At 48.5% G+C, this 71,399-nt stretch overlaps 1 protein-coding gene across 1 annotated transcript; it reads left to right on the top strand.

Annotated features, from left to right (window-relative positions):
- Positions 1 to 30,751: 30,751 nt before the first annotated feature.
- On the top strand, positions 30,752 to 70,890 carry TSPAN2 (tetraspanin 2). The gene is made up of 8 exons (XM_028502775.2): positions 30,752 to 30,925; positions 46,851 to 46,953; positions 57,462 to 57,559; positions 58,835 to 58,909; positions 60,183 to 60,281; positions 61,991 to 62,062; positions 65,833 to 65,916; positions 68,428 to 70,890. Exons 1-8 carry the CDS (start codon positions 30,857 to 30,859, stop codon positions 68,491 to 68,493), a joined length of 666 nt encoding a protein of 221 aa, XP_028358576.1. The 5' UTR covers positions 30,752 to 30,856; the 3' UTR covers positions 68,494 to 70,890.
- The last annotated feature ends 509 nt before the right edge of the window (positions 70,891 to 71,399 follow it).

Here is a 71,399-nt window from a genome sequence, read left to right as displayed (position 1 = left end):
ACACCCATTATGGGACTGTGATAAGGATTCAAGATAATCAGTTATGCAGAGCGCTTAGAAAATTGCCCTCCACACTGTAGGCACTCAAAGCTGACTCCTCCCCCTGTGATACATAATTAGGAAAGTATAGCAAAGAGGATACAGACTCACATAAATCAGCTGGCGTGTAGGCTGACCAAGTCATGGCTCCCTCACTGAGCTAAGTGACCAAGAGTGGGCTCAGGTCATGTGGACAGAAGCTCCACCAAGTGGACATTGCAGTCAGGTGGCTCATGGGTTCAGCTAGGGGTCAGACATTGGATCCTGAGATTTAGGTCCATCACTCACCTCAGTGGCCCATCAAAACAGTGGTGTGAGGTAGGTATTACTATTATTCCCTATATACAGATGAGGACGCTGGACCTACAAAGATTATGTAATTCTCCTGATGCCACACATTCTTTTTCAGGAAACACAGTGTGCTTTTAAAAACTGTGTCATCTCCAATGTCCCTTTTGAAGATTTAGGAGGACCAGACAGGAGCATGCACACACACATTAACTGTACTAGACAGCAGCCACTCTGAGTCAAAGCCCAATTTGTTCTTAGCTCTGCCACTAGATCATTATCTTGTCCTTAAAACACTGCCCAGGACCTCAGTTTTTCCACCTGGAAATGAGATGAAATAGTCCTGTGCCTCCCACCGCCTCTAGGGAGTAGCCCCGAGGAGACCCGGATTAACCAGAGCTGCCTGGATTGTCTGTGTGGACAGAGCGAAGGCCTGGTCCTCTTCCTCCTTCAAGGGTGTGCACATTCCAAAGCTCAAACCAACATGGCCTCTCCCTGATCATATTACTCACTTCTGAGGCCTAGAACAATGGGAACGTGGGGTTTCAATGATGTTCTCCACAATGAACAGCAAGTAAAATTAAAGCTCAATTTCAATGAAAAACTTTCAAAGGGAAAGGTAGTAGGCCAATTGGCCAAGTTTCTATTAAATTCAATGAGGTCTGTAAATTCCATATGGCTATTGGGACCTGGGTTCTTTACTCTGCCTTTATCCCTAACATTCTAATTTTAATTTATCCCCAAGTCCAAGTGTCTGAATCCAAACAAAGATGCTAGAGAACATCCTTTATTGGATACAGTGTAAGAAATCTCTCGACGGGGGGGTCCTCTGAAACATCTCATACCCCAAAGTGTATTAATCTCATATTTTCTTCATCTCACCCACCAGGTTCTCCTTTCCTGTCTCCCACCTGAAACTGTCTGCCCTTGCCCCTTCCGCTACAATACCGTCTAACACACATGTACGCACACCCCTCTAGTTCCTCCCAAGCTGTCTGAAGGAGTGACTCTCCCTAAAGTTACTTCTACCATGTCAGCCTGCAGGAGCAAATCATGTGCCTGGAATTGTTTTCTGACCACCTCTTCTGCCAAGCCCATCCCTCCTCAGTCTACCTGCCTCCTGAAAATCCACTTCTCTGGAAGGTCTTCTTAAGATTAATAATCATAGAAGCCAATTTCCTCGTCTCACCCCGCCTCAATCTGTATCTTCATGCTGTTCCCATAAGCTATTCTCTTAACTCAATTATTCACTCATCACTTTTTCTAACCTCCAAAATGCACCTAACCTTTGTGGATATCTGATGTCTAGTTTCTACTGGCAAGTTACGTAATGTTCTGATGCCTTCCCGGGTTGTATGTCCAAGCTTATCTCTCTGCATTGCAAGGAGAGTAAGTTCTCTGTGCACCACCTGATAGGCATTAAGAAGGATTTTGCAGAGATGAAAACAACAATGATCACATTCAACAATTATTTAGTGAGCTCCTCCTATTGCTCATCATTGTGTTGACCTGATTGGGGTTGGGATTCTGAGAGAGCCATTAAAACCTACAAAGCATAGTCCTGACAAGAATATAATACCAATTCCTCATTTAGTTCCTAAGTCAGAGTTTAGAAAGTCTTGTTCAAAATTGGCATTTTGTTCCTCTCCCTTTAAGATAGGAAGGTCAGATGTCATTATTCCCACTGGACAAATGAAGAAATAGAAGTTCAGAGATGTCGATGGCTTGCCAAAGATCACACAGGACCAAATGCCACAGCAGGGACTCCTGACCCCAGATTTAGGTTTCAGGGAGGCAAAGGAAGAAATACACCCCAACATAAACACACACCTCTCAGGGCAATTATCAAAATTGTAGGTGATAAGTGCCAGAAAGATACGTACAGACAACGCGTGTTAAAGGTATTCAAAGAACTACTATGAAGTAGAATCTGCCACCATGATGGGTCTTGGGGCAGACAGAAATGGCCATCTCAGGTGAGGCCGGGCTCCTTTCACTTCCCACCTGGGACTCTGGAGTCACCTCTCCGCTGAATCCCTGCATCAGAATTTAAACCCTGGTTTTGTCACACTGTATGTGTTTCTTCCTCTCAACCTGTAGAGTATTCTCCGGTGCTGCCATTTGCCTATTTCCACTATCTTGTTGCCTCATCAACCAGACTACAAAATCCTCCAGATCAGGGAGGACCTCACCTTCCCCGTGCAGGTATGACAAAGCACTGAGTATAATACACCATGAACACACAATTAATTTCAGGAAGAAAAAAGACTGACCAGCTGACCACTACCGTCTGAAGCCAAGTAGTCTGAGGGCCCCTGGGCAAATGGCCGTGTCCCTGCTCTGGCCCCAGGGCTCCCTGCACTGGTTCCCCGGGGACCTCAGGCTGCAGGTGACTGAGCCCTCAGCCACCCCAGGTCTGGAGCATCTGAGGAAAGGGTTGCCTTGTCCTTCAGATTATGCCCCTTAGAAGCCAAGTGAAAAATCAAGCCAAGTTAGGAAGAAAAGGGGCTCAGGAGTACATTAAGAAAGGAATATCTGGGGAGGGAAGGGGGGAGGCAAAGAGGGGGTCATCCTGGGAAGCCTTGAGCTCAGTTCACAAGCGGGGCCTGTGTGCTGGACCTGGTCCCATTGCTCCCCCAGCTGTGTGCCCTCGGGAGTCTCAGCGGTAGCTAGTCACTCATCAGCCCTTCCTCCCTCTCAGCGTAGCTGAGGCAGTCAAATGTAATCATACATCTAGGATGGGTGTCCTCAGCACCCTCATCATCACTGCAAGGCAGACCATTGTGCCTGGTGTGGCTCGGCACCCCCTGGGGCTCTGCCACCCAAGACAGACACACTCATCCAGACAAGCTTGTTAGAAACACAGACAGTGGGGAGAAATCAAAACAAGATACAAACACTCATGTGTGTATATATCATGTATCAAATGCAGCTAAGTGGTTGTTTATTTTAAAATGCAGGGCTGTTTACAGAGTGGAGCCCATACCCTAAGCACACAACTGACTTGAAATGCAGAGAAAGGAATAATAGTAAAGAGCCATCTGAATTCCAGGTGCTGTATATGCATTGCTTCATTTATTTCTTAGAGCAGCCTCAATATTATTATGTTGGTGGCAGAGAAGAAAACCAAGCGTGTGAGAGAACTGGGACTTGAACCCAAGTCCACTGTACTCAAATGCTGATATGTGTCCACTCCAACAAGTTTCCCCAGCACCTCAGGTCAGAAAGCCTCATGGTTATCCAGGCCAGCCACCCTGCAGAGTGGTCCATGAAAGCACAGCTGGCTTCTCTGGTGACGGGCAGCACAGACCAAGCTTGGACACCTGGGGCCATTAGAAAGGGGGCTGGCCACCAGCATTGTGGAGGGACCACATCTGCTCCTAGGAAGTAACACTGGGGCAGTCTTCCTCGACACTCTCATAGAAAGGAACACACATTGGTGCCCAGAGAAACCCTTACAATCCAACTGACTGTCACAATCTTCATTCAAATACTGAGTGTGTTCTGATTTATGAATGTCCCTGCATTCTAAGGAACAAAAACACCAGTGACACAAATGCTCAAACAAAAGGCACATGGGATGCACGTGACCCGGCATGACAGGACCGACAGTCCTCATGAGCAGCCAATGGAAGGTTGGTGCATTTGGGGCTCAGTCTCCATTCAGGGCCTCAGTTGGACAGAGCCACCCTATTCATAAACTGGGCTTCGGGCCTTTTCAAGTCCCCCAGAGGCCCAAGCCCTGCTTCCTGCCCACGGAAGCAGGTGTCCTGAGGTCGGAGCGTGTGAGCCTGGTGGAGAGGAAGCTCGCGAAGGGGGACTCTGAGAGGATGCTGATAATCAGAGGAGCTTCTGAGGGGCAGCTGGTGGCACGTCATGCCAGGGGAAAGGCTCCTGAGCAGATGCGGCTGCGTGTTTGTGTGCCCCTGCTGTTTATCATCAGCAAGTCCATTTTTGTGGAGTCGGTTTGTTTTGGCTCAGTAGGCTGACACCCTCATACTTCCCAAATATGTGGAAAATAATGAAAATGGCTTGAATAACCAGGGTAACTACTTACCACAGCTTCCCTCTGAGAAGATGTTTGAACTGACAGGGGATGGACAGATAGGCAAATAGTGAGGGTCCATTTGGGACCCAAGCCGCAGGAAAACCTGTCCCCTCCAAGAACCTGGCAGGCCCACTGGGCCCCAAGCCTGCTCCCCTGAGTGACCCAGGCAGAGGAAATTTCCATCAAGGACAGGGCCTGACTCACCTCTCCCAAGCAAACCAGACACCAAGCCACCAAACTGCCAGCACAAGAGTTTCCATCATGAGAAGCTTCCAGGAAAGCCCCATAAAACCATTTACTGTAAACTATCAATAACACTGAACTTTCAAAACATGGTGGCTGGGCTGGGGAAGCCTAGCAAAACACACCACCACCCCAACCCTCTCCGCCCTCCTTGCACACCCAGAGGTGGGCCATTCCCTTAGAAAACACAGCCCACCTGATCACAGTGCCCAGTCCTCCCTTTCGAAGTCAGCTCTACACGCACGCTTTCCCCATGCAGAGCAGCCATGTCGACACAACTCCAGAAGATGCTCAGGCCCTCACAGGATATGAAAAAAAGCCCTCCCGACCCCCTCAAGCACACCCAAGTGCTTCAGGGACCAGCTCCTTGACACTCCTGTCAGAGCCCCCCTCCTCTGCCCCTTTTATGCCCCCACCACTAGTCCAGTCAAGGGACACCCCCCATCTAAGACTATCAAAAGTTAGTATACCACCACACCCTTCCCCCAAACATTCAGTCTATATCCGAAGACAGCTGGCTCCAGGGTTGGCAGAGTCACAGCATTTCCTTGTCCTGGTCAGAAACCTCACCCTGACCCTTAGAAAAAGTCCGCACATCCCCACCCCAGCTCTGAGACCATGGTTCTCCTACCGGGTGACTCTCACCCAAACACCTCTCACCCCTCACCCAAACCCGGCCTACTATGCCATCCCAGGGCTGGGCCCTGCAGGGGGCAAAGAGGCTGCCAAGTGCCTGATGGGGGGCTACCAGCCTGGGCTCTGTGCAGAGATGAGAGGCAGACGCAGGCCCGTCGCCTTCCAGACCCTGTGCTCAGCTCCTGTCACCAGGGCAAAGGTTGGGTCCGAAAGGTCATGGCAAATAGCCCTGTGCAGGAAAACATGGCCAAATGGAAGAGCAGGTGATGGCCTCATTGACAGGGGAAGGAGGTTCGGGTTTGATCCAAAAGTCTAGCCCCTCAAGACTCTGGAATGGGGAAGGATTTAGACTTCAGACGTCATCCCAGTTCCATACCTGCATTGTGCGGATGGGAAAACTGAGGCACAGAGGAGGGGCAGTGACTTTTCCAAGGTCATGCATTCATTCTTTTACACAATCTGGAAGCCAGCTATGGCCCAGGCACAGTGCCATGGAAAGCCAGGCTCCTGACTCCAGAGCACTCACTCCCCAGCACTTCCTGCTTCTAAGGTAACCACAGCAGTGACTCACAGAGCCTCAGGTTGTGGGGCAGGCTGTGCGGACCCTGGAGTCACAGACGGACTGAGGTCTGTGTGGCCCTAGGCACAACATTGGGTCAGGGTTCTCTCCCTGAACCCAAGTCTCCTCTTTTGTACAGTAAGCCCAGCAGTATCTCATTTGCTGCTAGCATCAAATGAGAGGCTATGTAGAGCTGTGCACAAGGACAAGGGCAGGAAGTGAGGGACAGATAACAGAGTAGATTAGCACTGGGAGGCTCAGACAACCCAGCATCCACAAGGCACTATAGATGCATTCGTGGTCCAGACGGAGGACCATGCACGTGCCCATGTGCTGAATGAACCCCGCCTGTCAGGAAGCTGAGACTCCCCGGCACCAGTCAGGTTCCTGGCCCCTGACAAGAGCGGGCAGAAAGTGAAAGGCACACATGCATCTTTTCCTCCTGGGCTGATAGGGTTTCACATTACCTTCCCTGACCTCTCACAAGCGGAATCTTCCGATGCAAGCCCCATCTAGAAGACTGTCCCGCCCCCACTCTGTGCAGGACACTTGAGTTGTGGATATTTTCCACATTTTTTAAAATGCTTTTTTGGGAAACTATTTCCCTCATCCCTGGACCAAGGACAAACGAGTCAGCGCTTGCCATTGTGAGTCCACAGAGCAGCCAGGCATTTGCCTGAAGGCTTTCAGGCACCAGCGCTGCCCTGTACTTTTCCATGAATGGAAGGGAGGGGCAGCAGCTGGTGGCCTGCAGCCTGGGGATTTCCCAGTGGCTTCGGGAAAGTCACTCCAACCTGATCCAGCTGTGGCAGGGTCCCCCAGCGAATGTGAGGATTCAGGCATTCAGACCTGATCTTAAAGCAGGTAGCCCCTGCTTCATGCCAAACCAGCTTTCTCTCACCTGATCGATCTGCCCCGCCAAGCACTTACCCCTTATTTATATATCTTAATACCCACAGCTGTAGGACTGGTTGGCCTCACCACTGACCACACTCATATGCAGCCCAGCCCAACAAACCCAGAACAACAGCGGAGGACGGGTTTTGAGGAGACACAAGTTGTATGAAGAAGTGGACTAAACACATGGAATTCCAGGCCTGACAATGAGTTCACCTGGCTCTGCACACTTTCTAGCTGTTTTTTGTCTCTGAGTTTCAAGTGTCTCCGCCAGTAAAAAGGGTAGGTAATGTGTTCCTCAGAGGAAACTATAGAAGGATGAATTCAATGACACATATAAAAAGCACTCACTGCATCCTGGTGTGCTGGCCACTATAAACAGGTGAGGTCGGCTGAGGCAGACGGCTTACCCATCCTCTCATGCCAGGATGACAGCAGTGGGGAGAAGAGGAAGATGAGAGGCCCACGGAGCAGCACAGGACAATCTCTCCCCTTTGTGGGCTGCACGGGAGGGCTGGGTTTTGTGGCTAGGGCCTACAGGGAAAGAAGAGGTGCCGGTTCCTTGAAGAGCTCAGAGAAAGTGGAATCTTCAGCAAACCCACATGTGGCTCAAACGTAGCTTTCCTGAGTGACAGCCTGAAGCCATGCCCCAGACACAGCCCATTCAGCGGGCTGACTCCCCTGGGACTCCACGGGCTTCTCTCCACCCCCAACCCCATGCCTCTGGTTCTTTTCTCCACACCAATGTCCGTTTTGTCCCACAAAAGCTTGGCACAAAACTATCATGTAACACTATATTTTTCTTAGGTACTGGTGGACAAAATAATGAGTCCAGTGTGGTCATTTTGGTTATGCTATAAGACAAATATTCGTCAATGACTGAAAACTACATGTTGAGGTTACTATATTCCAAGGTTAACAGTGGTTATCTATTGTCTACAGCGGGGTGAGATTAGAGGTAATTTTCATTTTCTACTTCTGTGTTCTCCAAATGAACAATACGTAGGTTTTAGAAAATGAAAGCTAATTACAAATAAAGCAAAACCTAATCATAAAAGATAGTTTTTTATAAAATCAAAGTTCATCACTGTTTAGTTGTATCATGCACTCTCCTGCTGAAATACTTTCAGCAGCTTCTCATAGCACACAAAATGACACTCAAACAAACTCCTCTTCTGTGGCCTACAAGGTGGGACATGACCCAGGCCCTCCACGCGGCTCCAGCCCCGTCCCCTGACATTCCTGTCCTTACCCACAGCTTCAGCCTCAATAGCCTCCTCCTGAGTAAGAACTGCAGCCCTGTGATAACAGTACCCACTTCACAGAACTGTGGTGAAAGTTACTTTTAAGAATACCTGGCATATAATGTATTTCCATTATTATCATTTTCTGCATCATAGCTTTGCACATGCTGTTCCCTCCACCCCAAATGCATCTCACTCCATGCTTTGCTTGGCTTCCTTCTCCCCCATTGTGGTCTTGGTTTACGTGTCCCTCCTCAGAGATGCCTTGCTGGTCACCTACTCTCAACTCTGCCCATCCTGCTATTCTCTCAGACTCACAGCATCCTACCCTTTTCCTCCAGAAGGTAAAACCAAAATTCCAAGAGCCCAGAGGGGAGAATGCAGAGGCACATCAAACAATGCCAAGGGAGCAGAACTGAGATGCAATTATGGAACAGACTTCCAACATGAGTCCAGATAGATTTCAGAATTCCTGGAGACCAGTGACCACTATATGCCACTTTCTCCCTCTGTGTGAACCCACTATTGTGTGTAGGCTATGTGGGAAGCATGAAACTTATCCCTTTAGTTCACAGTTCTTTGGATCGAGAGGAATATATTCAAGTTGGTCCTTGAGGACCACACCTGCATAGCCTCATTCATTTGAACTTGATTTAAACTAAGAGATCAGGAACCTTAAGCCGATGCCATAATGAAATAAGTCTTGGAAGTCTGGGAGAAGGAGTGAGTGTAGTTGGCAAATAAGAGGTATGTAAATTAGTATGGCCAAAGGGTGGACTGTAGCAGATGGTGTTTTTCAAAGACAGTCGCAACAGTATCTCACATCCCATATGCTCTTCTTACCATGTTATCTCGATATTCTTCCCATTGAGAAGTAGCATCTTTGTCCCTTCCCCTTGGAACCTTTGTGTCTGCTTCCACCAATATGGTAAGACAGAAGTGACACTGTAATTTTGAAGGTTAAATCGTAAAAAGCCCATGTACTGTTGCCTTGCTCTTCAAGGACACATGCTCAAACTCAGCCACCATGCTGTAAGAAAGTCCAAACTATCCCACATGGAGAGGCCACAGGGAGAGGTGATAGGTAGGTTTTCTGGACAACAGCTCAGTTGACGTGCTAGCCGACAGCCAGCATCAACCACAAACCATGTGACTTCTGACATCTCCAGATAATTCTAGACCCCAGCTGTTGAGTCCCCTCCCACTCTTCAGGTCTTCCCAGCTGAGTCCCCAGATGTTGCAGAGGAGAGACAAGCCATCCCTTCTATGATTTATCAAATTTCTGACCCACAGAAACCATGAAAGATAATGAAATGATTCTTACTGTTTTAAGCCACTAAGTTTGGGGGTGGTTTGTTATACTGCAATAGATAACCGGGACATATGTCTAGACAGCATGGTTTAGAGCCCTATACCTGGACGTTTGAGTTATTTAATTTGTTTGCTCTTGTGGTCATTGTTGCTATGAACATTCTTATACGTTTCTACTAGTACAATCTAAGAGTGTCTTTTGGGTATATACTTAGGAGTAGAATTGCTGTGGAAATCTACAAGACAATGCCAAAGTGGCTTTCAAAGAAGTTGTACTAGGTTACATTCTATCAACAAGGAGTAAGAAATCCCCTTGACCTCCGGGCTCTTACACGAGCTCTGCCCCCAGGTCTGGAATGCTCTCCCTCCAGGCAGCCGCACAATTCTGTCCTTCACATCTTTCTCAAATGTCACTTTCTCAGTGAGGTGTACCCTGACCTGCTCCCCTTAAACTGAAAATTACCACACTGTCCCTATCATGCTCAATTGTCCTTGCCCTCCTCCATACTTCCCTTTCCCGCGTACTATGTAACTAGTTACCCTTGTCCATCTCCTCCCAGAAGAGTACAAACCACAGGACCTGGCATTTTTTTCTTTTTATTCTCTGCTATAGCCTGAGCACCTAAAAGAGTGCCTACTGCAATGTAGGGCTGGATGAATTCTTATTAAATAAATGAATGAATGGCTATATCTTTTCCAGTTCCTTATATTGACAGACTTTGTAATATTTACCAATTAAACAGATAAATGCTAACTTGTCTGAATTTGTTTCCTTGATAATGGAAGAGGTTCAACACCTCTGCATGTGTTCATTAGCTACAATGTTTCCTTTCCTGTAAAACACCTGCTTGTGTCATTTATCATATTTCTGTTGAGCTGCCATCTCTTTATTGAATTATAGAAGTCCTGTCTGTATAATCTTGAGATGGACCCTTTGCAAGTTATATGCAAATATCTTCTCCCAGCATGAGTCCTGTCTTTAAGATGTCTAATAAATAGAAATTCTTTATTTTAATATAATCGCTGTTATGGCAAATTCTTTTTATGCCTTGTTTAAGATTAAACTATTCTCACACCAGGACATCAATTCTGGGAGCCAGTTCTTTCTAAAACATTCTTTTTAACTAAAAACTTACTTTACTGACCACACAGAGACCTGTGCATGAAATCAAGATATTTCTTGAATAAGAAAGGACTCCAGCCCCTGCAGAGAGATAAGCCCACCCACCCCGGCCCAGGCCCTTCCTCTTGCATTCGCCTCTACACCTATCTCCCTCCAGCGATGTAATGAGAGATGCCATCAATCACCCCCTAAGAGCTGCCAGGTGGGCAAGAGGTGGGGGAGAGTGGGAAAGAGCCTGAGGGAAGGGTAGAAATACCAACCAGCAGCAGTAAGCCCTCCCCCTGCCAGAAGAACTGGGCAAGTCACGACGGAAGATTCTGAGGGGCACTTAGGATTTGAAATGAAGCAAAAGGATAATATTGGGGGTGGAGGTAATGTATTGGGTTGGCCAAAAAGTTTGTTTGTTTTTTTTCTGTATGATTGCTCTAGTAGCATTTAGTTGCATTTAACGTCATTCAAAACGATTTTGTTAGATTATATTGTGACAGCTGTCATATTAGCGTGCAGTTTTAAAAAACATCAAAATTGGTGAATTTTTGTGCAGCCACTTTAATATTGAAGATGGAAGAAAATATGCAACATTTTTGGCATAGGATGCTTTATTCTTTTAAGAAAGGTAAAAACACAACTGAAATCCATAAAAAAGATTTGTGCAGTGTATGGAGAAGGTGCTGTGACTTATCAAATGTGTCAAAAGTGGTTTGTGGAGTTTCTTGGCACTGTTGACATTTTGGCCAAATAATTCCTTGCTGTGGGGCTGTCTTATGTGTTGGAAGATGTTTAGCAGCACCCCTGGCCTCCACCCACTAGAAGCCAATAGCAAGAGATAACCGACATACTCAAATTATCTAAATCAGTAAAGTTATTCATGAAAATGAAAAATGCGTCTTTATTTGTGGAAAAAAACTAAATGGACTTTTCAGCCAACCCAATACTAAGAACTCGAGCTAAAGCAGAAGGAGCTACTCTTTTAAAGAAAGAAGCCCCTTTCAGACGGGCTCCATGGAGGCAGGGGACAGTTGGGGTACCCTCTGTATCTCTAAGGGAACCACGTTGGCGTGATGTGCAAGGTGACATGGGTTCCTGGAAATGAGTGGACAGCAAAGGGTAGGGGACAGAGAAGGTAATGGGGTTGTTTGGGCCCAGGGTTCCATCACTAGTGTTCAGACCTTGAAGTTGTCAGTCACTGGTCACAGGCTTCCAGAGACCTCCTTGGCTTCACAGCCCAAGGAAAAAGCTTACTTTTCTTCCTACAAGGAGGAGAAAAGGGGAAACTTTAAAACATGAACACGAGAAGATGTCCCTGTCTGCCTCCCTAGGATTAACCAGGCTGTCGGTGTATAACCTCCAGGGATTCTCAGGTCCCGAGTTCCCCTGCACCGGATGAGTCACTAAATCTTATTTGAAGTGTTCAGACTTTGCCTCCAGCAAATATTTGGCTTTGACACTTTCTGTCATCTCTTCTAAGAAGAGAAGCAATAAGCAGAACTGCTGTCAGAGCTCGGGGCGTGGGAAAACCTCCTGCCTCCGGTCATCCTCCTCTGCACCGCCCTCCCCAACACCCCAGAGAAACAGCCTCATGCTGAGCACTAGCCTGAGAGCACGAGAGTGGATTCTGGTCAAATTATTTCACCTCATGTACATGACAAAGTAGTTGGCCCCCTTGTTCTGAGATGGAACATAGGCCAGGACATAGAAAGGCCACCAGGCAGAGACCATGACCCTGGACTGCCCTTTATCCTATATCACATGCTGAAGAAAAGTATTAAACAAACTACCATGCCCTACAAGATGGCATGAGACACCAGAGGAAGCCCACTCAGCTCCAGGCAAACCCCCAACCGGCAGGCATCCAGGCCCCTGTTCGTGGGAACTTCCTCTCAAGGTTTCCCTGCCACTCACCAGCCTGTCATCATCTCAGGAAACATGGTCCCCGAGCAGGCAGACAGTCCTACTGGGTAACTCTCCAGGAAAGCGGGCCCACCCCCAAATGGTTCACAATGTGCTGAGCCCTGGGCCCTTGCAGGGCTTACCCAGAGCATCTGAAGTAGGAGGAGGGGGGCACAATCCTGCCTTCAAGTCCAGTCTAAAAAAGAAGTCATGGGTGACAACTCTCTTAATGTAAAGCATGGTGCTGTCCCTGTTGTCAGGTCTGAAGCCTCCCCCAGAAAGTTTGTGAGATCAGGGGGTCCCTGACAGGCAGACCAGCCAGCATAAGGTTACTGGATTTAAGGTTACTGGATTTAGCAAATGAAAACATAGGACATCCAGGTAAACATCAATTTCAGATAGGCAAGGAAGCTTTTTTTTTAATCCCATGTAATATTTGGGGCATACTTAAACTATAAAAATGATTCCTTGTCTATCTGAAATTTAAATTTAACTGAACATCTTGCATTTTATCTGGCAACCCGAGAACAGAACAAAATCACAAGGCCCAAACCTAAGTCCACGAACATGGCAACATGCAAACAGGTAGAAATTTCAAAGCCAAGAGTCAAACTGCCGAGGGGACAGAAAATAACAGGTGGCTCAAAGTGAGCAAGACCCTGCTGGGTCTGTGGCTGCCCGGGAATGCCCAGGTCATCTGGAATGCCTCCAGCTCTGACCCATCACGTAGGCTGCTCCCCCATGCCTCCCTGCGTGGGGCAGTTTGGGACACAGAGAAAGAAGTCCAGGGGCTTTGCAGCCAGCTGTGTCCACTCAAGCCAGAGCTAAAGCAAAGCACACTGGGCTAGAGGACCATGGGCAGGCTCACAGCAGTGCCAAGATCTGGGGGAATGCAGATGGGTGCCCAAGGGACAGTATGTGCTTTCAACGTGAAGACTGATGGGACAGTTTCTCTGTTGCCAGGAAAGAAACCTCTGAGACTGCTGCTGCTAGGGGCACTGCTAAGACCGGAACCTGAGAGCTGGAGAAACTGAAAAACAGGAAACGGGCGCAATCCAGGACTGCAGCTGCAGACGCTGAAGGTCTGAGCTCCTGCAAAATTGGGCAACTGAGGCCCAGAGCGAGGCTGCCCCTCCCTTAGAGGCTGACACCAGGAAGCTCCCAGGCAGGCTCCCACCCCCTCATACCCTGGACTCCCCAACACCCACCACACCAGGCCCACATAGTGAGACAAGAAAGCAGTTCACCACGTCAGGAACTATTTTGAAATGTCTAATCACTGTCCTCCATTCGACCTGCAGATCAGCTAACTCAGAGCTCCCCCATCTTAGGGAGACAGTGGTTTCATCTTCTAAGAGGGGACCAAGGTGCAATCTGCAGAAAGGCAGTTTTTCAGAGACAGCTTGAGCAACCTTGGCTTCCACGGGCCTGAGGCTTGAGAATTGCCAACACTAACCAGTTCACTTCCTGGCACTTGCCTTGCCCAGCCCAGGCCTTCCTCTTCCTCCTGTCTTACTCAGTTTTAGACACCAGGCTCCTGGCCCCAGGAGTCCTACTGTGCGGAGGGTTGAGAATTTCTGAGTGTCCCAGAACATCTGGAGTCAGAGCAGCTGTGACCACTGCTGAGAAAGCTGCCTGCTCTGAGGAGCTCTGAAGAGGACTTTAACAACCATTCCTACTACTATTACAACTGTTTACCAAGCACGAACTATAGAGCAGGCCATATTTAGAACTTTATGCACTGCCTCGCTTCATGCACAAACACTACCCTTGACCCTATTTCACAGATGAGGACCTCGCAGCCCCAGGCATCTGCCCATCTAGGCGGTTAACACTCAGGGGCAGAGGAGACCAGGGAGACAAAATCTTAGCCATTGGAACTGACCTCCAGGTTAAAGCCCTGATTCTTTGGAGAGCAGTGTCAGGACAGAGGAATCTAAAGGCAGGTTCCAGTGCTTGCAAAGTTTAGCTCTTTGGCAGCAGGGGGCGCCAATGTCTGCAAAAAGCTACTTGGCGGGAGAAAACCTAGACACCATTCCTGTCGAGTACAGATGCCAAAGGGAAGAAGGGGAAATGATCCTCTTGGGCCCCACAGGTACCAGAAAAGAAACTCAAAACAAAACTGGCCTGTGATGCAAGCAGCATAGGCCCAGATTCAGTGAGTGTTAGATCCCAGGTGAGCCTTCTTATCAGCTTCCCCAGAGCTAGGCAAATGTCCCTGGGGAAAACCAACCTAGCCTTTAGGTCTCTTCTGGTTTCTCATGTGTCCTGCCAGCCCGGTCTAGTAGCCACAACCCCCATGGTTCCTATTTCCCTAGGTCAAGTCCACATCCATGCTCAGAAAAGTCAAATAGCACCAGGGAAAAAAAAATGAACAGGGACAGATTGGCCTAGAAAAGGATCTTCCTTCTCTACTTTAGTTCCCCTCCTACCGTTTCCACTGCTCTCCATTGTCTTTCAAGGTGTAATTTTTTACACTGTATCCAGTTTTCTTCAGGTGTTGTGGTATTACAATAGTAAGTGTCCTGTTGCAACTTTCTATAGGCTACCCAGTTTCCCTCACTAAGCTTCTGCTTATTTGTGAAATGCTGCCGACATGGTAAACAGTAAGTGAAAGGGAGGGAGGGAGTCCATCAGCCAACAGGGTGCCCAGAACATGGCAGGCTCTTAGCACAGTATGACCTTTGGTCGGCCACCCAGGGAGTCTGAGTTGGGGCCCCATGGGTCTAGTGAAAAGCACTGGCCTTGGTGTGGGTGGGCTCAGATTTTTGTAAATTGTGTGACCTTGAATAAGTTGTTCAAACTCTGCTGGCCCGTTTTCAGTCCAATGAGGAAAATTAATGCCTGTTTCACAGGTAGTAAATGAAAAACTACACACGAAGCTCTTAGCTCTGTGCCTGTGCCTGGCTTGTGGTAGGTACTCAGTGGTGACTAGTAGTACATCTTATTTCATTTACTAGATGAAATAAAAGCAAGTAGATGAAGGCATTACAGTAGTTGGAGAATGCCTATAAAAGGCCAAATATTATAATGGGTATCAGAAAGGTAGAAGGTAATGATAAATATTTCTTGCACTTTAAATCCATTTAGCAATTTTCCCAAGTGCTCAGACATTCATTATCTCTTCGCATTTTCACCTCCACCAGGTATTATACAGTGGAATAGATATTATCCCTATTTTAAAGATGAGGAAACTAAAATTTAACGAGATTAAATGAATTCACTAACATCCACCCAGCTGCACAGAACCAGAATAAGAATTCATCTTCACACACCCTGTTCCTGCCTTCAATGCTGATAGTCCTACGTGAAATGGGCGTCCATAGGAGAACATAATCAGTGGTATAAGGTGGACATTTGGCGGGGAAAGCAGGGCAGGGGGAAGGAGTATTGGCAAAGACAATGTTTACGTGTTTGATGAAGCCTCCCTAGTCAGTGTTGCCCAGAATAGACCTGAGCCCAAAGAGAAAAGGAGAAACTCAGACATCCTGAGGAGAAGACGACTGGGAACACAGTTCATATCTCAGGTGGTCTGACGAGGTCAGGTTGCATTTTTTTTTTTAAGTTTTCATTCCACAAAAATGTTTTGGAGTCTTATGACATAGCGAATGCTATGTTAGATACTGGAATACAGACAGGGACAAAAATAAAGTTCTTATCCTTGCAGACTTATCAGCTAGTGAAGGAGACAAACAATGATCAAATAAGCCATGCATGGATATGTCATTACAGACTGAGGTAAGTGTTAGGATGGGAAAGAGCCAGATGTGTCAAGAGAGCCCCTGAGGGTTAGAATTCAGAAGGTCATGGGAGGCCAACGCCGAGGGCCTGGCAGGCAGAGGCAGCATGTGTGTGCACTCCCCACATGACAGCATGAGGAACACTCCAGAAAGGAAGAGAGGCCAGTGAGGTGGAAGGAAGAAGGTGGGGTGGAGAGAACACCAAGGGCCAGACCAATGGAGCCTGCCGGCTGTGGTTGGAGCCTGGGTCTTATTCTCATGGAAGTGTGCAGCCACTAGATCTTTAAACACGAGAGCAGCAAGGAGAGCACTGAGAAGAGCAAGCAGAGGGCGGCCCTTGCAGGGGCTTTGATCACAAACAGTGATGTGGTCTGGCTTACTTCAGAAAAAACTAAGTTATTGGAAACAGATGTTGTAGCATCGGAAGAAAGGTTGAACAACTGGGCTTTGAGAAGGGCAGGAACAAAGGAAGTGCCACAGATCCAGGGAGTGGGCATGAAGGGACAGTCACCGCTGTCAGAACGAATGTGCCCCAGCCACCTCCCAGTTCTTGTGTTACTCCTCTCAGAACCCCATTACCCAGACATAGACTCACAGGCTCAGCCTGGGTCACGTGCTCACTTCTTGACCTGAAGACAACACACCTAGACCGAGAGTCTCTCAACAAGACAGCTCCCAAGGGGTAGGGGTGTTCTGAAAAGGAAAATCACAAAGAAACTGGGGTGACATCCCCAAAGAAGTGGGGAAGGATTCTGGACCAAAAGAACAGAATCAGACATCTGCTGCAGATTCTGAAAGAAAGGCTGGAGGATGATAAGGACAAACAGGGTGCCTCACGACAAGGGGGTGGGCCACACAGGAGGTGTAGGAGATGGGAAGTAGAGATAAGAGCTGCCAGGTGGCACTCATATCAGGTCCCACATCACATGACCCTCCTTCGGGCCTCATTCTCTGACTGACTGTAGCATTCCGAGAGATAAGGTAACCACTAAATAAATAAGCCACCAAGCACAGTGAAAGGTGACGTAGGAAAGTGAGAAGGAATTTGTTCATTCCACCAATAATTAATTATGTATAAACACTCATCCAAGGATGAAGACTGACTCTGAAGTGGTCCCCTGGTTTGGGAGGATGAAGGAACGGGGAAGGGTTACCTACAGATGAGCTTTGGGATATGCAGAACAAAAAGCCAGGGAAATAAGCCATGGACCTGCTGACAGACCTGTAGGCAGGAAGTACCTGAGATGGGTCAGGGCCACCTCTGCTCCTAAAGATCTATCTGTTGAAATAATCTCATGGTTTCCCCACCTGGACAAGCAAACTTAGCTCAAAATATGCGAAATCAATGCATAATTTCTCACATGAAGAACATTTCAAATGTGGGTTGCCGTACCCTAGGAAACCCATAATGCTTCAAAGTAAGCAGGTATTGCAAAAGCACTAAAGATAACAAGTGCACAAGAGCTGGACACCCCGCATGAGACGGCAAGCCCCTGCTTCCCCCAGGGCTATTTTGTTTCGCTGGAAGGGAGCTCCAGGCTCCTTGTGCCTTTTCAAGGCACTGGGGCTAATGGTTCAAAAGTCTTATTTTCCCTCCCTTTTCATGGAAGTCTCTTTCCACTGCATTTAGATGAAAATTTGGGGTACAAAAGAGTGGCACTGAGTCTGAGGAAAGGAGCTGAGAGATGAAACTTCTGTGTAATGTGTCAAATCTTCAAAACACTGCAGCAGGTGTCTGCTTTTCAAACCAAGAGATGTCTGCTTTTGCAGAAAGGCTGTGGGAGAGATTGTGGCCATTTCCAATAGCACTTACCACTTCAATGTGAAGCAAGCTGACAAATTTACAATAAGAGCTGAGACAGGACAGTCAGAAGCTAGGAAAACTCCCTGACAAGTGGAACAGGGAAACTGAGACAGGCAGCTGAACACCGTGGCCGAGCAATTTACAGCCAGGTGCAGATTGCCACCAGGGCAAAGGCCTCAAGGGCCTGGCAGGGGGCAAAACTGGGATCACAAGAACCTCACCCCCAGGGTAACCTCCCCTCCCTGGCCTTTCCTCCCTGGAGACATCTAGGCCTCAGCTGTATTTTGGGTCGAGGACCAGAAAAGTAGCAAAACCAGGTGGGCTAGGCCAGCACTAACTGCAATGACTAAAGACCCCCTGCCTTGTCACTGACCAATCAGAGGAGACCATGACCCTGAAAGGGCACATGGGGGAACTGATGAATAATATTCTATCAAACCCTCCCCTGAGACCTGCCCTAAGATTCCCGCCTGCAGGAGAGAAAAGCCTCAAGATAAAGGACTCAGGACCCTGAGTGCATGCTCTCCCGCTGGGGAGCAGCCTGTGCCATTCCCTTTCCTTTCGCCCCGCCCCCCCACCCACCCCACCCAACCACCCCCACCAACCCCACTTCTTTCTTCACAGGCACGGGTCTCCTAGACTCTGGCCATGGGCAGCTGGCAGCGTGTCCCAGGCTGATCCCCTGAACCCGTCCCTATGGCCGGCCCCTTTTCTCTGACTTCCCAGTGAGCTCAGGCAGCCCAGCCCAGCCTCTCCCGTTGCTGCTTCTCCGCTAAACCCTTCCTTGTTTCACTGTCCCCAGCTCTAATAAATGCATCCTCATAGTCACCTGGACTCGTGCTGTGAAACCTTTCCTACAGGAAGTCAAGAACCCACACCCTACAGCTGGCCCCAGGCAAACCCGCTCAGGTAACAGGACAAATATAGGAACATGAGAGAAAAGGAGTGCAGTTTCCTTAAAGAGGAATTCTCTCTAAGGTATCACAATATTTTCCTTACTGCTCTCTATAGCTCAGGTCTCTTGAAAAACTTGGGGAAACTTATGTGGACTCAACATTGGCCTCCTTGAAATACAAGGTTTTGGTAGACATCTTCTCTTTCAGAACCTCTGCAGGCTCCCTGAAGACCAGAGGTCATATCTAGTCACTTAGCATAGGGTCTGGCTCAGCTAACACCTGCTGCATGATTGTATCCTCTTCACTGTCCAGGGTTCTTTTTGGTAAAACACATCATGCCATTCTTCTGATCCCCACAAAACAAAATTCCAATAACTTAACAGATGTAAAGGAACCTTCACAATTTGGTCTCCAGATGCCATTTCATTCCCCACCCCATCGCCCCACCCCCAACACATGCTCTGTGCTCTAGCCACACCCAGCTTTTTGGCATTCCCTGAACAGACTATCTCTGGGGCTGGTCCCGTTCCAGCCTCTCATTACACACACTCCCACTACTCTGTCCACTACACTCTAACTCAGTCCTTAAAGGTTAGTTAAAAAGGCAGTTCTTCCTTGAAGCCTTTCCCGGCTCATCTGGGTCCCTTTTTGTATTCCACATCATTCTACACATTTTTTATTGGAGCACTTGTCAGTGACATTGTACTTTGTTTATATAACTGTTACTTTCACTAGCTTATAAGTTTCCCATGAGCAGGTATTTTATTCGATATCCCCAGTGCCTAGCACAGTGTCTGGCACATAATGGGTATTCAGTATTTGGTGAATTATCAGTGTGTGGTTAAGAATGTACTTTAGCCAGGTCTCCCGGATTTGAAACCAAGCATTGTCTTAACATCTAGGCAGGTAACTTAACTCCTCTGTACCTCAGTTTCCTCATTTTTAAAATGGCAATAATTGCCCTGGCTGGTGTGGCCCACTGGATTGAGTGCTGGCCTGAGAACCAAAGAGTTGCCAGTTCAATTCCCAGTCTAGCCCACTCCTGGGTTGCGGCCCAGGTCCCCAGTAGGAAGCATGTGAGAAGCAACCACACATTGATATATCTTTCCCTCTTTCTTCCTCTCTTGCCCTCTCTAAAAATAAATAAAACCTTTTTTTAAAAATAAAATAAAGTGGTAATAACTCACAGAGTTGCCTTGAGGATTAAATGAGTTACTAACTACAATGAGCTTAGGACAGAGCTCTGCATATTAAATGCTTGATAAAGTTTGTTATTTACAGTATTCCTGTCAAAGAGCCTATGACCAAATGGGTCTCACTTAATGCTTGCATAACTGAGCAGGACATGGGGTACCCCATGAATTCTCCAAGTTTCTAATAATGATAAATTGTTGTTGCTAAACTCCTAAAAGGTTTTTAGAAGTTGGATGAGAAAGAAAAAACATGGCTGAATGGGATTCAATGTGAGTGCATGAAGATGGAAGTATTTCAATATACACTCCTAAGATGATGAGCTTTTATAAGTTGAAAGTGCCCTAGTGAGAAATCTGGGCACCTGGGACCTGGCCCTGCTTTAACTACCAACTACCCACATGACCTCCCTGGGCCTCAGTTTCCTCAACTATGAGGACATTAGATTAGAATATTGATGTTTGGGGAAACTTCTAGCCTTTATGTTCTCCTTAAAAGAGTCCTTAAAGGCTTTCTAGTTAGTTCCCTCAAGACATCACCCCTAAACTTCACTAAACTACTAGATATCATTAAGTGTAAGCCAGACACCATTTGCCTCAGCTCCCCAGGTAACCTTCCTCTTAATGCTATTTTGTAACTGATTAAGCTTGCATTTCACATTTAGTGGGAAAACCTAGAGTTGCTTATTTATTTAGATATATTTTCTATTTTCTTTGTTCTTCATTTCTTCTAGACTCTCTGGCTGGCCATCTGGGATCATTTTCCTTTTGCCTGAAGTACAATTTTTAGTTGTTTTCTTTAATGCAGATTTTTGTGGTGGCAAACACTGTTTTTACTGGTCTGAAAACATTTTTGTTACTTGTATTCTTGCAGGATATGTTTTCTGGGTACACATTTCTAGAATGACAGTTGTTTTTTATTTTGCAGGACATTGAAGATATCATTCCTTTGCCAGGAGGATGCAAACAGCTTTGTTCTTTCTTACCGCTTACCCAGGAAATGTGCTCCGCAGCCCTCATTTCACCATCCCTGCATGAAGTATCAGACAGGTCCCAAAGCTTTTCCGATCCCTTCAGTTAACAAGAATCCCAGCCCAGACTAATCCGAAGCTCTGGACTCTCATTCCCTGTAAGATTTCTCCCAGTAGTAACTTGGGCCTATCTAGGCAGAGAAGCCTGAGGGGGAAGGGATCATGAAAAGCTTCTCCTGTTTCTTTACTCCATGCTCTTCCCCCACTCACTAGCTGCTTTTTGGGGCCTCTCCAGGGTCAAGCACCCAAAGCAGGCAAAAGAATAAGGTCTCACTTGACCTCTAGATCTAGCACATGTCCATGCTAATTGTTTTCTCTCAAGTGTGACTTTGTGAGCTCTCTGGAGTCCCATCTCCATCTTGAGTTCTCTCCATTTGGGCCTTTCCAGCCAGGCAATCATGACTATCTGTCAAGCTCCTGGCTTCTAACAGTCCACCCTTCTGCTGAGAATACCTCTTAGACAGGGTCCCTTTTAGGAACTGCCACAAGCCCCAGTCCCTCCAAAGGGCCCATGCCTGATCCACAGCAAACACTTGAATCGTTGTCCTGCCATTCCTATTGTAGCCCTATCTGTATTCTGCTGCTGGCAGGGAGAGTTCCAGACTTGTGTCTAATACTAGTTCCTCTGTTCCCCAAACTCCGGGTAACATATGTCAAATCCTCCAAGGGTTTTCTTAAAGCCCCTCTCAGCTGGCTTGGAATTGGAGCAGGGAAGCATCCCCTCTTCCCCCTTCCCTGGTGTGGTGAGACTGACCCTCTCTTTTCATCTCTCAGTGTATCTTAGCCTGCTCTCACACAGCCAAGATGATACAGGATGCCACTGACTGGCAGAATGAGGTTTCATTTAAACCCTTTGCAATTCCACAAGGATAGTGTGATGTCTATGTGTCCTCACATAGGAGCTTATCATGATCCCTTACTTTTACATATCAACATGACTGGGCCATGGGGTGCTTAGACATTTGGCCAAACATCATTCCGTGTGTGTCTGTGAGATTATTTCTGGATGAGATTAACATTTCAATTGGGCCTTCACTGATGTGGCTCAGTTGGTTGGGCATCATCTTGCAAAGCGAAGGGTCACCAGTTCAATTCCTGGTCAGAGCACATGCCTAGGTTGTGGGTTCAGTCCTCAATCAAAGTGTGTCTGAGAGGCAACCGATCAATGTTTCTCATGTTGATGTTTCTCTCAAGTGTGACTTTGTGAAAAATAAATACACATAAAAATTTTTTTAAACATTTGAATTTGTAGACTGAGTAAAATAGGTTGCTGGCCCTAATGGAGGTGGGCCTTGACCAATCAGATGAAGGCCTGAATAGAACAAAAAGGCTGGTAAGAGGGTATTCCCACTGTCTAACTGCCTTGCTCTAAGATGTGTATTAGTCTTTCTCTGTCTTCAAACTCCACCCAGAAAACTGGCTCTTCTTGGCCCAGGCCAGGTGGCTCAGTAGTTTAGAGCATCATCCCATACACCAAAATATTGTGGGTTCAATTTATGACCAGGGCACATACCTAGGTTGTGGGTTCCATCCCCAGTCAGGACACGTATGGGAAGCAACTGATTCATGTTTCTCTCTCACATCAACGTTTCTCTCTTCCTCCCTCTCTAACAGCAATAAAACGTGTCAGATATCCTTGGGTGAGGACGAAAAACACAATTGGCTCTTCCTGGATCTTCAGCCTGCCAGTTTTCAGATGAGTTCTCCTAGGCCGATTATAGATTTTGAAACGTTTCAGCCTGCATAATCACATGAACCAATACCTTACAATATATATACAAATAGCAACTTTTGCTTCTGTTTCTCTAGAGAACACTGACTGATGCAGACAATCTTGTACCTAGCTTTAGAATGTAAAGGTCCTTAAGTATTTGTGATTTTGCTCTTAGTCTTTGTGTCCTCTGTTGAAACTTAGAAACAACAAGAAAGTCACATTAGCCCTGGCTGGTGTGGCTCAGTGGATTGAGTGCTGGCCTGTGAACCAAAGGATCACCAGTTTGATTCCCAGTCAGGGCACATGCCTCGGATGCAGGCCAGGACCCCAGTAGGGGTGTGTGAGAGGCAACCACACACTGATGTTTCTCTCCTTCTCTTTCTCCCTCCCTTCCCCTCTATCTAAAGATAAATAAATAAATAAATAAATAAATCTCTTTTTTTTTTTTAAAGAGATTTATGGTCACATTAAAATTATGCCAGATTATTTATTCTATAATTTTTCAAGTCTTTCCTAATTCCAATGATTTAAATGGGGATCCTCTGTGCAACAAAATAAATCTTCATATTTAGAACTTCCACCTGAATGGGTTGTGTTCCTCTTCTTTCCCCAACCCACTGTAAAAGTGAAAACAAAAATGAGTAGGTTATTCCCATAGGGTCCCATGGAAACAAATCAATTATCCTTTGCATTGGCTCCCCTGTCCTGTTGGTAGTGCCTTCTCTTGCTTCACACATGTCTGCACAAGCAGGCATACATTCCTTCCTCTCACCAGCAAACACCAGAAGCTGAAAACTGATTTAAAAAAAAAAAAAAAAAAAAAAAAAGAAGCTACTGCTGCCTAAACGCTGCAGGGAAAACATTGAACCAAGCGACTGAGCCCAGCAACCTGTGACCATGGAGATGGTTTGTAATCAGCAAACCAAGGCCCTCGCCTTCCTTCCTTCTCTGGGCATCCAAGAAATGGTTGGTTTAGAAACCCCGAACCCACACACTATTTTCCAGCAACAACTGCATAGCAACAGGGTTAATATGCTGTAAACTGAGCAGTCAAAAAACTGCTCCTGCCCTCCTTATCAAAACCCGAGTTATGATAACAGAACACAGGGCTTCTTTTTCCAGTCGCAGGGCAGACTGGATATCCTGAACTACTGGATAAAACTTAGAAGCATCTTCTTTAAAAACACACCGCTTGGCTAACACGCAAGGAAGAGCATTCACAGAGGCCAAAGTGAAGTGAAAGGAGAAACCCCGGGGGAGCACACAGGTGCCAAAGCCACGGCCTCGAGTTACTGACTCAGCAGCGGCGAGGACTTGGGTTCCGTAGGTAAAGCCTGGGACCCCCTAAGGCGGAGGGCCCACCAAGAGACTCCTGCCCCTCCCGGCGCCCCGCCGCAGGGCCACGCCCTCGGACCGGAAGTGAACCCTCCGAGCCGAGAGGACCACGAGGAGACCGGCACGTGCTGATCCTGGTCGGCGCAGCGGGCAAACCTTCCGGGGAACTTGTCCCCCCCGCCCATGCCAGCCTTTGAATGGGTTTGTTGTCTGAATTCATACTCCGCGGTGGCGGCTTGAGACGATTCGCAGAAATCCGAGTAAATCCTCTCTGAAGGAATAAAACCTCAACTGACAACTCAGAGAAGTGCCACAATTTTCCAAGGAAAACGAGCAGCTTAGGATGGAAAGAGAGAGAAAGGTCACACAGTGCGCCGGAAACAAGACACTAACGGCAACAGGCAGACAACCCCACCGGAGAAACAGATCACGGCGGGGCCAAACGCCGGCACGAGGAGACACAGGAAACAAAACTTCTCCACCGCTTCCCCCCTGCCTGTCTCTCCTGTCTCCACGTGGAACCCCGCGCCGTGCCCTGACTCTCGGCCCCTCTCTGTTCCCTCCGAGGCTCTGCTCTCATCACCCTCCCGTTCCCCTCGGCCGCCTTCCCCGGGGACCGCGAACAGGTCCACGCTTTCCCAGCGAGAAAGGGAGGAAGGGGAGAAAATAGGCAACTTGCTTTCCCTCCTCTGGCTCCCCTACTCTCCCAGCTGAGCTTCTCTAAAGCTTTCACGTCGCCCCGCCCCCCATGCATCACCCCCCCCCCCCCCCCCCCCCGCACCCCCAGCTCTTTGGAAGTTGCCCTCGCGCGGGTGTCAGCGCCCTGAGTCACCAACAACCAAGACTCACGAAACTGCTCTCTCACCCGCTACTGCGAAAATACTGAGCTGCAGCCGTCCCAGGCCTTGAGACACGTCCTCCCTCGGCCACCGTGACACCCGTGTCTTCGAATTTGTCTCCGACCTCCCTGGCCATTTCTTTCCTCCCAGTCCCGTTTGAGTGTTAGATCTCCTCAGGCCACTTCTTAAAATGTTATTCTGAAGGTTCTGTTCTCGACACTTTTCGCATTCTGAGGTCAACAAAAGTTTGCGGCCACCCATCTGACGTCGACTGGTGTCCCCAGTCTCGGGGGCGGAGAAAGGAGAAACTTGCTTCGTGTGGACAACTTGCAAAACAGCCGGAGAAACGTGGCCTCAAGAGGAGAGGCAACGTGCGCGCTCCAGAAACAAAGCGCATGCGCCTTTTTAAATAGAATTCCCGCCCTGGTTCCTGATTGGTCCATTTTTATGCAAATAAGAAATTCAAATTTGTGCACGTTGATGGACAGAAGAGCAGTGAGCAGTGCCCTGATTGGTTGGTTTCATGTGATCTGAGTGGTCATTATGAGTCATTTTGATTGGTCAGTATATATGCAAATGAGGATAAAGCTACATAGCTCCCATTGAACAGGTAGCAGCCCATTAGTGTGGCAGTGTGTGCGCGCGTGCACACACCTTCCCTGTCAGTAGTGGCTCCTAGGCTGTGGTTATGGATTTGTGCCTTAACCAGGAGGAGTTCTTCCTGGCAGATACTGTACATACCTTCTTGGGGTTCACACTGGCCATATCATCTGTGCTCTTAGCTTTAAAACAGCTGTATAGCTCTGGGGCATCTATATTCTGGCGATGCGAGAATTTTTCCAGAGGGCAGTCCAAGGTAAATATTTAGTTTTAAGAGGATCAATCTGCCTGAGAATATTCCTGTGATATATATGCTCTTGTAAATTAGAAGGGTTCCAAGTCTACTTCCATGAAAACTGAAGAAAGTCCAAATGGAGTTGTCAGCTGATTCTCATTAGAAATAGCTATTGAAAGATCAGTATGTGATAAGCCCTGGCTTATTCACTCCCTTGATTAGACTTTCCACCTGATAGTCAGGGTTTCAGGTTCAATCTCTAATCAGGACACATACAAGAAACAACCAATGTATGCATCAGTAAGTGGAACAACGAATCAATCTCTCTCTCTCTCAAAATCAATAATTTTTATTAACTTAAAGAAAAAGAAGGATAAGTGCGTGAATTTGTGGCATACAATTCAGAAAGGGCACTGCTATAACAACTTCTTCCATCCTCATCTACTTATTTATCTAAACAAAGTTTCTCAGCATTAATATTAAGGGAATTTATGCTGAGCCCTTTGTTGTTCTAGCAATGAATAATTTTCATTCATGGATACATGAATTAGTAGAAAGAAAAAGCCAACCCCACCAATCTCATTGAAATGCATTTCCAGTAATATTTATATTTATTTATAATATTTATATTTATATTAATATTTATAACTTTTATATTTAATGAGTGTTTATTTAAATTATGTTTATTTTAATCAATTGTATACTAAGAATAATTTTAATGATAACAAGGTAGAAGAAACTAATTAACACTTAGAGCCTTATGCCCTCAGGAGAAAAATTTTAATTTCTTTTAATAAACATATAATAATATTTGTTCAGACAAGTATAAAAGGACATTCAAGAAAAACCAACTACAAAAAATGCATTATTTTAGGATTATATTTCATGGAAAAAGTTGAGTGAAAATACAAATTCAAGAAGCAAAAGGAAAGATGGGCAACTTTCACCCTGTTAAAGAGGATCTTGTCCATGTATTTTTTTAAATAGATGATGGTAGGTAGCAGATCACATTGGCACTTAGTTTCCATTTGATGCATTAAAATGAGTGATGTGACATCTTATTTTAAAATGTAAATATTTAAGATACATCAGAAATGACATCTTTTGCAAATATTCACACGTATCACTAGAGTTGATATGTCAAAAGTGTGTGAAGGTAAATACTGTACATTCCACTTACATGATGTTGTAGAACAGGCAAAAATGATCTATTGTGAAAAAACTCAGAACAGTGCTTACCTTAGGAGGAGCAGGGACATGGATTAACTGGGAAAGGTGCCCCAGGCCTTTTAGAGGTGATAGTAATATCTCATACCTTTGGGATTAAAAAAGTAAAAGCATTTGTCAAAAATCATCAAACAGTACACTTAAAATTTCCTTGAAGTAAATTTTATCTCAAAAAAGAGAAAAATCTGTAAAATATTTGAACTCTAAAGTTCAATAATGTTATGCATGCTGAAGAGTTCAGGGGTAAAACATATTGATGCCTAAAAAATAGGAAATGCATAAAAAATAGATTGACAAATGTAGAGATAAGTAATGTACTTAAAGAAAAATGTTTACAGTAGACTATAGGCGGTGAGTCTATGGTGTTACTTCAATTTTTCTGTAGATTTGAAAATATTGGTGTAGCTCAGTGGATTGAGCACAGGCTGTGAACCAAAGTGTCGCAGGTTCGATTCCCAGTCAGGGCACATGCCTGGGTTGCAGGCCATGACCCCCAGCAACTGCACATTGATGTTTCTCTCTCTTTCTCTCTCTCTCTCCCTCTCTCTCTCTCTCTCTCTCTCTCCCTCCCTTCCCTCTCTAAAAATAAATAAATGAAATCTTTTTAAAAAAGGAGGAAAATATTCACAATAAAATATTGGAGGAAATGTGCAAAGGTGATATGTTTTTTCATAAGGAGAATATATTTTTCACAATTCTTTTAGGGAATGTGTGGGCAAAAGTCTGAAGACCATTGGGTTTTTATTATAGCCATTTGCTGATGAATTTTTAACCTAAACTTACAATCCAAACCTCTCTCCAGAATCCCAATCATATTTCCATCTGTCTCCTGGACCATTCCATCTGGATTTCCCATCAGATCTAAAACTCAACAGATCCAAATATAAATTTATTATCTTCCTGTGTCAGTTAGAAATATGATCAGTTACAAGTAAAAGAATATAAGAGTCAAACAAAAACAAAGGTTATTTTTCTTACATAACAAGAAATCTGGGGGTAGGTGGTTGCTGGTATTGGTTCAGCAGTTTGACACTCTCCTGGTTGGCGGGTCTGCAATTCTCCTGGCCTTTGCTCATAGTCACAAAGTGTTCTATAGCTCCAGGCATCATGTCTGAGTTCGAGATGGGGAAAAAGCGATGGGAGCAATGCCAATGACAAATGAAACTTTTATTAAGACAATTTTAGATTTTCCAGAAGCTTCCCAGCAGACATCCACACAAATCCCATTAATCATCTTTGAGTCATATGGCCACCCTAGCTGCAAAGGAAATCAGAAAGCAAGTACTTAGCTCTTCTATTCTCTAAACTGGATGTACGCTTGGGTAACAGGTGAGCCCATCTGTAGTACTTGGAACATTCTCCCCCAAACCTTCTCCACCTTCTGTATTCCATCTCTGTTAACAGTTCCATGAGCTGCTAATAGTTACCCAAGTAAGAAACCCAGGCATCATCCTTTCCTCTCTTTCTCCTTCTATATTCCTCATATCCACTCTGTCTTGATCTTTTATCAGTCTTAAATCTCAGCCTCCTTCCTACACCCACTGCTACTGTCCTGGTTCAGGTGGTCATTTCTAAACTGCTGTAATGAGTCTCAAGTCTGAACTTTTAAGACCATCCTCTCTGAGCCCCCAGCTTGACCATTCTAAAAATAGAAATCTAACCATCTCTCCCCTGCTTAGATCTTATCTGTGGCTTTTCATAACATCTAGCTTAAAGGCTAACTTGCTTATTATGTCATTGAATGTAGTTTCCTGCTTTCATACTAATGTGCTCTTGAAAATGTGTTATCAGTTAGGATGTCCTACCCCTGTCAAGGGTCAGATCCCTCAAGACACAACTTTGTGCAAGGGGAAAGCTGGGGAAGACTATATTCAAAATCTAAATCTATTATGCTAGGCAGCCAACCATCTGTCTCTACTACATGCGTGCTAAGATTGTAGTATGAAAGAACGATAGAGTTATAGGTTATAACGTAGGCTATGTTCCCAGAGCATATAGAATCTCTAATGAATTTTGTCTTAGAAACCTAAAATTTAACAATATATTTGAAGTATAATATCACTGTTGTTCATTCAGCTCAGAGATTTATTGAATGCCTACTATGTGCTAGACACCACTCTTTCACTGAGTTCTTTTCCTTTATCATAGAACATAAATGACAGATATAGAACAATGAGTGTTTGATTAAAGCTAAAAATTTGCCTCTTTCCGCATACCTACTATGTCCATCTCTGACTCTGTTTCACTGTTTGAAGCTTTTGCTTGTTACCAGAATTAGCACTTTAATTTTTCTGTCTTCTACTCACTTGTCATTTACAAATAAAATTCACTTTGAATGCTCAAACAAGAGTCCAAAGACACAGATGTAGGCAAAGATGGCAATACTGATAGAAAGTGATTGGTCATCTGACACAATACACAATAGCCAAAACATACAGTATTTACTCTGTGCCATGCACCATTCTGGGCACTTGACCAATATTAACTCATGAATCTCCATAACTCTATGAGGTACATACTATTATCTCCATGCTGCAGATGAGGAAACTGAGGCCTGACGATGCTCTTGTCAATTGATTGAAAGTTGTGCCCTAGCATCTTTCCAGCTCATCTTCTCTGCTCCACTCCTGCTGACCAGAGCTCTACGTTCTCCCGGAAGGCCTTGTGTTCTCTGACCCTGTCTAATTTGCACATGCTATTTGCATGTGCCTGGACAGCGCTTCCCCTCTGCTCAGACTCATTCTTCAAGGCTAGAGCAGGCCCACTCTCCTCAATAAAGCTTTCTCTGCCCAGTGCAGTGAGGCCAGGCGGCACTGGCCAGCGTTTTGCCTGACCCCCTCGCTTTGCAGTAATTATTTGCTTACAGATCTCTCTCTACCACCAGAGACAGTGCTACCAGGCTCCCCTGACTCCCCATTGCTGAGTCCTTGGGGCTTGTTGCTACATTGCCTGGTCTATAATAGGCACTTAAAAGTTTTGCTGAATGAATGCATAGGCTCCCTGAATTTTACACTTTCTTGTCGCCCCCACACTGTCTGGCACCACATACTTTAGACACTTAGTCAACCAGAGTGGAAGCCTGATTTCCCCACCAGCAGCCTAATTTAATAAAACAAAGCAGAACAAAACCCACCCCCTCTTAACTTCCATATCCACATCCCTTTCCACGCTCTGCCATCGGTTGATTCCAGCAGGACCCTGAGAGTCTCACGCTCCCTCCCCTGGCCGTGTGGGCTGAGCAAAGTGGGGAGCAGTCATCCGGGCAGGACCGTTGCATCCTGCTCCTTCTCCCCGTTCTTGCCTATTAAGGTAAGAGTCCTCGGAGGAGCGCGGGAGGGGCCGTGGGAGGGTCCCTGGAAAGTGGCCTCCGTGGCCAATGCTCTTGTTCGGCGCCAAAGAACCACAGCCCCCAGCCGGAGGTGCCCAGCGACAGGTCGTGCCAGCTTCAGGGCAGCCTCAAATCCTCCTTCTCTTTCTATATCCTAGGCCACCTTCCTAGGTTTCTATAGCCACCGGGGCCATGTCCTTATCCCCAACCTCCATCGCAAGACTCAAATGAGTCTGCACAGGGTGCTGATTAAGTGGGTCTCCGGTTCCCACTTAATTAAGTGGACGCTCCTTCCTGGCACATGTTCGGATAGCCACTGGGAGCTGGGCGCCTATGGAGAACGTCACCTGGCATCGGGAGTAAAGAAGGCGGTCCCTGGCTCCGGGGGAGAGTGGGGACGTGCTCCCACTGACCCTGACGGCGCCCCAACCCTCGCCAGCCTCTTCGCTCCGGGTCCTACTGGGGCCCTCTAACGCCCCCTGCCGGGGCTCGCCCGCCCTCTGCAGGCCCCGCCTCTGCCCCGCCCCCATAGACCCCGCCCCTTGTCCCTGGCGCTCCACCCCCTCCCCGCCGGCTCCCGCCGCTCCCGGCACTCAATACCCGCCTGGGAACTCTGGATCCCGCCGCTGGGGCTGCAGCATGGGGCGCTTCCGCGGGGGCCTTCGGTGCATCAAGTACCTGCTGCTTGGCTTCAACCTGCTATTCTGGGTGAGACCCGTAACCCAGAGGGCCGGGCAGGGAGGGGGCCGGGAGGGAACGCGGGGCTGGGGTCCCCGGGGTTCTGATCACGGCATCCGAGCCGGGCTACGGGAGAAGGCAGGGTGTTCCTAACGGCGGAGGTGAGAAAAAGGCAGACAAAGAGGGAGAAGAGGGATGGAGAAGGAGAGAACGGAAAGAGAGAGAGACTGAGCAAGGAGAAATGGTGAGAAAGGGAAGACACCGTGGGGAACCTCCCCGCCTGGGTTTTCATCTCGCAGCTGGTGACTCCAGGTGCGGGGACGCTGGCCTCTCCTCACCTCCTGGGGGTCGCCTCCCCTCCAGCGGTGCACGCACCCCCTTCTCGCTCTCCTCCACACTGGAGCCCAGGCCTGGCCAGGGCGTTGGAAGGGGAGACCCTCCCTGCACCCGGGCTGCCGGGGGTGGTGCCCCCGTGAGTCCACACACTCGGAGGAAGGCTGTGACGGTTTTGTGCTGGAAATTGGGAGTAGGAGAGAAAATGGTATAGGAGGGGGAGAGGGTCGTCCTTTTTCTGAGTATTAGGGAGGGTCCAGCTGAATGTGAAGAGGCGGCGATGTTCTTCTCTAAAGGGGACCCGCGGAAGGGAGGGGCGGCAGCATCTCCCCCAACCCCCAAACCGCAGCCTCTGCTCCATACTAATGCTCCAAGGGATGATCTCATTCAACTTTGCATTGAATGAACAACATTCTCGGGACTAGTGGTCCACTGAGAGACAGAGCCATGACCCCTGCCTCCTATATTACTGGGACAAGACTAGGGCTAGACCATCCCTAGATCCCTAGATACACCATCTCAGGCCCTAAAGGGCTGTGGGATAAGATCTGAAAATTGTCTGGTTTGCACATCCCCTCTTGGGCTTCCTCAAGAGAATGTGAGCCAGTATAACTGTTCAGACAGACTCAGAAGGAAAATACAGATCTTGCTTTGGGTAAAGAAGTTCTTGAGCCAGGAGGGAGCCACAGGGGCCTGAGCGCTTCGAAACAACTGGGATGGAGGAGGTGGTGGTTGTCCTAACTGCTCTGGGGAGGTTGTCTTCCTGTGACTACAGCTAATCAATTATTGAATGACGGGCTCTGCTTGTGTCTGCCAATCCATTAGCCCAGATGCCCGGATGACTCCAGCAACTCAAGTTCTCAGAGGCCAACTTGCCATCTTCAGCATCCTTCATCACATCATCAAGGTGTGAAGAAGGTAGCCCAAAGACAGGCCCTGAATTTTAAAAATACACATGGCTTTTGTAGACCTGGGCATTTCCACCCAGTGTACTATAGGGAGGGGTATTTCTGAAGGCCTCTGTGCTGTCCTTTTGAATGCTGGCTTAGTTTCAAAGGCTGTGCATTATAAGTGTCATGCTTCAGTGACGCCCTTCACTCTCACTGCTTACAGATTCAAAAGGAGTCATATATGAGCCTGAGAAGGCTTGGTTTGGTGCCTGTTTAGTGCCTGACATTGTGCCAGCCTTTCCAGGGATAATGGGAGGCATTATGGAATGTTTTCAATGTGCCAGGGACAGTACTATGCACACTGCATTCATTATCACAGTTAATCCTCACAACGCTCCTAATGTGCATCCTATTATTATCCCCATTTTTACAGATGAGGAAACAGAGGCTCAGATGGGAGCTTGCCCAAGGTCGCACAGCTAGTGGGTGGTGACTCAGACTCAGCCTACTTGCTGCTAAGCCCTGTGGCACATGACACTCCTCACCTGTGGTTCCCCAAGTGTGTTTCCTGGACCAGCAGCATCAGCATCCCCGGGAACTTGTCAGAAATACACATTCTCAGCCCATTCCAGGGCTGCTGAATCAGAAGCACTGGGGGAGGGACCCAGTCAGCTATTTTAACAATCTTCCAGACAATTCTGATTCACGCTCAGGTTTGAAAAATGCGTATTATTAAATAGGCATTATAAGGATGATTTATACATATATAACTATAAATACACATATATGTAATTTACAAATATAAAGCACTGTCCTCTAAGCTGCCGGTCTAGTTGAGGAAGTGAGACTAGTGCATATAGAACAAACAACAAACAAAACGGGAAGATTAAAATCGAGTGCTCCCACTGACGTGTGAAATTTGTCACTCGATTTTACACTGCCCACTTCTGTTCCAGTGTAACTTCTGACCAGAAATTCAGTAAGAGAAGTAGGAAGAAAGCGATGCCTGAGTGCCTAGCGGAGTTAGATACCGCCCTGCATTTGTATGGTCAAACGAAGGAGATTAGCAAAAGGTCCACAGCGATAGTGAGGAGTCAGGACAGTTCTCCTGAAGAAGGGGATGTCTAAGCTGAACCGAGGGGCTGGAGGAATGCTGGTGGGCAGAGATGAGGGGGCAGCACTGCCCACCAGCAGAGGAACAGAGCAAGGGTGCGTGAGCCCGCCATCTGACCACAGGATCAGCCCTGAGTGCAGAGATCCCGAGCAAGGTGTGCTTGAGCAATTGATTCTGACTTCTGGTCCTCTGTGTTCTCATCTGCACAGTTAGGGTAACAGAACTGTTGAGAGGATTAAAAGGAAATAGGGCAAATATCTGAGCTCACCTGCCTATGAGCCTAGTATACAGTAAGTGCTTGAAAAGTATTAAGTATTATTAGTGAATCCCCAGCACATAGGAAGCATTTAGTAAAAGTTAGCTCTCTTTCCCTACTCCCTTAATGTTGGGAAATAGTGTATGTCTGCCAAGTGACATGCAGCTTATCTTCATTTTAGGATAAGTATATGTTATCTTCTTAATCTGTATTTGTGGATTTTCCCCACTAGAACTTAGAACATACTGAGATCAGGGATTTTTTTTTTCCATTCTGTTCATGGCTGTGTATCTAGAAAAGTGCCCAGTGCACAGGAGGCACCCAATAAATGTCTGCAGAATAAATAAATGAATGAGCAGGTTAGAGGGTTTGGTACAAATGGCCTTCCCAGTTTGCACAGACAGTCAATTCTCAGCTTTATCTGGAGGACTGAGACCTCTTTCTGCTCATTACTTACTGATTTGTTCTGTGTTTGCATAGACTGATCCCAGGAGGGGTATAATATGGGGCCTTCCTGTCTCCCAGTTCCCATGGGGAGGGGTCCCAAGGGTCTCGCGATAGCAGCTGTCACAGGCAGCTTTCCCACGTCTGTGCTGCACAACCAAAGGGAAAGGAGCTAAGTGAACCAGGCAGCTAATGATTCAGGGGAAAATGAGTGTTTGGGCTAAATTACCTAGATATCTACCTTCACTGTAAGTGAGGAAACCCTTTTCCAGCAAAGCCCCACCCTGGTTTCTGAAGTTGTTTTTTCCTGGTTAGAGGAGTTCGTGGGAAGTTTGGGGAAGGGGCAGAGGGTGGAGGATGGTTTCCCTGGAAGGATAGGCGTTAGCAGTGACCAGTGTAATGTTTATACACCCCCGTAGATGCTGCGCACCTGCCCTTCCGAGGTATCTGGTCCCCCGCTCTGTAACAGCACTCCCTTCCTGTCAGGAACCCACCAGAAGGCAGGCACAGGGGCGGGGTTGGGGTATGTTTTGCGATCTGCAATTTGACAAATCGATTTGCAATCTCCTTCTGGCAGGTTGGTTTACGTTTCCTTAGGCTGTGCTCCTGGTTTTATAAACATTCAACTAGATCCTGCCAGGGCCGGCACAGCACTCCCTGGCCCAGGGCCACTGGCTGGATGCACCACTGAATTTTACAAAACAAAAGTAAAGCCTAGCTATGAACCTCCCCTAAGTTAATTTCTGTTATCATGGTTGGGGTCTGACATGAAAGAAACCCTTCCCAACAGCTGTCAGGCCTAAATTCGGACACTACAATCACATTGCATCGCATATTCCTATGCCTTTCACTGAAATCACCTTGAGTTTTTTCCTCCGTTGCATAGCAATAGAAATAACACACCACAGTCCATCAAGCCACAGATGTTGGCTTAAAGAAAAACCTCGGCACTGTTTATCCCTTGGTTTATTGTTGTATACTAAGCGCTTTCCTATCATTGTGCTGTGCGTTCGAAGTCCTCGGGGTTACCCACCAACAGGAAGCAGGACTGTTCATTGTTGAAAGTCAGATGCCATATATGGCTTGTTTGAAGTCGCTTTCTTTTCCTCTTACCATGATTAATGCAGCTTTGGGGTTTCACTGAGTGATGCCTGACAGGTGCTGTTAGGAAAGATGGTGTCACGTGGCCTGAGGAGTGAAAGCTGGTTGAGTCTCCTGAAGCTTACAGAGGTTGCCTCCTCCTCTTCCCCAAATTGCTTTCAAACAATACCTTCAGAGCTCCTGCCTGCAAGAAAAGACTGATTTTAAAAATACCTGAAGAAAGTATTCTTTGGGGTCCACCCAAAAGCTACACTTGTAGGTCTGCCCAGAAGGCTGATAGGGATTTCCTTGGCCTTGTTGCAGGATAGTCCTTATTTCTGATTTCCATCAAGGTGGGAAGAGAGTGGCAGTGGCCAAGTCTCCCCTAACGTGAATGAAAGGGCCTGGTGTTGGGAGGGGCAAGGACTCGCTGATAGAGCCCAGTGTGCGGAGACTGGAGCTCTAGTTCCAGTCATCTGGTAAACCTGAGGCAGGTCTAGGCAGGTGGCAAATCGTATCTAGGAATTCAGAGCCTGCAAGGTGGACACAGCAGCGCACTGCCTGGGGCTGTCCCTGGCTGTACTATTTGCTCGTGAGGGGAGCTTGGTTAGCAAGTTTTTCCGTCTCTTTGAGCCTCAGTTTTCTCACCCATAAAATGGACATGATCAAGTACCAGCAACAATCTACAGTCTTAGTGCAGATAAGGCTGTAGATTGGGTGAGTAAATATATTTAAAGTAGCAAATACAGACTCAGTGTAAGATATTAGTGGTAGTCGTATTTAAACACTGGAAGTACAAATGGGAAGGTAGACTCTAGAATCCAAGAATTTCATAAAGGTAAAGAAAACTGGGGAACAGGCATCCCAGGCCTAACCCACCAAACTAAGTCACAAGAGTCGGGTGACTCTTCCTCAGCAGTTCCTCAGATCACTTCCTCAGCAGTTAGTTACTCGGCAAACATGTGCTGACCTCCTACTATGTGCCCAACACCCTGCCAAGGGCTGGGCATTCAAAAATGATTAAGACGCTGTCCTTGATCTTGAGACACATGTGCCTTTCTCTCTGTAAAGTCTTTGCTCTGTGAGGGCAGGGCGTGTGCTGTGCTGGTGGCTTCCTCCTCCCCGTCCCTCAGTGCTGAGAGGAGGCTTCGAGGTCACTGGCAAGGCCCCCCACAGGGTTGTGTGCGCTGACCCAGTACAGGAACGGCTTGTTCCCTGCCCTGCCTCTGCGTTGCCAAGGGGAAGCCAGTGGGCGGCAGTGGGAAGACCTTGGTGATCAGTGTCACCCAACCTTTGATGTGCATACATGTCACTTAGGGATCTTGTTCAAATATATATGCTCTGACTCTGGAGGTCTGCGTTTCTCAAAGGCCCCGTGATGCCATTGGTCCAGGGAACACACTCTGAGACCACGGGGTGAAGTGCGGCCTGCAGTGGTCCCAGACCCACCGGTGGCTCTCGTTTCTGAATGGCACAGGGAGTGCCCTTCCTCTTAGCCCGCCCTCCTGGCTTTCCTTAACTCCAGCTATCACTTTGCCATTATTCTTTTAAGACTTTATTTTTTGCATTAAAATTCAATGGTTTCTAAAATTATGCAAAATGCAAATGTCCTTTGCATTTCACTGCGTTATTCTAGGACATCACTCGTGCAGTGTCTTTGGGTCTCCGACCCTGTGTGACAAAAGCCTCCATCCACTGCCTTAAAATTGGCAGTTCATATCACAACAGGGCTGTTGCCCTAAAGCAAGTGATGCTGTCCTGTCCACTGAGGTGGTGCCTGTCGTAGTCACTGAGGCTTTAAAGAGAAGGGACTGAGAAAGAGGCCGATAAGATGGGAATATCAGATGGGCTGAGAGCACATCGTACAGATGAGGAGGGGGACCTGGGTCCACCTTCTTCATCCTCTTCAGATTTAATTGGGGACAAAATAATACTAATGAAATATATATGATGTATTTGTTTACAAAGTGCTTTCATATGCATTATCCCATTTGATCATGAATCACAACAATCCTGTGAAACAATAGAATTATTCCCATTTTACAGATGCAGAGCTGAAAGTCAGGCATAGTAGGTGATATGTCTGAGACCAAAGAGTCAGAGAGAAGCAAAGCCAGGATTCACACTTAGGTCTTCTGCTTTTTTTTTTTAATCCTCACCTGAGGATATGTTTCTGTTGATTTTTTTCTTGTTTTAGAGAGTGAGAAACATTGATGTCAAAGAGAAATATCGATTAGTTGCCTCCCACATGCACCCTGACTGGATATCGAACCCACAACCTAGGTATGTGCCCTGACTGAGGATTGAACCTGCAACCTTTTGGTGTATGGGATGATGCTCCAGTCAACTGAGCCACTCGGTCAGGGCCGGGACTTCTAATTTTAAACCCAGTGTTCTTTTCACTGTGTTAACTTATAAGGGCATGGGGAATATAAGGTCTGAGAAATGCTACCAGCTTGGGAAACGGGAAGGCTGTGACCAGATTATATCCAGTGTTGGATTTAATCTTAATACGTTCCAGAAATGCAGGTGCAAAGGGATGCATAAAACACCCCAGATCAGTTTAAGGCTGAGGAAAAGCAAGACAGGTATTGAGAAAGTGTATGTATCAAGAGACTTCATTTCATTAGCAAACACTTGAAGAAGAATAGTTACCATTATGGTAATATAAGCTATGAGCTGGCAGCTTGCCTAAGCACATTTTGTGTCTTTAGTCCTCACAGTGACCCTCAGTTGTTGTCACCCCCAGGGAGGCTTGCCCAGGGACTCAGAGCCAGCCGGTGATAGCGCTGGGCTTCTGTGCATGGCTGCAGACTCTGGTTTTAACCACTCCAAGTCTGCAGACGGATGAGGAGAGAAGCTGGAAACTCTGATGAGCACGTGAATTCTAGACCCGTGCTCTCTAAAATAGTGGCTATGCTATTCATCACATGAAGCTATTAAAATGAATTAATATTAAAAGAAATTTAATATCAGCTCCTAAGTCTCACTAGTCACATTTCACGTGCTCAATAACCATTGCTGGCTGGTGGCTACAGGACTGCACAGCACAGAGGGAGAAACTTACGTTTATGTCATTGGAGAAAGTTCTATGGGATAGCTCTTGCCTAAATATAGTTATTCTTTCTCTCCTAAATTATTTTCTCCTGTTTTTCTCTTACGGGTCTTGTAAAAACTATAAAGCCAAAGAGAAGGAGGGGACGTAGTTTCTGGAAAGAGGCATTGGCATAGCTAGAAGGTTGAGAAAACTCAGGGAACTTCAGCTGTCATGGAAAGAGTGTAGACCTCACATCAAAGTTAGTAGAGGAAGGCAGCGGAAGGCTAAGTTCTTGCTGTCATGGGAGTGGTGTTTCCTCTCTTGGGTAGGGTTAAGTTTCAGTTTGAATGTAACATTAGCAAACCTACCATCATAACAACTCCAAGGGCTGGGCTGAGTGTGCAACGTGAACTCATTTCATCTCCTCGGGAGGCACTATTATTACCTCCACCTTGCAGCTGAGAAAGCTGAGGGTGAGAGAGATTAAGTGACTTGCCCAAGGCCACAGACTAGTAAATGGCAGAGCCTGATTCAGACCCAGGAGGGCTAGGGTCCCGTGTTGATCCGCCACAGCCACTCAACACCACAGAGCTGTACATGTGGATGCTTCTGCTATTATCCTGTCTAAGGGCGTCGTCACTCAGTCTGAACTCAGAAGAGGTAACATTTTCTAGAAGAGCAGTTGGCAAATGTTCCAAAGTGTGTGCCAAGCTTTGTCCTCCCCATCATAACGGTGAATGGGGGAAAGTCAGCTAGTAAACTGGAGAATGGGGCAGGGCTGGCAAAGCCCCCCTGAGGTCAGGCAGGGACAGGGGCCTTGGAAGCTGCTGCCATTCATCCAGAAAGCGCCCCCTGCTCTCCTATGCGCACTCGAATCCATCCAATCCCCCGTGTGGCCAGGCGCTCCCTGCCTTCAGGACCACAAAGGTTTCTGGTGAAATTGCTGTTAAGAAAAATCTCTTTGGAACACCAAGCTAGCCTTTCATGATTTTTACTGGATTCCATCCAAGCTAACTTTGTAATAAACAAAATGTTTTCACTTGTTCCAATCTACCCTGAGTTCTACTGAAACACATTTTTTTCTCCCATTGTCTCTCTGTGATAACTAAAACTGGGTGTGGTCCTTGTTAACTGATTGATATTTAAGAGTCCTGTTTATCTGCTCAGACTGTCTTGAAAGACATTAGGCTATTAAATAAGTATTGTTTAATGTCCTGTCTTTGTTGACATAAAGCTCGATACAGAGGAGATGCTATGGGAGTCGGTGTAGCCCTCAGGTAAGTGTTTACTGAGGGCGTGAGCCTGGGATGAGAGCCAGCTGCGCGCTGCAAGGAGGAAGTCCAGGAAACACAGACGAGACCATTATTGTCCGCCTGGAGCTCGTCCCCTGGGTGAGGGAAGGCAGACATCGGGTTGAAGTCACTTGGGTGACTTGGTGGATTAGGTTTCAGTCTTCTGTGTATTTGCTCTTCATTCGATGAAGCCATCTGCTCACTGGGACCATTAACTGTAGCCCGTGATATTTATTTTGCTAGATGAAAACTATACAGCTATCATTTTTCCTCCTCATTCTTGCTGCCCTCTCCAGTCGCTTTCCCTAGATTTGTCCAGAGAAAAAGCATTGCGTATAACCATGGAATAAATACAACATACTTCCCATTATTTATATTTAAGTTGTCTGCTTTATCATTCACAGCAAGCTTTACATCAGTTTAGTTTCCTTCCCCTGAGCTCCGTGTCCCCCCCCCCACACCCCTTTTCTGCCTCCTGGCACTGTCACTTGACCCACTCAAGTTAAGTTTATAACCAGCAGTCCCCAACCTTTTTGGCACCAGGGACTGGTTTTGTGGAAGACACTTTTTCCATGGACTGGGATGAGGGGGGTGGTTTCAGGATGATTCAAGTGCATTACATTCAAGCTCACCTCCTGCTGTGTGGCCCGGTTCCTAATAGGTCCGGACAAGTACCGGTCCACAGCTCAGGGGCTGGGGACACCTGTTTATAACAGCCTAAACGGAAGAGGGTCGTTCAGCATGAACACATAACCCGATGTTCTTTCTGGGATGCATAGAACACTCCTGATTCTGTCGTGCTTTGGAGTGCTGTGAAGCACTGATTGGTTTATAAATAGGTCCTTACCTGAAGGAAGTCTTTCAGGGATTTCTCAGCATGAGCTTGTTCCTAGAAAATTACTAGGAGGAAAATCATAGGGAATCAGACACATGGGTATCTAACCAGTGCATTTGCAGCTCACAGCTGTCTCATCACGCGCTGCCAGGGAGCTACCCCGGTTCTGCCTCACTGGTCCGAGGCTGAGACAAGGCAGCCAGGCTCCTCGGGGTGGGTTTGAGTGGATGTCCTACCGCATCTGGCTCTTGTGTTTCTTAACAAAATCCCTGATTTTGAGAACGTGCCATCGGAATCCTTGCCTTGCTTTCAGGGCAGATGATGATGAAAATGCTGGGAGCTGGCTTTCCTCTTCGAGAACATTAGTATCTTCCAGAGCAAATGTGCTCCTGCCTTATACCCACTAAAAGGATGCCACAGCACCACCCTCGTGGCGTCAGAAAGCGGCGTGCACTCACAGCAGGCACTGGGAGCTGCTAGAAGGCTCCAATCGGGGAGGACGATTGCCACCAAGAACACGCGTGAGCTTAGGAGCTTTTAGTGGAAACTGCAGGGTTGAAGTGTCTTTTCCAGCTCTGTGTGACTTCATCCCAAAGAGGAGGCTGCAAGTGATTGGGTCGTGCATACACACGGGTTTCACCCCGGAGAAGCAGAAGACAGGGTTGACTCTGCTAGTTCTTCCATCTGGGTGTGCCATGGGTGCTGCTGCAATTGTATTAAATGTTCACATGCTTCTGCCTGTAAGAGGCGTGCATAGATTCTTCCTCTGTGTCCACGTGCGATGCAGAGCACACATCCTCACACGTTTAGGAGACACAGAGCTGACACTGCACGCTCTAATTTGTTTTGTGTTTCTGTGGGAAAGTCTTGTTGCTGAGGATATCCAACAGTGTGTTCACACAGCGCCTTCTGAGGGGTCTGCACCGTGTTTCCCGGTGCAAATGAATTTGAAACCCTACTTTGCAAGGCGTCCCCTTGAACTGCTGTGAGGGAAGTTGTTAGAAACCACTCCTGTCAGCCTCTCTGAGGCCCCGTTGCCATAAACAAGATAAATACCATTCATTGGGTGGCTTAAACAACAGGAAGTTATTTTTCACAGTCCTGGAGGCCTTAAGTCCAAGATCAAGGTGCTCAGCTGGTTCGGTTCCTGGTGAGAGCCCTCTTCCTGGCTCACAGATGGCTGCCTGTTCCTGTGTTAAAGGGAGAGAGGGGGAGGGAGAGAGGGGGAGACATGAGAGAGAGACAAAGAGAGAAATATAAGAGCACCGATCCCATCTCGAGGGCTCCGCCCTCATGACCGCATCCAAACCTAATCAACTCTCAAAGCCCCACCTCCAGATACCATCTCCTAGGGGTTAGAACTGAAACACAGGAACCTGAAGGGCGGGCACAACTGAGTGCACAGCCCTCCATTCGCTCCCTTAGCAGGTGCCTGTTGGGAGCCTGCTCTGCAAGGCAGTGGGGCCAGGGCCCGGGGCCAGAGCCCGGGGCCAGCAGCACAGACCCTGCCTCTGCCCTCTCGCAGCTCAATACTTAATAAAAACAATTACAGAAATATATAAACGGAAATGCTTATTAAAGGACACAGGAGGGAAGGCAGGTACCTAAGCCAGGTATGCATCCCAGAGGAAGTGATGTCCGAGCTGAGAGCTCTGCATGGGTATGAGTGAGGTGGGAGGGGAGGGGAGCTTTCTGAGCTGGGGCGGGAGAAGGAACTGAAACCGTGTGGCTACAGCATCTCAGGACAATTCACAAGTGCTGTCTCAGAGTTTCCCCCAGTGATGCTCTTCACCCAAAGGGGACCTTTCAGCGGGGCTTGGCCATCAGAGAGCCGAGCAGCATGTGTTTGCTCTCTGTGGTCAGCACTGGCCAGCCTCGCTGGGGGGTGGGTGTTGGGGGGGGGGGCAGGGGGGGGTGCCGGCGGTGGGGGAAGCTGGATAGACAGGAGGTCTGGAGAGTAATATTCGAATTTTTGCATCTTCAAACTGCATCCCTCCAACGTACTGCCATCCAAAGAACTGTGTTTGTGATTTATGAAACTTTTTTAAGTGAAAAATATATGTCCTTAAGATAGAACATTTCATCAGCAATCCCAGGAAAATATAGAGTACAGTAAAATAAAACTGAAATCCATTAACAAGTTCTGCTTCTTGCTAAATGACTTATTTCTGCTTTTTTTTTTCATTTCTAGAAAGAGGAGGAGGGAGGGAGAGAGGGAGAGAAGCTTCTGGCCCACAACCCAGGCACGTGCCCTGCCTGGGAGTCAAACCGGCAACCTTTCGGTTCGCAGGCCGCTGCTCAGCCCACTGAGCCTCACCAGCCAGGGCAGGTAGCCATTTCTCAGAGGAATCCTCTTGTCCACCAGCTTGCTTTAAATGCTTTCTAATCAGGTGTGGGTCCTCCCCTCCCCTACTTTAGTTTTAGAACACAGACTGTCTTCTCTAAAAACATATGCTTACAATTTGCAACTTATATAAAGTTAGCTACTGAAATAACTTGCCCACAGAAATGCATAATATAATTGTATCTAGTGAGCCCCTGGCTAATGATATGGATTGATGTGTCCTTGTCCCTTTCACTACTATGTTTTCATCTTTTTTTTCTATTTTACTTCTTTCCTCTTTTCCAATGTGGGGTACAATTTTGCCTTCAGACTCCGGTCTGGTCACACTCTCTGAGAGCCTGACGCACAGCGGGTGCTCAGAAAAGAAATGATGACATGAAGAGTGATATCTGACATCTCACGGGCCAGCTCTGTGACTGAGCCCTCACCTGCAGGGTGAGTGTCCCTCCTGGGCCACCCAGGGGGGTCACTGGCATCAGGGCACCCTGACATCGGGTTCACGGGGCTCGATCTCAGAGCCCCCGTGAGGAGGCTCCAGGTTCACAGTAGATGCTCAATAAATGTTTACAAAGTGATTAACATCTGAGCCCAACTCAGGCAGCTGTATGGAAAAAGCCCATTCCCAGAAAAACAACAATATTTCTGGTGACAATTACCAGGCATAGGAAGCATGGGGTGGAGGCTGCAGGGCTTTGAGCTAGAAAGGTTAAAATTCAGGAGTCGAGGGGGCTGCAGGCTTCGTACAGTTCGTTCCATGAACCTTCTTGCCCAGAGGGCGGGCCCTGCAGAGCAACAGGACTCAGTGACAGTGGACTTGCTCACGTTGTTCTTAACTGGGCTAGTCTTGGTGTCAGTCTTTTTCAAACAGTTTCTAGCACAGCAACCATAGTGCAGTGGACAGAGAATCATTCAAGAGCCTTAGAGGAACCGAGAGTTAGAAAGGACTTCTTTGGCTCCGTGTCTCTGTTGATGCCACTTTCCAAAGCAGTGATCACTGTTGTCACAAGCAGCCCGGGCCTGGCAGGTCCGCCCCCTGTACCCAGGCCACAGCAAGCAGCTGCAAGCAGGAGGATTCCCTCCGCACAGTGATGACGTTCGGCTAAGCCACAGTTTCCTTGACTTAGGAGGAAACCCGTGTGGTTTGGGGTTGAGGGGGCGTGGATAAGCAAAGTGCAGATATTTTCTCATTGTCCCGTGGCTTTAAATTGCAACCTCTCTTTTAATTTTCCATTATGCATCAAACACGTCTGTGCCAGCAGTGGGCAAATGTATTCCATCTGGGAGGACGATCCAGACAGCTATAAATTAGAGTCTGTGTACAGAGATGCCAGAAATGTGGCCGAGCAGTAGGGTGTCCCTGGGACCAGTCACCTCCTCCACAGTCTGCTCGGTGGCTGCGAGCCTTGGCCTGATGCCTCTGTCAACAGAGTTCACTTTGCATTTGGAAACTGTCTTTCCATCAAGTTGCCACAGAGACGGGAGGGCAGGGGCACCTCCGAGGCGCTGCTGGGCACACCCGCCCCAGGCGGACTCCTCCGCTCCCAGGATGGTGCTTTCCCAGGGGCACCACTGTTTTTTCTGCACCTGAAACAGCAATGACCTTGAAGCTGGTTTCCTTCCAAACGCAGGCTTGACCCGAGAAAACTCTCCCCACTTTGTCTTGATAGAACAAACTTCTATATCATGCTTTTTTTTTAATCCTTACCTGTGGACATCTTTTCATTGCTTTTAGAGAGAGGGGGAGGAAGAGAGAAAGGGAGAGGAAGGTCAATGCGAGAGAGAAGCAATGATTTGTTGCCTCCCGTGTTCTCCCAGACTGGCCGTGTGTACCCAGACTGGAGATGGAATCGCAAGCTAGGCAAGTGCCCAGCTGGGAACTGAATCCTCAGACCTTCAGTTACAGGATGATGCTCCAGCCAACTGAGCCACACTGGCCAGGGCCCATATCATGCTTTAAAAAAAAAAAACATTTTAAAACTCATAAAAGTAATGTACGCTTACTGCAGAAACCTTAGAAAATATAGTGAAAAGAAAAAGTCACACGTAATCCCACCCTTCGAAGATATTGTTAATGTTTTAGCATGATTTCTTTCACTGTTTTTCCACGCCATGCTACCCTTTTTAAAAATGCAAAAATCTCTTCAAGCTGGTTGAGCCCAGTTCCTTCCACTGTCCCTCTCACATTATCCAATTAGTGCTCTCCTCTGAGTACTGGAAACATTTAGTTATTCCACATTAGAGACTCCAGCTGGTAGAACTCTGTCCCTCCGGCTCCTCCTGGCTGAAGGCATGCCAAGCTTCTGAAGGGCCTGGCCACAAAGGGACTCGGCCTGGTGGGGACAAGGGTGAAGGGCAAAGCCCTTACATAACGTCAGCCAGGGAACCCCAAAGGGGAGCGCCAGGGTTTACAAACAGCCCCACAGATAGAAGGACCCCCTGTACCAAGGGCTACCCCTGACTTCAATGTTACTTTTCCTACTCAACATCTATGTCGAGGACCATGTCCTTCTGTCTTCCTTTCCGGGCAGGGGCAGCGTCTACCCTGGGCGCCTGGCGACAGGCCAGGGCAGCCCAACACTGACTGGAATGGTGTGGAGAACCAGCATGGGGGCTATTTTTACATCTTTGCTTCCTGTCCCCTGGTGCCTTGAGTCCAGAAGGTGCCCAGGGAACGGCAGCGGATTGACTGATGTGACAGAAGTCAAGATTGGCGTTTGGGGACAGAGAGGACGCTGAGGCTGATAGCCTGCTGGCGGGCAGTTGTGACAGTCCTGCGGTGGCAGAAAAGGACTCCCAGCTCTGGTGTGCAGCCTCACGGAGCCCTCGGAGTGGCCGAGGGGAAGCAGGCAAGGCTCCCCCTCTGCCAGCCTGCCCAGCTGCTGCCCGCGCCAGCCACTCAGCCTCGCCATGAGTCGCACGGCACACAGACCATACTTCTTCAGAAAATTATTTTTTCCTTTCTCACTTTCCATGGAAACTCAACATAGCAACCAAAGGAAAAAAAATGGTCAAGTGCCCTCCCTGCCTGCAAAACCATCCCCGGGCAGCACAGTGACCGGGGAGGCCCCAGGGGAGGGGAGGGAGGCTTCCAGATGCCTCTAAAACAGCTTTCTCGCTGGGCACTGCCCGGCACACTCATGAGGTGTGGGCAGGTCTGAGGTCAGTGCGTTTGCTCCCAGGTTAGAGAGGCGGGTTCCCCCCAGGTCTTGGAGTTCATCTTGCTCTTGGTGACCCAGAGTCTGAAGCGCAGCCCCCGCTCATTGTGGTGTTGGTCAGGAGGTCCACACTGCCCTGCCAGGGACAGGAAGGCAGAGTGCAGATGCCTTCCGGGGGGCTGTTATTGGAAAGTTCTGTTTTTCTTTATGAAGTATTTTTTGTTGATTATGCTATTTCAGTTTTCCCAAATTTTTCCCTTTATCCCCCTTCTGCCCTGCTCCCCCCAACCCTCCAGCATCCCCCCCTTTAGTTCAAGTCCATGGGTTGTACATGTAAGTTCTTTGAGTCCTCTGTTTCCTGTACCATTTTTTATCTCTCCCATCTATTTTATGCCTACTAATTATGCTTCTTTCCTGTACCTTCCCCCCCCCATTCCTCCCTTCCCCCTCCCCACTGAACTCCCTCTGTGTGATCTCCATTTCTCTCATTCTGTTCCTGTTCTGGTTGTTTGCCTAGTTTTTGTTTTCATTGTTTTTCTTTTCTTTTAGGTTCACTTGTTGATAGTTGTGAGTTTGTTGTCATTTTACTGTTCATATTTTTTATCTTCTTTTTCTTAGATAAGTCCCTTTAACACTTCATATAATAATGGCTTGGTGATGATGAACTCCTTTAACTTGACCTTATCTCGGAAGCACTTTATCTGTCCTTCCATTCTAAATGAAAGCTTTGCTGAATAAAGTCATCTTGGCTGTAGGTCCTTGCCTTTCATGACGCAAGGGGAAAGGGGAGAGTTACCTACAAAGCGGTGCCCATTAGGATATCAGCTGATTTCTGAAAAGAAACCTTGCAGGCAACAAGGGGCTGGAGAGAAGTATTTGAAGTCATGGAAAGTTCTTTTTGAGACGCATTCCAGCCCGCACAGAGCTGTGTGTGCCCCGTAGCCCAGGGCAGCCGGCCAAGCGGGGGAAACGCTGTGCTTGGAGTCAGGAACTCCGGTTCTAATATCGAGTCAGGGGCCTGGGGGCTCTGAGCGCTTCACGTCACCCCCACCCCCACCCCAGTGAAATGGGAAGGCCGTGACCTTCCAGCCCCAGCGTGCTGGGCCACCGCCCGCTCCTGGGCTGCACGCACACCCCCTTCCATCCTTCGTAAAGCTCTGGCGTTCACTTTTCAGCTGGCGGGGTCGGCTGTCATCGCTTTTGGACTATGGTTTCGGTTCGGCGGCACCATGAAGGATTTCTCCTCAGAGGACAAGTCCCCAGAGTACTTCTACATGGGTGAGTGATGTTAGCTTCCCTAAGCTTTAGCCTGTTGGGCTGCCCTGGAGGCTTAGGACAGACCTGTCCCTGGGCTGCTGGGGAGGGGCCAGAGGGAAAGGAAGCGGGAGAAGCCTGAGGCCCTGAAGAACCCCCTTCTTCTGCAGTGGGGGGATGGGGTCCAGGTCGGGAGGGCCCTGCCTCCCTCCCCTGCGCGTCCCTCACACAGTTCGCCCCTCTGCTCTCCACAATCAAGGAAGACCAGTGCAATAGACTGGCCCGTGGTACTTCTTTTGGCCAATTCAAGAAAAGAAGCCCAGGATGTGACTATAATTCATTTCCAAAGAACTAGAGTCTCCATTTTGCCCACCGGCCCCAGTGAAGAGGTTGTGCCCCAGTCAGTTACTCACGCTTCCATCTGGGGTGCCTGGAGCCCTGCAGACTCAAGAGAAACACAATTCAAAATGAGGAGACATCTCAGGGTTTGGAGGTGCTCACCTCAATCCCTCCATGACCAGGGACTGCAGAGAGCTGGGGAGGGAGGGCAGAGGGAGGTCAGGGGTGCCTGGGAAAGAGGCCTGGGCAGGGGGAGGGTGCAGCCTCCCATTCTGAGACAACGTGATAGGTCAGGGCTGAGCATTTCCCCCGGGTTCAGGGCCCTCTCTCCATCTGCTTCCAGTTCCCTTCTGTGGCTTTTTCTCATTCTACAGTTACGTGCCCCTGGACTCTAGATTTCAAAATGCCCAAGACTGTGGTCAGTACAGGGGATGGCCCTGTGTGACCAGTTGCTTTTAGATCCATGCAGCCATAGAGTATACACTTCAGTTGCTTGTGGTGACCTCTGTGCTTGGGCTCAAGCAGGATCCTGCGGAGATCAACTTGCTCCGACCCCATAGAGAGCAGAGCTATTTCCCAGGAGGGACCAGTGTCCAGGCCCCACTGACAGCCAGGGACATCCTCTCAAGGGCCATTGCCAGCCGTGTTACTCCCTCTTCCCAATACCTTCCCACCCCGCCCCCTCCTGCAACAGAAAGCCCACTAAAAGATGGGTAACGATAAGGAATCCCATGTTTCATCAAATCTTAGATGCAATCTTTTGTCAACACCCAATTATTTTAAGTTCCACCAGGGAAAGAAGAAATGCTGCCGCTTTAGCTAACGTATCATAAAACATGCATCCTAATTTCAGAAACGTTCAAGTGTAAAATTGATGAGATGTGGTCAGGGGAGTGTGGAGACGGGGAGTCTCCGGATGTGGCTCAGGGCTCAACACAGGCGCCAAGGACCCAGGTGTTTTTCAGGTTTCTACTCGCCACCCACGGGACAACCTCAAATGCGCCCCCTCAGGATTACAAAATAGCTGCTGTGGTTCCAAGCATCGTGCCCTCATACAGCGGCATCCAAAGGGGAAAAATGGAAGTTTCACCTCATGTGGCCCTTTTTAGCAATGAATAAAATCTTTGTCCGGAGTCCCCAGCAGACTTCCCCTTGCAGCTAGTTGGCCGGGGTTGCCCTGGGTGTTCATACCTTAGCCGTCGTGGCCAAGAGGAGAATTACTATGACCGCCTCTCTGACTAATCAGGAGTCACCCTGGGCCTGGAAAGGGGCCCAGGCTCCCAAGACAAAAGTGTCTCTGACACTTAGACAAAATCGGGGTTTTGTTACAAGAAAGCAGCAGAGGAATTTGCCATCCTACTTAACCCTGAAATGCTCTTTCTTTCCACCCACACAGTTTCCAGGTGGCACCCACCCTTCCATCCAAAATCTCACATGCATATTCAGCATATTCTTCCTTCCTTGAGGGACTGCTGGCTCTGAGAACCTCCTCAGAATCACTCCCCTCACCCAGAGCAGACTCCGAGGGCCCCCGGAACAAGCTCACCCCGTCCCCAGCCGGCCTCATCCCCAGGAACCTTCCAGCTCTCCCCAGGGACACGCAGGAGCAGTTTGGGGCTGGTGGAAGGAATGAATCTTCCCTGGTTCTGCTGATATTCCAGGACCTGCTTCTTTCATCACTTTTCCTGTGATTTCTAATTCCGTTTCAGCGTAGTCACACTCCTTGCCCACTGGATGGACCACAGCAAAGTTTAATCCAGTTTAATCCAGTTTTCTGGGGTCTCACGCCTCTCCAGACATATAGGGCATGTACCACGATCGGTAGCAAATAAGAATCTCCAGCCTGTGTTAAGTGCCAGCGAGTGGCACAGACACGGTCACTGAATCACGCGTGAGAGGGAGCACTACGGACTGGCGGGGCAAGCCTCGGGCGGAGGGGCGCAGGAGTGGGGCCTGGGAGGACAGAGCCGGTCCAGGGAACCTGAGTCAGGGAGAGCCCGGCTCAAGACTCCGAGTCAGCACGGCAGGGCACCGGTAGGCAGCTCCCGTCCTCTCCGTGGTCTGGGGAAGGTCTGGCTGATTGTTCAGGATGCTCCTGTGGGGGAGTCTTCTTAACCTGGCTCCTCCCAGCCATTCACAGCTGCTGCTTGGAGTGAACATCATTCCCTCCCCACTATGACTTCAGTTACTTGATGTGCTGACGCGAGGTCGGTCCCAATGAAACTGCAGCTGCCCTTTGCTCCTAAAACTCAGGCCTGTCGGTGCTGAGTGTGTCTGTCTGCTCCTCGAGTGCCAGGGAGCCCCTAGTCCTCGGGGGTGACTCCTAAGACGTTCCACTCAAAGCTGCATTTTACCCTCAGGTACATGAGGAGGGATCCACCTCATTTAGAACCAAAACTCGGGAAACATCCACCCGTTCAGTTACTGTCAGACATTCTCCTCCGTGTGCTGGCACAGCCAAGTGCCTGACACCAGCCACCACACCACCGAGCTTGAGGTTGAAAGACCTGAATCTCTGTAACGTGATTTCTGAGCTTGAACTGAAAATGCTCAGCCACAGTCAGGAAAACCCGTTTTAAAAGACCGTGAAATCCTGGGCTATGTGGAAAACGCAAGAGGCCGTCTCCCTTTCCACGGTAATGAGTGCCTGGCTGTCTGAAAAATCTCTCCACGGTTATTTTAATTTTTGGATTTCGGTTATGCATCCAAGCAGGGGTGCCTCTATTCTTTCCAATTTTTTTTGTAGGCGCCTCTGTTTGGGAAGGAAAGAGAACTTACCCAAAGGTACATCAGTTGGCGCCTGCAGTCCTGGGCTCCGTTGTCTCACATAAGTGTATGAGAACCCTGGACTTGCCCCATGTCACCTGCCATCTCTTTGAAGAGACTCCCAGACGTAACTATTTAAATCATACTAGAAACTACTGTGTGACCAAATGCCAAGGAAGCGGCATTTGCAATGGGAGTGTCCCGGCCATTCGGCACTGGTGAGGCCAGGAGGAGCCGAGCTGGGCGTGAAAGCCCGCAGCCCTGGGCTGTGGTCAGTGGAGAGGACGAAGAATGAGGACTGCAGAGGTTGTAGGGCAAGATGACACACGGCGTGTCTGCGGGACAGTGGCTAGCAGCCCAGGCTGGGCAGGGTGTCTTCCGTGGCGTGTAAAGGTCTGGGGCATGGTGGGAGGTAAGACTGCAGATGTTGGGAGGAAGGGAGGACAAGCATGCGGGGCTTTGAATGTTCGGGTTAGTTAATTTGCTAAGGAGTGGAAGACTAATTTAAGGTTTGGGGGAGATAAGATCTCACTGCAATTTTAAAGAGATTATGCTGGCAGCAGCGGAATGAGAGGGGAGTCACAGGGCAGAAAAGAACAATCTAGTTTGGGTAGACGAGAGTAAAGGGTGGGGAATAAATGCCCGAGAGAGGGCGCATGTGAAGGGGGTGGGGAGGGGAGCCCCTAAGCCAGCCCAGGAAGTGGCCTCCGTCCGCTCTGCTGCGGCAACAACACGCTGAAAGCACGACCACAGGTGGAGATTCCGGTCCAGCCTCAGAAAACCTTTCTAACGATTTGATAAATCAGAGAAGCTGAGCACACCTCCACAGGTGAAAGTGAACTCACCTCTTCAACGGGATTTAACATACCCCTAGTGGGGCGAAATCGGAAGTGGGTGTGTGTCCATTCAGGAGGGTCCTGTGCTGAGTGGGGGTCAACTAGCTCCAGACAAACATTCTGACCCTACTTTCTAGCCTAAAGCAACGTGAACTGCTCTTGGTGCAAGAAACGTCATATCTTTACGGACATGTCTTTAAGGACTCTTCTCGTCGCAGATCACGGACACTTGACTCAGACCACCTTGAGCAAAACAGAAATTTCTTGACTCACATAACTGAAAAGTCCAGGACTAGTCTCGGGACGCAAGGGACATCATTGGATCCAGTCCGTTGCCATCTCTGAGCTCTGCTTTCCCGTGGCTCCGTTCTGGGCAGGCTTCCTCTGCACTCAGTGAAACGGCTGCCCGCCACTCCGGGTGGGCAGCACCTCCCGAGCCACTCTGGCAACAGAAGTCCAACCCAAGTCCTGAGCCACCTGCCTCTCATTGGCAACCTTGGGTCCTGTGCTCGTTCCCAAGCCAGTCATTTCAGCCAGCGGATCCGGATGGGCTCGCTGGCTAAAGCCTCGGCCTCACCCCTGCCTGGGAGCTGGGGCCATTCGGCCACTCCGACCACAGGGACAGAGTGTCACCGGGGTTCCTTCCTCTGATGGAGAGGAAGAGGAAGAAGAAGTGAACTCTGGGTGGGAAAAGGACAGTCCACACTGCAGGCCTGCGTCCCTCTCGCTTGTGTTTGGTGTCCTGGGGCAGGATGTGGGTTTGCTCACCCTCAGTTCTCCCTTGTCAGCCACCCCTCCCCTCTGCAAGGCAGCCCTTGAGTGGCTGGTGGCGAAGACACCTGTGGTCCGTGCCCCAAGTTCAGGGTGGTGGGTCAGCAGAGAACCTTAGCACTAGGCAGAAATAACGAGACTAGGGGCCAGACAGGCAAGCCACAGGGGGCTAACAGTCAGCCAGGGATCCCCAGCTCTTCGTGGTGACTGCGGACGCCCAGGCCTGTGCTTGTCCCGTGAAATCAGGGACCTTTTCTCCAGAATTTCTTCAAATTCTCCTAATAATATAAAGAAATCAAGCAATATACATGTTCATAGAAAGTATTATTCCTTTCCTCGATAAATAGTTTTCCAAATAGGAAAGATACCTGCTCTGTATCCATAAAACAAGAAGAAAAGCAGGCCAGGCCACCATGTATGGCCTTGCAGAGCAGCAGGGTGAGGTGACAGGATTTTAAACAGAAGCAGGCCCGGTCTGGGGAAACCTCACCTCGGGTCACAGGGTCACAGGGCGCCCTTCACTGATCTGTGTATTTTCTTTTCAGAATAGGTTCCAGAACAATCAAGCCATTAACTCTTATCGCCCCTTTGTTAAAGGGTGTTTGTGGACAGGCTGGGCACAGTCAAGTGGCTCTTAAAGAAATAGGAGCTCAGGACCTAGACAGAGCCCCACCCCCCAGAGGGAACTCCTGAAGACCCTCGGCCCAGCCCCCTGCTTCTGGGCAGATCACCGCCACACTCTATAGGAGAAATCCTGCCATCTTAGGAGGGTGCTTTCCTTTCTGGGACCCTTGGTTCTTCCTCTTTGCTGATGGACAGGAGGTCCCTTCTTGGGATAAAGGCCTGGGCATGACCTCACCACCAGGGGACGGGCTGAGTGGATCCAGCCATGAGGACAGGCAGTGAGACAGTTGACAGACCGCCACCTGCTGCCGCTTCCCGAGGACCCATGAGCCCAGGCTGAGGCCTGCAGGCCAGTCTGTGTGCACTGGTTGCCAACACAGAGGAAAGAGAACCTGGCCAGGGTGGGGCCGGTGGCAAGAGAAACTTGAATGACCTGGTATTTCTTAGACCGTCTCTGCTTCCAGCTCTCGGTGAACTCTTGGGAGGAGCCCCCAGCGCCCTCCGAATTCCTCCAACCTGCCCCCTCTGACTCCCTGTTACCATCCATGTCTGGGGCTGCCTCCCGGAGGGACAGACCCCTCAGGGGTCGTCATCTCCCCAGGAGTGCTTCTGGGGAGCGATGCCCTCAGCCCCTGGCAGGCTCGAGCACATGAAGTCATGTCTGAGCAGAGGACGTTAGCAGGTTATTCCACGGAGAGGTTGCCCACACAAACAGCAGCCGCCTGGCTCTGCAGGGTCCCTGGCTGAGACCCTGTTGAATCCAGAGTTGAATCCAGAGTGGAGGACCCTGGCTCGCACTGTGTCTGGATGTCGTGTAAGGAAGGCATTCCAGGGCAGCATGTCGAGGGGCTGGCTTGTCTTTTTAAACATTCTGACTCACTCTGGTGATGTTATTTCTTTTTTTACTTCTGGGTTTTCAGTTGTACCCGAGAGTCGTGGCAGCCGCGTAACAGAGACGGGCTATCGCTGACATCGCTGGGACAGCATCTCCTAAGCATTTTCACAGGAAGTCAGAGTAGATCGCTGGACACACTGCAGATAACAAAACTGAGGAATAAGAGGTTTACCCAGAGCCACAGTTGGCAGGCCTGGGTTTCTGGCTCCCAGCTCTGTACTTCTATAGGAAAATCCACAAATCATCAAGGGTAGACACCCCCCCGAGCTTTTTCCCCTGCCATTTATAAAGTACAAAATCAACAGATTTCAAGCTGAGAGAGTCACCACTCTTCGGGGCTCCTCTGGAAAGCGCGGCACGCGCGGGAGGGTACACACTGTGCAGTCACCTCCCGCGCTGCCCCCAGCGCAGGTCCGGTTCGCCCCTCACTCGCTGTGCAGTCTGAGGGAAGTTACCTAGCTTCTCTGTGTCGCAGACGCCGCAGCTGTGAAGTACAAATCCTTCTCCGAGCCTCTCAGAGCAATGGGAGCAGGAGATGATTTAACATACAAATATACCCATGCACGGTACATGCTGTGTAATGAGCCCTGAATAAATATCCACTGTGGGTATTACTGGAATGAGGGCAGGCTGAGGAGGCAGGCATGAACACGAGACGGAAGGCTGCAGGAGGGGTTAGGTGCCAGACAGTCAGAATGAGAGAATGGCTGATACCCCCGCTTGTCTTCTTGGGTGGCGGGTTCCTGTCAACTGCGCTGACCGGAGACTGCACAGAGCAGGAAGTGGCGGTGGTTGCACTTCTTGCTGCCTGACTCAATGCCTGATAGCTGTTGTTCAGGAGGGAGGACCCAAGACCTTTACCTTCCCCATAAACTAAGTGCCATTCAATATTCTAGACGCTCATATAATTATGTGCGTCCTGGGCAAGCTGAGAGGGAGGGACAGAGGGAGAGTTGCAGAGGCATAGGAAAACATTTTTAGATGAAAAATAGTCATTAGTCGGGTATGTAAACCCATCTGCTGCCACAAAGCCATTGAAACCGAGGGCCATGCCATCCCCTAGCCAGTTAGTAAAAGGGCGGAGGTGGGGGCATTTTCAACTGAGTCGATGCAGACCAGGCTTCGAGGAAGTTGCTGTGCCTCCTTTCTGTGCCGACTGAAAAAAATGCTTCTAACTTAAAAAGAAGAGTCTGAAACCTAAGAAACAAGCGATGGAATTGTCAGGAATTCCTGGTAGCCTGTCCCTGGGATCACTGGCATCTCCAGGCCCAGCTGTAATAAATTTGCAATTTCAAAGTGGTTTCTCTTTTTTCAAGTCAGGGGAACTAGGGCTCCGAAAGCGTGGGGAATTGGGAAATAGGTCAGACACTTGTCACGCAGGCTGGTGTGGGAGGGAGAGGGCTCCACAGAGCTACCTAGGAATTACAATGTGACACTCAGTCAATGTACTCATCCACGCAACAGCTCTTTTAGGGGCCAGATCAGAAAAGGTTAAGGTATCCTTAGAAACCACGGGGGTGTGCTGAGTCTTATAACTAGATTTGGGAACTGGATTCTGCAGGCGCAGGGATTTTGCCACTTGTTGAGCTTCTTCTGATTTTCCCATCAGCTCCAACCAGCAGGGCTCATGGGTGTGAGCGGAGCCCTGTGGCCCAAATACACACAGAGGTTCGCTAAGGAGAGGCTTCGGGGGTTGGAGCTGCCTGACTGATTCAGGGCCAGTGGCAGGGTGTATTGCTGTGAGCTTGGGTTCTGATAGCCGAAGGATGGAATATTGTACAAACGAGCGCATGTGCTTGGGGAGCTCATTATTCCCAAAGGGGAGGGATCCCTGCCCCAGGGACTGAGCACGCTTGCTCCCAGGGGAAGTGCCCTGGCCTCCTCGGGCCCCGGTGCCTCTGCCTACTGCCCCCTGGCCTCCTCAGGAACACCCCTCCTCCCTATATTTGACTCTGTGGGGCCCTTTCTCATCTACTTGACCTTGGGAGAGCCCAGCCCTGTGGTGGCTTCTTCGACATCTGCTGGGATGTGTCTCCAGCGTGTATCGCTAAGCCACAAGGAGTGGTAGCAGACAGCCCGTCTGGAAGGTGAGGTCTGATTTGCTCTTTCTTAATCCTCACGTCCAGCAACACTGACTGAGAATTCTGCCATGTGCTGGGCATATTCTAGGTAGGATGATAAGGCTTGTTTGTGGACTTAACATCTACAGAGGAAGACATATGAGAGAAGCTGCAAATGCACCAAATGGAAAAGAGCAGGCCAGGTCAGACCCCCATGAATGCTCCTGTGACTAGAATGCAGGATGGATAACGACCCAGAGGGGGAGGGTCCCTAGGCTGTGGCCCCGAGCAGAATGGTGGGGAGGCCATGCATGTTTGTAAGCAGGAAATCGATACAGTAAGGTGTCCACCCTCTAGCCATTCTGCGAGGGAACTGACTGAGTACGGTGGTGTGGGGCTGCCCCACAGCCCGTTTCCATGGGGTGGGAACCGGGCTCCAAGGCCTCTTTGTCCTGCCTGTTGCCACCTCGCTTCCTTGACCTCATTAGTAAAACAGCAATGTAGCACTCGCCTTGCATTTGGGGCTGTTCTGAGGAGCCCAGAGATGATAGAAATGAAAGAGCTTTGAAAACTTAATTTTTTAAAGCCATAAGGTGTTTAGGCAGTGGGTAGTATTATTTAAATATCATTTCTCTCATTCCCACATCCATTCCCCACGAAACTACTTTTTTAGAGGAAAGGCGAGGGGAGGAAGTGGCAGGGCCAGCAGAGCTGGAAATAAGTAAGTACCTGCCTCAGCAGTGCAGAACCCAGGGCTTCCCCGGCCCCAAGGAGGCTCCGGGCAGGAAGCGGGGCAGCCTGGGCCCCGCCCCGCCTCTGTCGGGGCGCAGATCAGATCTGCCCACAAACCACCGGAGGCACCCAGAGGGGCCCCCGGAGGCACCTGCAGGCCAGGCTCAGGGTTTCCCCACAGAGGTGGCACCCAGTTCCCCACCCTTGCTGCGACTGGGAGTGGTTTCCATGTGATTCATATGAATAAAATGCAAAAAAATAAAATAGAGGTGGCTGGCATTTTTCTAAGCAAGTCAAGTGCCAGGCCTTGTATTGTGTTCTGACTTATCTCCGGATCAGAAGAGGAAGTAAGGAAAGGCTTGGCTTTCTCTCTCTCGGAACAAGAACATTTCTGTCCTTTTCTTTCTCTGGGAGAACCGTTCCCGTGGCTTGACTTAGGTGGTACGAGAAATTCCCACCTGAGTCGAGGCTGCTGTTGCTGGAGCGGCCAGATAGGAAAGTGACCATGAGCAGGCTGTGGAGGCAGATGGCTATTTTTATCCAGCTCTCTGGCTTGGGCAAACTGTTTAACCTTTTAGACAGCTCTTCTGTCTTAAAGAAAGGGAGATAATAATGGCATGTGCTTCTTGAAGATTAAATGAATAAATCTGTGCTAGATGCTCAGGACAGTGCCCAGAGAAAATAAGGCCATAGTAAATGTAGTTAATGGTATATTAATAGTAGCATGTTTGGGTGTATATTACTTCCCCCCACACACACCCACACCCCGGCTGTCCTTGTAGCACCGCCTCCTGGGTGTCCACTGTCTGTGGTGTGGCCTCCAAAGGTGATAGTTCACACAAAACCTCATTGCCTCATCACGGTGTCCTGCCTGCTCCTTAACCCAAAGACCCTGTCTCATCCCACCCTCTCCCTGCTTCCCACCCTGGGCCCAGGCAGCCCATGTGTGGCCCTTTCCCTCCCACTATGTCCTCGTGGCCTCTCAGAGACGAGACAGTCCTCGGTCCACAGGGCCACGGGCGGTAGAGGGGCTCCTGGGAGCTGTGGGTGGTGTCTCCGCCCCCGCGGTGGCTCCCGACCCTCCTGACGCCTGTCAGCAAGTCCACACCAGCAGTGGTGATACCCACCTTGCGAGGGTGATGGGAGTCTGAACGATGAAGGGCCCGGCCTACAGCAGGCCTGTGGGAGGGCTGAGAGCAGGGGCAGGGGGGTGGGTCAGACGCCGGGTCCAGTCCTTGCTGGGCGGGGCCCGAGAGCGGGTCCCCTCACCTCGGTAAGTCGGGCGTTCTTTGTGCACCGAGGATGGTGGCGGCCCCCCCCTCTCAGGATCCTTGTGCGGACTAAACCGGGTGAGTGAAGGCTCGGCAAGACCCCCGCAGGCGTCACCCGCTGTATTACTGACAGCCCGGGGTCCTGCCCTGCGGACGCGGAGCAGTGGTGGCCTGGCCGTGCGGGAACAGCGCCTGCTGGAGCCAGCGCTCAGCGTCCCCTCCTCCCTCTTCCCCGCAGGGCTCTACGTGCTGGTCGGCGCAGGGGCCCTGATGATGGCCGTGGGCTTCTTCGGGTGCTGCGGAGCCATGCGGGAGTCGCAGTGCGTGCTCGGATCTGTAAGTGGGGCGCCAGGGAGTTGGTCTGAAGGGAGCCCGACGTCAGGCCTCCAACGCCAGCCCTTTCCGGGACCCATCGAGACCTGGGCACGCACCTGCTCCCCCTGAGTCTCCATTTCTCCATCTCTTGCATAAGAGCAATATTATCTTTGTCCCTACCTCCTATGAAAAGGCGGGTGTGGGGCGGAGAATGAGGTCATTAGTGTAAAGATGTTTGGGGAGGAAAAGTGTCTAACAATTGAAAGGGGCAATTGGGATTGTTCTTTTAAAAAACACTACTTCACAGCACGTGAGGCAGCTGGAAGCTTCCTCCAGGCCGGGGAGTGCTGTTATCAGAGAGAAAAGGCAAAACTTCACCAAACAGCCCGTAGCCTCTGTCTTGGTTTTTGGTTTTTGGTTTTGCAATGGAATAATTTCTGTGAACTGCTATGTGTCCAATGCCAGGGTGACCCAAGAGAAATGGGGAGAAGGGGGAAGACTGACAGGAAGGGGGGAGTTTTTCGTGTCCCCCCCCCAGGAGCCAGAACCAGCGGGTTTATGGGCAGCCTGTCCTTGCCCAGCGCAGCCTTCGCCTGTTACTCTGTAAACTCACCCTCTAACGCGTCTTCACGCCCTTCCTCCTCTCCCTCTCCCCCCTGCGGCTGAGCACCTCTCCGTCTTGTTTATCACTGAGAGTACTTACATCAGAGCAGACCCGAGAGACCGGGACAGAAATCTGTCCAGGACACCTGCACCTCCACCGCCACCTCCTCAGAGAAGCTTCCCGGGCTGTGCGGCCTCGGGTCCCCCCTTCCCCAAAGCCAGGCCCCACCCGTCACTTTCCACCTCCTGCTCTTCTTTTACATTTTCGTAGGACCTCTTTTGTCCAGCAAGTGCTGTGTTGAGTACAGGTGCCAGGCACCATTTCGATATCACTACCTGAGATCACCTTACACAACTTTTGTATTGCTTTATCCTTTCTCATAGCATCTCCTTTCTAATACAAGGTCCACAGTAGCAGAGGCAGGGGGGTCTTACCTTATTCTCCACTGTCTACCCGGCACCAAGGACAGTACCTGGCACAGTATAAATGCTCAATAAACAATTGCTCAATGAATTAATGAGTGAATGAATGAATGAATGAATAAACTACGAGGGACTAAGGGGCAAATGTTTCCTGCTAGATCAGCTCGAAGTAATAACCTTGCCTAATGCTTTTCAAATGAAACCAGCATCAAAGAGGCTGAATAAATCAAAAGGTGCTGAATTAGTGAAGTTAGTATCTTCTCTCCACAGTTCTTCACCTGCCTACTGGTGATATTTGCTGCTGAAGTAACCACTGGAGTGTTCGCCTTCATAGGCAAGGGTGTAGTAAGTAAAAATGTCTTACAATTTCTTTGTATGATGCTTCAAGTGTTCTTGCTATGGCAAAAGGCAGGAGGCTATTGATACTCACAGTGATGTTGTAAAACCAAGGAACCCCCACGCAAATATTGTTTATGCAGAACTGTTTAACCCAGAAGCATTGTTTGGGACGGGACTGAGCCTCTGAGTGTGTGCACATGTGCACATTGTTTTCAGTAGCTTCATAAAGGTGTCTGTGCTTTTTTTTTTAAATAAAAGGATCTCTAGTATAAGACTATCCCAGTTTGAAATGGAATAGAGTCAGATTGCAGATGTGAGAAAGAGGGTTGGGGAAGAATGTACATTCTCACCCCTTGTGTCTACCACTTGTCCTTAGGGCTTGGCCGGGACCGAGGCCACGACCTCTGTGTGCTGGTGAAGCCAGTTTATTTGGATCTGTGCTCAAACTGTAGGTGTCCAGAATAGGCCATCAGGAGAACCCACAGAGGAAGTGACCTCTCAGATGCTTAAAACACACTGTGGCAGGGAGAGGTGTTTCCGAAATGAAAAAGGAGGAGGAATGGAATCTTAGTGGAATCTTTACTGTATTTCACATAAATTCACATGCTGTCAGTTGAAACTATTTTGGATTTTAAAAAGTAGTAAACATGTAGAATAAATACCATCCCTTTGGAATTTTCCTAAGGTAGCTGGTTATGTTTGTAGAGGAATCCTCCACATTTTATGTGATACTTGAATGCTGAAAGGGTTTTCCTTGGTCATGTACACCTCTGAAACCACGTCATGAGAAAAGTGGAGTTGTTTTAACCAGTGGGCACCAAGAAACATAGGTCGCGACCCCAGCCGTACATCCCAATCACCTGGGTCGCCCAGCAATCTGGGGTCCAGTTGATGCCGATGCCCCAGCTTCAAGGCATCGAGGTTCGAGGAACCTGCACTCTAAGAAATCTTTCTAGTCTATGAAAATTATTCTTGTTCATTTATCCTTCCATCTTCAAAAGTATCTTAGAAACCCCAGAACCTATAATCTGTTCCATATATGCAGAATTATCTTAAAATACAGATAAACATATTGGAAAGGCTGCATTTTTGAAGGGTAAGGAAGAGGTGGTTTTCCGTGATGAAAGGAGAATGTTTGAAATTTCATTAGAGTTGTAAAGGTGTCTGTGATTTAAAAAGAGAAAAAAAAAAAGATCTCTAGTATAAGATTATCCCATTTGGAATGGAATAGAAGTCAGATTCCACTCACTGTCCCCTCGGTTTTCCTGGTGTTTTTCAGGCTATACGACATGTTCAGACCATGTATGAAGAGGCTTATAACGATTACCTTAAAGACAGGGGGAGGGGAAATGGGACTCTCATTACCTTCCACTCGACGGTAAGTAGCTTCATTTCTTCCTTAAAAGTCAGTCTTCTAAATGTAACTTTCAGGCCAGCTTCTCTCTGATCACCTGGGTTAAAAATAAAATGCATGGGATATTGCATATGTTTTATAAATTGTATGCTATAATGTATATATATGCATATATTTGCGTACATATATTTCTATGTACATATATATACACATATACTAATAGTGTAAGTTTACTGTTGAAAAAATCCTTTAAAAAAAGAAAAAGAAAAGGATCCTTAAAGAATTTTACTATATCTAGATTTTCTTATTAAATGTCTTTTCATGCTGATTTCCCACCCTAAAGAGATGTTCTAGAATTCATATCATACCAGTATACATTATTTGCATACTATTAATTATTTGCCATGATAGTTAAGGAAGCAGCTGTATTTCACAAAGACTGGAAAATATAATAGCACAAAATTGTGTTTTTTATGTTTTCCAGAGTTGTAAATTTTATTTTGGTTTTATATAGTGGGTCCTGCAATTCTATTAGCCTCCTAATTTTCAAAATACCAAGAAAGAAACAAAATGTTCTTTTTGGTAAATTCAAACATAAGTAAATAACTGAGGGTCAGTTCGGCGAGGCCAGGCAGCAGCGCCGCGGTCCAGCCCTGCTGGGGGCCGCCATGCGCATCATGCATCAAACCCAGAGGAGGAGGCGGCCCCGCAAACAGAGTTCATGAAAGGAGGTCAGGACACGTGCCCCAAAGACACAGAAGAGCACAAATGAGAACTCGGAGAAAGGAGCCCAAACAGTGTCGGCTTCTCTCCAAGGGCGGCATCACGGTGCACCAGACACAACCGTGACCTCCCGAAAAGCTCACTCGTAGCTGCCACTCTGCTGCTGGACAGCTTTGTGACCTCGGGTCAGTTCCTCACCTCCCTGATACTTGGCCCCCCTTGTTTGTAAAATAAAGGAGTACGTGAGGCAGCCAGTTCCTTTCTTTCTGGAAGGTCCTCTCATCAGAGCTCTGCTGCAAGCTATACCCACTTAATCAAGGCAGGCTGGCAGAGCTGTGGGATTTCTCAACCATGGTGATACAGAGACGGAGCACGGAGCCCCTGGGCCACGTGTTTCAGGGATCCCAGCCCCAGTCTGTTCCAGGAATGTCCCGGGAGGCACCGACCATTTATCCGGCTCAGGCTCAGCTGCCCCGAGGACATCAAGCTGCACACACGTCCCTTTGTCTTTGAAGGGCCGTCCCTAAGGCAAGACACCTGTTTTGCTGGCCAGGCTTCCAGCCCTGGTCTTTAGCCCCTGGAGTTTACTGTGGCCACTTCTCCACTCCCAGACTACCCCCAGTTAATGAACCCTTCCCGAAGCTCGTAAAACCCCAGCTACTCCACAGGTTAAATTACTCCCAGACTTGAAAGAAAAAAATCTAAAGGCCCAAGTCCTGTCCAAAAAACAGCAGTTTACTCAGACACTGAAATTAACTCCTCGCCTCTTTGGGTTGCCTTGAGTCACTTCCCATCATAAAACCGAGACAACTTCGGAGAAGTCATTTTCTCGGTTCGCCTGCACAGTCACGTGACTCTCCGCTTTCTCTGCACAAACAGCGTCTGGGTTGCGGTGACCGGGCCTCAAGCTGCTGTGCGGCCGGGGCGCCCCGGGCCTCAGTGGTGGTGCCCAGACTTGCAGCCGCTGCCTCCCCCTCCCATATCCTAAACACTGTCTTCTGACTCCCTAGTTTCAGTGCTGCGGAAAAGAACGCCCGGAGCAGGTCCAACCCACGTGCCCGAAGGAGCTCCTAGTACCCAAGGTAAGCGTCTCCAGCCAGCGTCCTCTCCCAGTGCTGTCTGGGCCTTGGCTTTATTCTTTGTTGAGTGAGAGCTGGGTCCCCATCTCCCGGGCCCTGGGCAATGATGCAGACGCTACAGCACTGATGTGGCTCACTAATTTAGCGCACACCCAAGCATGCTGCCCCACGTCTCTGTGTGGGAGTCTCAATGCCGGTAAGTACTTGATGATTAAGCGCTGTGTGTCGGGCACCACGCCAGTTCTGAAAACGGTATGAAAGGCGCAGGTCCCTTTCTCAGTGGCCTCACAGGCTTGTCAAGGGACGTGGTGCTGTGCCTGAACTCTGTGCGGGGTGCACAGCAGACAGGGTTAGGAGAGCTTCACAGAGCGTGGGGTCCTTGAGCTGAGTGTCGACAAAGGAAGGTCATTCCAGGCCCAGAAAGCAGCAGTGGCAGAGGCACTCGGTATGATGCCCCAGGACTGCAGAACAGGTTGTCCAGAGCGAATGGTGAGGAACGTTTTTTGGAGAGGCGGTTCGAGGCATGATTTCACACCTGGAAGCTTGGGGCAGCGCAGAGGATTAACACAGTCGGCTTTGCATTGCAGGGAGAGCATTCAGGCTGCTGGGTGTGTCTGGGAGAGTCAAAGGTTAGAGACTATGGAGAGAGGCCACTTAGGTGACGTCCAGTGGTCACCCTGGTAAGAGGGGATGAAGGGTTAGAGCAAGTGACAACAGTGGGGAGGGAGAGGAAGCGACAGATTCAGAGATGTTCGGGGGTGGAATCGGAAGTCGTCAGGCCTGGACAACTTACGGGCCTGAGTCGGGAAGGAGAGGCGGCAGCTGAGGCTTCAGACTTCTGCGTCAGTGGAGTGTGATGGGCAGAGGCTCCACTCCCTGAGCAGGCGAGTGTGGGAAAGGAGCAGATCCTGCGGGCGGAGGACAGCTTCAGCCTCGGTCAAGTTTGCACTTCGGGTGTCTGTGGGACTTACAGGTAATCTTTGTTGAAGACGTGGGTGTGGAATCGCAGTATGTTGGTGGTCGCTAAGGCCGTATGGGCAGGTGTGGATGGGAGCACGCAGGGAGAGAGTGTGGGATGGGGAAGACGTGGCTGAAAACGGGTCAAGGAAGAGGTCCGCCGAGGGCGAGCAGCCAGAACGAGACTGCGAGGGAGGAGTCGGAGTCAGGGAGAGCCCAGCGACAGTGGCACCCAGGGAACAAGGGAGGAGATGGCATGTCCACAAAGTCAGATGCTGGGAGGAGGATAAGACTGTGAAGGCTGGAAATAATTTGTTGGATTTGGTGCTTAGAAGACGGTTAATGGTGTTCACCACGTGCTTCCAGTGCAGCGGTGGGGAAAACACAGGTACCACGTGGGAAATGAGGGAAATAGGAGAATGTGGGAACAATGATACCAATGCCTGAGGCGTTCGGCTGTGAAGGGGTGGGTAGAATTTACTCCCAGCTTGTGTTGTGAAGCACCCACTGCACACTCCCTGAGTCCTTCGGAGTTGGGAGAAGTGAGTAAGACAGCCGCTGCCCACGAGGGCTCACCCTCTGGCTGGGGAGACATCCAGGGAGGCGTCGTCCCACGTGGTAGCACGAGAGACTCAGCCAGGCGCACGGGACTCGAGGGCTCCTGGGAGGCTCCCCTGGCGTGATTCTGAGGGTGAATTTTGAAGGATGAATAGGAGTTCAGCAAGCAAACAAAGGAATAAACGCTCCAGGTAGAGGACATCAGGCAAACGCAGAGGCCAGAGAAGGCAGCTGTATCCAGGAGAGTGTGGGGGCGGGAAGGGCCTGCCCAGGTGAGTCCTTGCAGAGGGGGTACCTGTTCTCAAAGGGCCTCCAATACTCTCCTGGAGCCAGAAATCAGGACTTCATGCCGCATGCTTAGGGTGCCACTGCAGGCGGACCCTGGGATGGCATTTGGGTTTTTCTGAGTCTGACATAGTAGCAGTAAGGGGGACTCAAGGGGGTGCATAGCCTGGAGCTGGAGAGACCAGGTGGGAAAGCTGTAACCACGTGGCCAGCCAATAGTTGCTCACTGGTAACAAGCTGGACTGCGAGGCTGGAATGGAGAGGAAAAGGCCTTCTGGAATGTGACATCTGCGGGACCTGGTGACCAGCGAGACAGGAGAAAAGCCAGATGCCCACTGCTGGGTCCTGGCTTCCCTGTCTGGAGGGATGATGACATCATTTACTGAACGGAGGAATAGAGAACAAGCAAATTTTGTAGAAAAAAAAAAGTGAGGTCAGTGTTTAACACGGGGATTTGGTGGAGCCAGAGGAACTTCCAAGTGGAAACGCCCAGTAGGCAATTGGAAAATTTGGTTTGTGGCTCAAGAGGGAGGTTTGGGAATCTTAAAGCTGTAGATTGGATTTGCTCCATTAGGTTTGGAGGAAAAGAAGAAGGGTAGAGCTCTGGGAAACAACATTTAGAAATGGCCAGAGGAAGAGCTGCCCGATAAGGAGATGAGGAGGAATAGGCAGACACCAGTGAGGAGGCAGGACGAGGGAACAGGGACTGTCCCCAGGGCCAGGTGCTGCCACCGAGGTCAGTTCGGCATTTACCAGGCACTGCAGACACAGAGATGAGTGACACAAAGTCCCTGCTCTCAAGGAACTCAAAGTCTGACAGCAGAGGCGACCTCGGCAGTGGATTGAGCACAGCGACAGAGGTGCGCACAAACTGTGCGTGAAGCCGTGAAAGCCGGGTGGGGCTTGGGTGAGGCCAGAGGCTAGGGGTCCGGGGTGTGGGGGGAGGCAGACCGGAGTAGTGACTTCTGTCGAAACCTTCCGTTGGCAGGAGGGCCTAGGGGAGCCCTGCCTGCCCCAAGCAGCCTAAGCAACAGCGCAGAAGCAGAAAATGTGGTGGCTTGTGGGGGCACTAAACGCTCAAGGATGTACTGGAAAGCTGACCGAACTGAGTGTTTAAAAAGCGGTGACCCGGTGTCAGAGGCGGAGTGAGGGCAGAGCCCAGGCTGCAGGAAATGGGGCGAATAAGGGAGGGCACCCTTCACACAGTGTGGCTTCGGGCAAAGGACGGGGGGAGGGAGTCCAGGAAACCGGAAACCCAAATTCCCACTCCACACATCGAAATCATAGGCAATTAATAATAATGTTTAAAATAAAGGCAAATTAAAATAAAGAGATGCTATTATTTAACCTATGAAATTGGCCAAGTTTTTTCCCCTTGATAATAATATATAGTGTGGGGCACAAATAACGTAAAATGAGCATTTTCAGACAAATTGGTACACAAGTTTTAGAGGGCGATATGAGTATGTAAGACTGATGGGTTAAGTAGTTCATGCCCTTTGGTCCAGAAATGCCACTGCTCAACATTATTTTAAGAGAAGAAATCAGAGCTGCGGATACAGACTTCTGCACGGTCGTGTTCTCTGCACCGTCATCCTAAGAGCAAAACCCCGGATAGGCCATTGATACGTGACAACAGGGGACTGTCTTAACAAGTGATGTACTAGCATAGGAGAAAGTGTTTTACAGCCACTATGATCACAATCTTAGAGAATTTTTAATGAAAGAAAACAGTTTTGAAATCCAATGTTGAGCTGAAAAAGCACACGGTTGTATATGAAGAATAAGCTTTGTGTCTAAGAATGCACCAACAATGCTAGTGATTATCTTTAATGCTACTATGTCCCGGGTTCCGCACTGTCCGCGGTTTCAGGCATCCACTGGGGGTCTCAGGACGTGTCCCCCAGAGGGACGGAGAAAGGGGGACGACTGTACCATCAGGTGTTACTGCTGACTTTTCTTTTCCACAACAGAATTGCATTGACGAAATCGAGACGGTAATCAGTGTTAAGCTCCAGCTCATCGGAATTGTCGGCATTGGAGTTGCAGCTCTCACGGTGAGAAAGTCTCAGAACATAGCCTTTGCCCTCTGAGGAGCCTCGTGCCTTTGCACCTTATTTCTCTTCGTGTGACGGCAGTGTCTTGGGAGACGTGTCTTCTAAAAGACAAAGCCATCTGTTGACAGGACATCTCCAAAAAAAGCTAATTGAATACATTAAGCCTGAGTTCTCTAAAATATGATACAAATATCATAGCATAATGACAACCTTAGTTTATCATTGTAATAACTTCCCGATTTAAAGCCACCGAGCTTAAACTAGACCAGTGATTTTCAGTTCTGGTCTCTCCCTGCAGTTAGAAATGCAAAACAGCATCAGGTTAACCCTCTCACCTGTGGTCTGCAGAGCCAGCGCAGTGTGGCGCTGAGCAGCATGAGCTCTGGCGTGATCACGTTGTCTGGCTTCCACTCCTGGCTTTGCTACTTACGAGCCCTGGGATCATGGGAAAGCTTCCTAATTTCTCTGTGCCTCAATTCCCTCACCTGTAAAACGAGGATTTTAATGTACCAACCTCTTAAGATTGTCGTGAAGATTAAACACAATACTACATGCAAAGTATTATTAGAAACGATAGTGCCTGGAACATAGCACTGAATGCATGCTGGCTGTGCATGCAATCTGTATGCTCCCAAATGCAGAATCCAGGCAGAGGGAAGAGCATTTGTGACTGTGTGGGTCGTAGTGCCTCCAGGCACTGCAGGTGGCTCTGCACTCCTAACGTGCAGAGGAAGAGCGTGCGAGAATGGCTAGGGACTGAAGGGTGTGGTGGGAGTAGCAAGAAGAGATGACAAAGACAGGTGTGAGGGTCCACGGAACTGAGGTCTTTGTGTCCTTTCAGAGGTCGGGTAGAAAGAGGGGAGCCACTGAGGGTTAGAAGGACCTGGAGATAAAGTCGGAGGGAAGCAAGATTGGAGTCAGGTGGGGCCGGTAAAGAAGTGATTTCCATTCCCCGGGGGTTGAGTGTGAACGGCTAATGCTAAGGAAGTACTTACCCTCTAACCCTACATGTAGGCTGATTCCTGGCCTAAGCTATGGTGGGGGCAATGGGAATTGCAAGGAAATCAAGGAATGGGCAGGTCCTGGGAGACACTCAAGCATCTTTCCTCCTGTGTATGTTTGGAGCACAGCGGTGGGGAGGCAGGCAATACACCATGCTGAGGACCCCCAGTCCAGGGATACCTCTCAGGCCCTCCCCACCTGTCCAGGGGCTAGCCTGATCACCATCCTGAGGTGGAACATTTGAGAACGTTCTGTGTAACAGAAGTACCAGACAGACCCTCCTCACAATGCTCTAGTCTCTACGAATGAGCCTCCTAGGTCACCCCTGCCTCATGACAGTGACAGGATGAGGCTGGTAAAGTTTCTTCCTGAGGGGACCCTCTAGAGTAAAACTGGGTGAGGTCAGGCTTGCATCCAGCCTTACATTCCCTCTGTTGGCCACCTCAAATCAGTGGCCCCCGAGTTTCTCCCTTAATTCTTTTCTTCCTGTGGTAGGAGCTGCACAGAGCAGTCAGTTAACCAGATGTCCATTAGGTGTCTCCCCTGCCACACGCTGGTGCTGACTTCCGTCAGCCAGAGGGTTGGAGCCCAGCCCAAGCTTGAAGGCCACTCCCCTATTTAATTAGCCTACCCCTTCCCTTCCGAAATAACAGACAAACACATGTCTTCTTTAACTTGGCATTTGCAGACCCTCATCTGATACAGGGTGGGATTGAGGAGAGAACCAGAGAGTCATGGCAATGATTCCTTTAAACGAACACTGACGATAGTTCATAAACATCGGGCCCGCAGAGAGCACTCCTCTGGCTCTGCAGAATGGTGGGGGGAAGCACAGAGGACAAGGATCTTTGGGGACCCTTCTGTTCAAAGCGTCTCAGTGGCTACTGAGCTTGCCAAGAACTTGGCTTCTCCAAGATTATCCAAGACGTAGAAGACACCAGGAATATCATAGCTCAAACACCTTGGTTTATGTTTTGGTAAAACTATCGAGTTAAATAGTGAAGGATCACTTATACTTAGAAATGGACCAGGAATGAAGAGATGGTTCACTTTTTCACCTGCAGTCACTGTTGCAAAAACTCAAACTGTTTCCAACCATGGACAACTATTTAGACCACAGGTATATTTAAACAGCTAGTGGTTATAAACTCTTCTCAAAGCAAAGATAGAAGAGATCTGAAATTAACCTAAAATATTAAATTCCCAAAACAGTATTGTATTATTGGTCTTTTATAATTATTAACAACTGTTCTAGAAGCTAGACGTAGAGTTCTTTTCTTCCAGCCGAGCCTTGTTACTTTTCAACAATAGTGAAATTGGAGTGCATTTTAGGCAGAGTTAATACAGAAGTCTCTAATCTGTAGTCATAATTAAGGAGATATATAAGAATGCCACTTATACCCAGTAATTGTTGGTCCTATTACTTGTTAGCTTGAGTGAGACACACAGGTGCTTTCCGTCAGTTTCTGTAACGTGCAAGTCACTAACACGTGCGTCCTTCCCTTTCAGATCCTCGGCATGGTATTCAGCATGGTCCTCTGCTGTGCAATACGCAACTCCAGAGACGTGATATGAAGCTACTCCCATGAGAAAACCACAATCTAAAGCCTTCATATACACGTCACAGGAGCTGTCTCCCGGTTCATTTTTCATATTCAAAGGACATTAGGATTTAAATACTTTTCTCTCAATTGTACATTTGCACATGTATGTATGTTTGGCTCATCACTGACTTACCCTCGAGTGAATGCCTACGTATACTGACTGGGAGCGTGTTTGCGTGTGATTCCTGTGCTTCCGGTATATGCATTATATAGAATGAAGTGGGTTTTCTGGGAATTCCTGATTGGTTCTAGAGTGAAAGGAACAGCCTATTGAATATTTACTCTCAGAAAAAGATCAGAAACTTTGAAACGCGAGTAACAATGGATCGGTTTCTCAGAGTCTAGCCACAGAGAGTTCGGTACAGAGAGTTCAGGGACCCCTGGTTCACAGGAGCAATAAGCCACAGGAATGGAAAGACTGAGGTGCAGGGTTAAAATGGGCTGGGTCTGAGGAGAGTGTGAAGGTTCCTGGGATTTTTTTATATACATGCTCTCCCCAGAATACAGTGAACCACAGTTTTAGGCCTAAATACATCTGTACAACTAAATATAGCATGGAAAATCTAATTTGAATAAGTCATACTTTCCTAGTATTTAAAAACAAAAAAAAAAACTCCCTCCGCAAAGAGGGTTCCACAGACAATCGCGTGTCCTGTAAAAGTGACTTGTAAGGACTGAGAAAGAAAAAGCCTTTTAACGACTTTTTAAGGAAATATTTTCGTTCTTATATAAAAGTGTTTAAATATCGCTTTATTACTTTCTTTTCCTGACGCTGCTCTGAACTACTGCAACCGTCACACCCACAAAAGGGCTTTTCTCTCAGACTCCTCCATATTTCTCCAAGTGCAAGGCCAGAAAGGCTCAAGTGAGAGACCTGGCAGCTGTCACTTGTGGGAAAGAGATTTTTACAGGCACTGTATCTTTAAAATACCTCATAACTTGAGTTTACATATTTTCCTAATTTTGTGTATTTTTCTTATTTATTCACCTAGGGAGCCCTTCTTCATAGATGAAAAAGTACAGTTTTCACTGCTTAAATTAATAAAACAAAATCCTTCGTAAGTCAAATATTATATCATGAGCTTCCTTGGCCAACCCAAAATAAAGAGGAGCCCCTTCTCCGGGTTGTGCGCACACACAGAGAGAATATCCAAAGAAGCAAAACTATGTCCACACACACACACGCACACACGCACACACACACACACCCCAGAAACCTGTTTTTCTCAGGGCAAGGCCCCCATAAAAATAAAATTGTCATGTTCCTTTATGGTCTTGATGCTTCATTTTAAGTATGTAAACCCAAATTTAGGGTCTAAATGGACATATTTGTCCATTTTTAATAACTTGGTACCTTTAGGAAATCATGGCATTCTTGTTATGATGGCACTTGAGAAGGCCACACGCGAGAGTGAAAGTGCCGCGCACTCTGAGACCGCCAAGCGAGTCTGTACACGCGTGAGAGCGCAGGTCTCTCGGTGTGCGCTTCGAGAAGCTACAACTCACTGTGCTGAGAAGGCTTCATGGTTGGAACCGTCTCACTCCCAGACAGAGCGGCACCTCCCCTCCCGCCACGCCTGCCACGGCTACGCAGCCTTTCTAGAAAAGGAAAAAAAGTCAGATTGGAAGCAAGCTGAAAATGGAATTGCACGTGGCTACTTCACCGTATCTAAGACAATCCCTTCACAAAATAGGGGTTTATACCCCAGTAGTTGAGAAACACCACCTTTTCAGCGAAGGACAAACAGCCCAGGTCTCCTGATGGCTTTATTCATCTGTCTGCGCGAAGACAGGGCCAAGTGCGTACTCAGGTTTCTTCCCGCTCAGACTGGCCTCTGCGTCAGCAGAAATGAGTTTGGTTGCATATCCCAATTAACAACCTTAAAAAACACAACAGTTAGAAGTAGAAGAGCAGAGGTGGGTCATCTCTTCATTCCTGGTCCATTTTTAATTATATTTACTTATTAATGTACCTTTTTGGAGTAATTTTTTCAAATGACATGCCCTGAGTAAAATTAGAGAATTCCACCTCTGAGTGAGGGTAGATTTATATATATATATATATCTTGAATGTATATATACATCTTGAATTCCTATATATCTTGAAACTATATAGAGCTATTGAGTATGTACCTCTTGAATATATACATATATAACATGGCTATATACATGTGTGCATGTGTATGCATGTATACATATATGTGTATATGTGTACACACAAATATAAAATTTTGTTTATGTCTGTTTACCTGTACTGATATGAGGTCAGACCCAAACATTTTCTTAAGCATCTGGTGCCAAAGCCCTGACTTAGAACTTCTTGATGAAATATTTTAAAATATTTCAAATTAAATTTTCTATGCACTACAATTGCTTGTTTATCTTAGAATCCTGTTATATCTTCATGCACATCTTCACACAGCGTATCCAAAGGTCACCCATCCACCCACACGATACAGTGAGAAAGGGAAGCAGTGGTAGCAATTCTACAGAGGGATGCCAGGAGCTGGACTCGAAAGCAACACTTTAAGGGCTCTCGTGGCGTATGGCTGTATTTCAACTAACAGAGTTTCACCCAGAGTATACCTCTTCCCCAGAACAGCTCCTCTTCGTCCACGGTTTAATCTGTAAACCGCACACTGGTGCGGGGCCCAGTGTGGCCCCCCACGCGGCCCCCCACGCAGGCAACACCAGCAGTTGCTCTCCTCTCCCCTGCGAGGAACGCTGACGGGTTTGCTCGGTGGGAGCGAGGCTGCGGGAAGACGGCAGTGGGGGAGGCCGTGCATCTTCCCTTTTGGAAGAAGTTTATCAAAGATTCAAGGCATCCTCTGTATCCTGGGTAAAACGTGGTGCCCATGGCTCTAAGGGCAGCAACTG

This window comes from Phyllostomus discolor, chromosome 14 (genome assembly GCF_004126475.2).
Source record: "Phyllostomus discolor isolate MPI-MPIP mPhyDis1 chromosome 14, mPhyDis1.pri.v3, whole genome shotgun sequence".
NCBI classification, from domain to species: Eukaryota; Metazoa; Chordata; class Mammalia; order Chiroptera; family Phyllostomidae; genus Phyllostomus; species Phyllostomus discolor.
Note: the sequence above shows the minus strand (reverse complement) of the source record. Positions and strands in the feature narration are given on the sequence as shown.

Excerpts from the sequence above, each read along its gene's own strand:
- TSPAN2 (XM_028502775.2), top strand. The coding sequence starts at position 30,857 with ATGGGGCGCTTCCGCGGGGGCCTTCGGTGCATCAAGTACCTGCTGCTT. Across the intron at positions 58,910-60,182 it reads CCTTCATAGGCAAGGGTGTA|GCTATACGACATGTTCAGAC; the intron begins GTAAGTAAAAAT and ends GGTGTTTTTCAG. Across the intron at positions 65,917-68,427 it reads TTGGAGTTGCAGCTCTCACG|ATCCTCGGCATGGTATTCAG; the intron begins GTGAGAAAGTCT and ends CTTCCCTTTCAG.